This window comes from Lampris incognitus, chromosome 14 (genome assembly GCF_029633865.1).
Source record: "Lampris incognitus isolate fLamInc1 chromosome 14, fLamInc1.hap2, whole genome shotgun sequence".
In the NCBI taxonomy this organism is placed as follows: Eukaryota; Metazoa; Chordata; class Actinopteri; order Lampriformes; family Lampridae; genus Lampris; species Lampris incognitus.
In genome coordinates, this window is record NC_079224.1 from 19,752,068 (window position 1) to 19,822,598 (window position 70,531).

The window sequence follows — 70,531 nt, forward strand, 5'->3', positions numbered from 1 at the left end:
AGGGGGACATAGCACATGGGAGGATCACGCTATTCCCCCCAGTCCCCCCCCTCCGAATAGGCGCCCCGACCAACCAGAGGAGGCGCTAGTGCAGCGACCAGGACACATACCCACATCCGGCTTCCCACCTGCAGACACGGCCAATTGAGTCTGTAGGGACACCTGACCAAGTCGGAGGTAACACAGGGATTCGAACCGGCAATCCCTGTGTTGGTAGGCAACGGAATAGACCGCTATGCTACCCGGACGCCCAATTTAGATTATTCCAACACAAAGGAACATAATACACTTTCAACCAGGCTAATTGCTCCGTCGCTTGTTTTTTCCCTTTCACCTGCTTCCACCTGTCTTACCTTTCTTTTGCCCGGGTATAAAAGAAATGACACCTCTGGGTATATTAACTGGCTAGAAATAATAACCTATAATGTGTGTCCACAGCCCCAGCACACCAATGTTTGCTTCTGGTACATCCCGCCCAGCCTGAGAGGAATGCCAGACGGTGAGGAGAGACGAGAGAAGCTTCACAGGGTGAGACAACTATCATTCTGTCGGTGATCACTTTCCATTTCATTTATCCATTATTTGAAGGGCCAACAGCTGATACTCTCAAATGTCCTTCTTACTATATCCCCTAGAAGATCATAACTCATCGATTTGTCATTTCTGTTCCCCAAGGTGGCGCCAAAAATCAAGGCGAGGATGATGGAGTCAGGGACCACCATGGTGGGCTACCAGCCTCAGGGTGAGAACGTGAACTTCTTCCGCATGGTCATCTCCAACCCTGCTGCCACCCAGTCCGACATTGACTTCCTCATTGATGAGATCGAAAGGCTGGGTCATGACCTGTAAACGGCAGCGCTCTCAAACAGCAATACCCTAGCGGCCAGACTGCCGAACTACAATCTTTTTTTTCCTGCTTTATGTCCAAGGCCCAGGCCACTGAAGTGAGAGATTCACGGTGTTGCACACAGATAAACGATAGGACATATTAAATAAAAGTCCACTCCATTCAGATTTTTTCTGCATGCAATATTCTGAGGATTAAACCAACAAAGAAGACTATAGCAATGAGAGAGACGTTAAGCTCCCTACTTGCCCTATCCCGTACAGTCCTCTTTCACGGTAGAATAAGTATAGCGGTAACTGAAGGCTTGGGCACATATGCTAACAGGTATGTTACAAACACGTTCTAATGTATGTGTGCTGTACAGTCTTGTGTAATGTGCGTGTAATCTAGTTTTGTCTCCCAGTTGCTCAACAGTATTGTTCATCTATCATAGTAGGATGGTATGTTTGTATGTGCGTGCAGGCGTGTGTGTGTGTGTGTGTGTGTGTGTGTGTGTGGGTGTGTGCGGGTGTGAGCATGTGACTGAGCGAGAAAAGTGACGAAAGCACGCAAAGTAAAGCGCAACAATTCAGCTGTATCATAAATAGCTACATGATATTAAATCATTTGGTGCTTACAACGGTATAAACTCAACCCCAGTGCACCCGTTGACATGTAACCTGGCCTCATTTGTGAGCAGGTTTGTATGTATAGTCAGTGCGTGACCCCACTCGTGTATCCTATCAGATATTATAAGCTAGCACTGTGTTAAAAATGAGCTTACGACCTAACGTGCACACCATGGTTGCAAACTGTTAAATTGAGGGGAATGAGCTCACCTCCGTTGACTAGTCTACAATCTGCAATACTTTCCCCCTTGTATAGGTTAAGGGTTAGGATTTAAAACGGCTAAAGTAATCCTCAAACACAGCCAAACTTTGAACTGGAACATATGAAACGCTGGCTCGTTGTCTGTTTCACGCAATCATGTGATACCTGTATGTGTTTTTAACGATGTTGAAATATTAATATGATATTTAGTTTTACTTTAAAAAAAATCAGTATACTTATTGCATCTCCACAGAATCAGGTATTTTATTGTAAATGTATCTTTGTGTATATTACATGTTAACGCATTTGTAAATGTAATCACTGGAACTTGGGTAAAGTTAATCTATTGTGAATTTGTCAGCCAAAGAAAGCGAATCGGGAGCAGAACGATCTCCAACCCGTCGTGTAATTATAGCCTCTCCTAGATTGTATGTGTTTGTTCAAATGTTGCTTATTGACCCTTGATCTTAAATCTGGATGCAATAGGTATGGTGTGTTTCCTCCTGTGATTGTGAGTCATTTCGACTGAATGTTTTGAAAAGATTGACTGGCCTTTCGATGAGATTAAGACAACGTTAGATGTATATATATATAATCCGGCGATTTTGCCCATACTTTGATTTAGAGAGAAGCACAAAGGACACAAGGAGTGCTTATGGGAATGTAGTCTCTTCTAGAGACGGGGAAGAGAGGATTGTTGTAACTGTCTGGATCCTAATAGATTTACTGTAATATAGTATATTTATTGTAATACATATTACTTGTATTCTCAGTGTACCTGGAACTCAGTGGAATATCTTGTAAAAAGAGTTCCAGTTTTTGTCTTTGCACAATGTCCACCTGTCTTTCTTACATTGTAAATGGGTGTGTATTATTGCAGTAATATATAAGAGTTATGTTAACTAAATATTTATGGTATCTAGGGACCATATGTGTGAAATGCACAATTGCATAAATGATATTTATGATAACGTATACTATGTGACCAATGATTCCTATATGTGACTTCTTTTTTTTTTTATAAAGCCAGCTGTGGGTGGGAGTTTCTCCTCAAAAGGGGAAATGGTTTCATTAGGCACTTTAACAGAATCATACCATCTCGAATAAAGTCTACAATAAAGTTTATTAAAGTCAACAAGTGTGTCTGTTTTCTGGGAAACACACTGAGGAACGGATTTCAGACACTCACAGAGACCCGCATGTCTGTGGCTTTACAACCATTATTCAAACACCCGTCACGTATCCCTCTATTCCCAAAGATTTCCTCTTGCAACTCATCTGTTCAGTCAATCACTTCATGCACACTTAAGCAGACAGTATTGCCTCTACATACTCATCTGAGAGAGGATGCTGGTCCTCCCTCTTCTGTGTTGACTGTGTTCAAGGATGATGACCTCATTTCTTTTTCTTTCCTCTCTTGGTCTCTCCACTTGACATTGCTCCTTTCCTGCCTCTCCAGCCACCTGCAGCTGCTCTCCTCTCAATCCCTCTTTTCCTCACATGATCGTCATCTTCTCTCTGTATCCTTCCCCTCAGCTTTTCCTGTCGCATCTCTGCTTTGCTTTGTTTAAAGGCTCCTGGAAGGCCTTTTTGTTGTAGCAGCCAGTACTGTGGCTATAATGTTCAACTGCCTCCCTCTAGTGGACAGGACGTAAAACAGCAGCCTACTGCAAGGCGCAAACATCCTTTATTATGCAAATAGGTCCCCCTTGTAAATTATGGAGACACGCTTTTACCATATAAATACCGATGCACCCGCCGTTGTTTCCTTCTCTACAGTATGAAAAGGGTATTCTGGTCTGTAACTAAAACTGACTATAATTAGCTTCTAGCCAAAAGGGATAACTTTGCAGCAGATGTCTCCATCCAAGACAATAAAAGCTGTTGAATAGAAACTATTGCAGTTCCCCCACATATTTGCTCTAACTGTGGAGTTGTGGACTTTAAGGAGTATAGAATTATTTTTTTTTTGGTAAAAAATGTAACATTAAAAGTGTTAGTTGGGTGACTCAAACCCCCACAGAGAAAACCAGCGGTGTGGGGCGGGTATTATATTGTACGTTTAAATGGACCACGAGGTTCTTTCATGGTCCCAAGGCTTCTGATTGTCTGGCTCCAAAGACCAGACTTCTGCGCCATATATGCAAGGAACTATATTGCCTACATACAAAAAAAACAACAACACTTCTGATTGTCTGGCTCCAAAGACCAGACTTCTGCACCATATATGCAAGGAACTATATTGCCTACATACAAAAAAAAACAACAACACTTCTGATTGTCTGGCTCCAAAGACCAGACTTCTGCGCCATATATGCAAGGAACTATATTGCCAACATACAAAAAAAACAACAACAACTATACAACCACAGAGACATATAGAGGCATATAACATCACCTTCAAGAGTCATTGCAAACTAATACGATTTATAAACTGTCCAGTTATGTTATCCCAACAAGCGCATGTCCCCTGATTTAGTAGGCTATAAGCAGCATTATTCTGTTGCTTCTTATCAAGTTTTGCATTAAACTTGGACTATACATACTTGGACTAAACATTTGTACCATTGTCACATTATTCATTTATATGTAGCTATATTAATCTATTCATACATGTTTAATGGTTTAGCTTGTGTTGGTATAGTATGTATGTATGTATGTATGTATGTATGTATGTATGTATGTATGTATGTATGTATGTATGTATGTATGTATGTATGTATGTATGTATGTATGTATGTATGTATGTATGTATGTATGCATGTATGTATCTATGTATGTATCTAGCTAGCTATTTATCAAGTGATATTTATCAAAAAAGTTACAGTGGCTTACATTACAATGAATAGGTTACGCTACCAAAAAGATCAAATGATAAAAAGAAACTGTATTTTTTTGTCATTTTCACAAAGAATTTTTTGTCATTTCCACCAAGTCATGTTGGTTGTTTCTGCTTCTTAATAATAGTCTAAAGGCAACACTTTAGTGTTGCTGCTGTTGCTGTTGCTGCATGGATTTTACATGTTTAAACCCGTTTTTGCAAAGATTTCCTCCAAGTACTGCAATTCCCCACCACAGTCCAAAGACATGTTTGTTGACTAGGAGATTGTATTATCACATGGTATGAGTGGTGTGCAACTGACTGTGTGGACACTTCGACAGACTGGCCACCTGTCCTGCGTGTCCTTCTTCCCTCTCTCTATTGCATGCTGAAATGGGCTTCGGCGGCTTTCAGTCCTGAATTGGGTTAAGAATAATAATAAAATTGAAATAGATAAATAAAACATCAAATAAAAACCCAAAACAGAAAACCCTCGCATTAAAAGCATGTTCAGCCTGGACTTCAACTCATTACCAGTCTTTAACCTGAGAGAGCTAAAAGTGCAATGCCAAATGATGGCAGGATATGCACTGGTTGATAAAGGATAACTAGTTCAGAGAGATTGCAAGTCATGCAAACCCAAAGTTATATCTCCCTTTATTTCTCTACTGAGAGATTCTAATCTCAAAATGTATTTTCTCCCCCAATTTGAATTATATTCTTAAACCTAATTGTATTGAATTATACGCTTGCTGAGTTGTAGGATCTTTGTCTGACCTAATTTTCTCATATTTAAAAGTTCTTCGTCAACATTTGTAAAGAATATAAAAACACAAAATATCAACACGTAATCTGTATAATCCACTGACGACAAGATGTAAAGAAATATAACACCAAACTCTTGATCAACTGGATTTGCCCTCTGTCTGAGGGAGGCCATACATACGTTCACTCAGTCGTAGTTCCTGCCACGTAACAGCGCATGCGCATCGCTCGGCTGGTTTGTTGGCGACGTGTACCGGCCGGGCTGTAAGGGTTTAAGCATCTCCCATCCACGAAGGAGGAAGACAACTGCCTACAAAACACTTTAAAAGTCCTCAAACATAGAATAGTCATGGGAGTAACGCAGAGTGTGGAGATACCGGGAGGTGGCTCTGAAGGTTACCATGTTCTCCGTGTAAGTGTTCGGCTTTCAGTACCTGCAGGTTAGCCGCTGAGTTAGCTTGGCTGCTAGCTTAGCCTCGCAAATGGTGGACGCTTCCCTGCGTCCGTCATTAACCAGAGCCCGACGGTGACATGCACCGATGTCAACATCAGGCCAAAATGTGTAACGCGGACTTGCTAAAGACTCAGTGGTGGCAGTTCTTTTTCTGTCTACCTGCTCGGATTATATGAACGAGGCAGTGTAAAACTTGTCAGAGACGGCAAAACTAGCGAGGTTGAATGACAGCTGACAAGCTAACGTCTTTGGGAAGGTGGCAAGCTAGCTGGCTAAATCTTCGATTTTGTGCCACCAAGAGCACACGACAGTCTTAAAACATTTTTCTACCCACACAAGTCGTTAATTTGAATGCCAAAACAATCCTTGTCAGATTGGTTTCTATAGCTACGCTAGTCGTTGGGCGTCCCCTCTCCCTTTTATGTGCAGTCTCTATAAATCCTATTGGAGTCATCTTTTATATGGTTTGGTACCTCTGATGCTTGACTTTTTTCAGTTTGATAGAAATGTAACAAGTAACAGTTGCAACATGTAGCTGCACGCTTCTCTCTTAACAAATGCAGGTTCAGGAGAATTCCCCTGGACATCGAGCTGGACTGGAACCTTTCTTTGATTTCATCGTCTCTATCAATAACACCAGACTGGTAAGGGCTAGAAAATTGGATGGAAAGGCTGGTTTGTAAGTATGCAAGGCAAAGTTGGTGATCATGGAGGAAAATTGCTTTGCTCTTTTCCTCTCTCCTCAGTTAATCCTGTCTTGGTTCTTTGTTGCTTTTCCAACAGAACAAGGACAATGACACCCTGAAGGACTTGCTGAAGGCCAGCGTGGAAAAGCCAGTAAGGATGCTGGTTTACTCCTCTAAAACCCTGGAGCTTAGGGAGTCCACTGTCACCCCTAGCAACCTATGGGGGGGCCAGGGTCTGCTTGGGGTGTCTATTCGATTCTGCAGCTTCGAGGGTGCCAATGAGAATGTTTGGCATGTGCTGGTGAGAAGCCCAAAGAATGTCATGTTCTCTGACACACTCTTGTCTGGATTCACCTCTTTTTAGATCTGTTTTCTATTTGTCATAGCCATAGATTTTTTTGTCATTTCCCCCTCTCTGTCTTACAGGAGGTGGAACCTAATTCCCCTGCAGCGCTGGCTGGCTTGCGGCCGCACACAGATTACATCATAGGAGCTGACACTGTTATGAATGAGGTGGGCTTAGTGGTTTGACAAAACTTTGAGAAATAATACTTCAATACATTAGTTTACATTTGATGGTCATGACTGTGGAGTAACAACGGTAATACTATCCTGTTCCTCTCTATAGTCAGAGGACCTCTTCTCTCTGATAGAGACCCATGAGGGAAAGGGCCTCAAACTCTATGTGTACAATACTGACACTGACAACTGTAGAGAGGTGGTCATCACGCCCAACAGTGCCTGGGGAGGGGAGGGCAGGTAACACACACACTCACACATACTACTTGATGCACATGTGTGTGTATATTCATTAATGAGGACAAAATTATGGCTAAAACAATATTTTGTGAAGTAGGAATGATGTATTTTTATCAGTGGTATATCACATAAGTCCTAACGAAACATGTTTTTACAGCACTTCATACTTTGTCAATATTTATGACATTGCTAGTATGCTACAGTTATTACTGTTAAAGTTAGAATTACCATTAGAGTTGGAACCTATCCAATATTGGTATCGGGTGCCGATACTGATGTGAATCACTCTTCAGATATCGGACTGACGTTACCGATCCACAACTGATCCAGATTCCATAGTCGGATTATTTATTTATTTATTTATTTTATGAATAATACATTTGTAGCCAATAATGCAATTTCAAGCCTATAGCCAAAATGGTATATGTAAGTTCAGGTAGTACGAAGTGTTTTGAGTGCAAGAACGTGGGACACAAGCTCTCTATGCTTGCCTGCATAGAGAGCAGGAAGTGGAGGATACGGAAGCTGCCAACCAGGTGGCTGAAACTGGGGTGGGAGGAGTAGTGAGGAGGCGGTTGGGAGTAACAAGGCTGATGGCCATGGGGAAACAGGGGAAACTCCACAAACTTTTGGCAAGTATGTCGAAGTAATTGATTATTTTCCGGACATAACTAAATTTCTCAAAACTGTCACAGCACTGCAAAAACTTGTAGGATTTGATTTATTAGATGAAAAAAACGTTACCGTTTAAGAAAGCCTTAGAAAAAAGCACCTGTTCACGAGAAAGGGAAGGAAACTAAAAGATAAAAAACTAACAAATACTTCTAATGAATCACAGGATGTTATTATTTTCTGTCTATCCCATTTGTTTGTTTTTCTGGTTTTCGTCTTTCTTTTCCCTATACAGATAGAGACTAAGTTTTTGGTCTTTAAAAATTAATGGCAGAGAGATGGGCAGATGCAAGCAGTACTTTTTGAGTTTTGTATTCAGAAACATTTGGATATAATTTTTCTTCAGGAACCACACACAGACATGGGTGGGGATTGAAACTTCACTACAAATTTCACACTGGAAAGAACAAGTGAAGAAACACATTCACAAACATCCATCACTTTATCCAGGTTATTGTCACAATTTGATTTGATTGATGCTTAGCGGATAAAAAAAAAATCAAACACCAGACAGTACACATGGGAAAAGGTTTCAGGGAAATGGGTTGGTGCGGTATATCACCAGACTCCTTAACATCAGGTTAGTCTGGAGAAACATTTCAATTCAATTTACTGTCATTAAAAACAATATGCAGGCACGTGTAAAACCAAATAAGGGCTGCAGCTTTGTCAAACAGTGCAAGACACACATAGTCAAACATAGTATAAGATATATACAGATGAAGACTTAAAGATAAAGTTAAAAAGGAGCACAAGTATAAACATATTTACAGACATTCATTGGGTAGCCAGGTTCAGGTGGGTAAGCTGAGCCTGGTAGTGTGGGCTCTGAGGCTCCTGTAGCGCCTCCCACAGTCCATGGTTGGGGTGGGTGGGATCTCTGATGATGCTGAGACCCCTTCGAAGGGAGTGTTTGTGATAAATGTCTTTTATGGCTGTGAGCTGGGTACTGGTGATATGCTGGCCGCCTTGACAACCCACTGCAGAGCTTTCTGGTCTACTGAGGTGCAGTTGCCGTACCACACTGAGATGCAGCTGGTCAGGGTGCTCTCTATGGTGCAGTGGTAGAAGCTTGTAAGAATTTTGGGGGATAGACGGGTGCTCCTCAGGAAATGCAGGTTGTTGTTGAGCCTTTTTCACAAGGGCCTGTGTGTTTGATGTCCAGGTGAAAAAGGCCCAACAAGTTGGTTTTACAGATCACTACTTAGTCAGTGTTGTGTTGTGTCTTTCACTGACAAAAAATATAAATCTTTCTGGCATTTTAAAGTGAAATGACTACAGGATAGGTCTTTTTGTGAAAATTTTGAATTATTTTGGGTTATTCGGAGAGAGAAAAAAAGCAGTTTGAATCTTTGTCAGTTAACACATTTAAAGGAGTTGCCATAGCATTTTGCACTGCTACACCTGTTTGCATATGAAGCCTGCATTTTTGTATATTTTTTGCTCTTTTAATAAGAAGTGCTGTGTGGTTTACTACAGCCTTGTGTAACTACACATAACACCAACAGCAGCGATAAAGGTGATAATAATATTCAAGAAAAGAGAGCTCTAGTATCGGTATCGGCAGATATCCAAATCCAGGTATCAGAATCGGATCGAAACTGGAAAAAGTGTATCGGTGCATGTCTAATTACTATACACAGTTACTCACAAATGATTGTGTAGCTCTAGTTCATCGTTGCACATACATTGTCTCACATGTATAGACGTATTTTTCAAGATGGGGGGGGGGGGTTGATCCAAGATAGCCATAGAATAAACCCATGTGAAAGCATTTTCCAGTTCGTCATTCTGTTAGCCTGAGTTAAAATGTTATTGCACTCCCAGCCTAAATTGGACAGACAACATCCTTTTCCTCTTGTTGCAGCTTAGGTTGTGGGATTGGCTACGGTTACCTCCACAGGATTCCCACCCGACCCTTTGAAGAGGGGAAGAAAATCAATTTCCATGGAAACACTGCCAGTGAGCCTACCAGTCCGATAAAGGATGGGTTCACTGAGGTGAGGCTTCACACTATAATTTTTTCCATCTTTGAAAAATTAAAACATTGTAGCTTTCATTCAAGGTCTTTGTGCAGTTATCAACACAGTCTTCATTGCATGTGCACAATTTATAAAAAATGTAAGACTAGCCATTTTCATTGTTCAGAGAGGCATTGTGGTCATGAGGCAATTACATGTTTTAATGCACTTCACCTAACCTGTTCAACAGCATCCTCTCTTCATCTCCCTTCTCCACTTTCTCTGTAACTCCCTCAGGTCCAGCTTTCAGCTGTGACCCCTCCTTCTTCTGTACCTGCTGTCCCCTCTGGCCTAGACGATTCGATGTCTGGTCTGTCGATCAACACTGCCCCGCCTACCATACCTAGTGAGCTTCAGACAGGTGCTGTACTTTATATATTTCTCTTTTATTCCAAAGTTTCCTTTTCTCTCTTCTCTGTTTTGAGAGCTAGTTCTCTCAAAATAGTAGTTAAAGGAAAAGTAAACCCATGGAAAGTAGTCAGGAAGATAGATTTTGATATAAATTCATGCTAATGATTGTAAAGAAAGCTCTTAAAACTAGGCTATTTGTCTCTGACCTTTGGTCTAATTTATACTTGTTGCCTAATGAGTCATTTTCTTCCATCTTGTCTATGGATGTTGATTTCAGTTAATGCATTTTTCCCCTTCTGTACTGAAAACTTACACTGGTCGAGTTTTCTGATGGCACAGAGCAGGCTGCATGGCAGCAATACAAACACATTCGCAACTTTCTCATAGATGGTCCAACGTGACTGAAACCTTTATTATGGACTCTCAATATTACAAGCTACCAACCTGTGTCTGTATTTATGTTATACAATCTATCCCTTTAAAGTTCATTATACAGTTCCTATCAGAATTTAGACCATTTTTAACATAAATCAATTCTTTCATCGCACTTTTGCACTATTTCCGTAAGTCTTGAGCAATTGTGAAACTCTCTTCCTCTTTGTCCCTGTCACAGGTCTACCCACAGTTCCTCTGCTGCCCACCTCTTCCGCTCCCTCCCTCACACCCCTCACTCCACTGAACCCTGCTGCCACCAACTTTAATTCTGCCACCACACTACCAGGTTAGTGATTTTCACATACTATATGGACTTACTCAGGATGTCAGCTGTTGGTCAGCAATTTTGGACACCACACTTTTTATATTGTGGATAGGCATTTGATATAGTGGCTTTTTCCCTTTTTTTCTGTCTCTCTCCCAAGTAAAGTTTTTTAACAGTGTCCATGTGCTTGTAGGTCTAATGCCTCTCCCAGGCAGCCTACCCCAACTGCCTAACCTCCCAAACCTCAACTTGACACTCCCAGACCTCAGTGCAGTCTCATTAGCAGGTATCAGCAACCTCCCACCACCAGGAAGCACAGGTATGTGAATATACACCCATTTTGCTTAGTTTTTACATGCAAAAACAATTAGGACTCATGCATCTCCCTCCTTTTTTTCTATTCGTTCAACTTCTGCCTGCTTCTTCTTTTCCTTTCCGTCAACAGCATTTCCTCCTCTGGCCACTCTACCGCCCCTCAACCTGCCAGGTCTGACCCCCTTACCCCCTCTACCCACTGTCCTATCCTCCCAGCTTCCTCCTCTTTTGCCCCAGGGAGTGAGCCCAGTCCTGCCCCCTGCTGCAGTCACCCCACCAGGGACAACATCAACCACTGTCCCCAAGGTCCCGGCTTCTGTCACAGTGCCCTCCCCCGCTGCTGCCACGGAGACTGCCTCCACAGACACCACAGAATTACAGGCCCCCGTGGAAACACCGCCGCTGTCATCATCTTAACAGGAAGGAGAGGTCTTTACTCGCCATCGAACCAAAACACACATGGTCTCTCTCTCTCTTTTCCTGTCCGTTGCTCTCCATGTTTCTTCCTATTTATTTGGCCAAGAGGGACAGACAGCTGTGTGGTTGCAGACTATGGCTAGCCATATGCCAGAGGTGGTTTGAGGAGCTCGCATGAACATGAAGAACTGAGGACAGATATAGATTTGTCCCACCAAAATGTCTGCATGTTCCAGGTCAAGTCTCCTTTTCTCCTTTCTCCAAATTGAAGCCCCAGCGCTGTGGCTGGTCCAAAGCTACTGTATGAGAGGGACAAGGTTTCCTTTCTGACTTATTTGTCTGCTTTACACCTCTGCAGTTACAAGGTGGCAAAGAACTATCTCTGGATCATATTCCCTTTCTGGTCTGTCAATCCTTTGAGTTTTACATGGGCTTTTTTTTTTTTTAATACATCATGTATTAACTTCACCACTAATACGTGGACCCCTGACCAGTTTATTTTATTTCATTATGCCATTTATGAATCTATTTTTGTTGAAATTTCTATATGATTGTTTCCACACGATGAATGATTCTGCATTACTTTGCACCACATTTGTGTTTTGGGATTTATTATGCAAGTCTGTCCCTGCAGTATGTCTTAATAATACATTTACACAACTCTAAAATACCCCTCAGTACTGGGTGTGGATGGTGACTGCAAAGCCATGCATGAAGGGACAGGAGGTCAAAGCTACTCAAGCCACTGAACAGTGTGTATAATGTCTGTTGGGTGTCTTAATATGTACGGAAAAAAATATTGGTGCAAGGTTACAAAAAGGATATTACCCTAAGAATCCTCCTGTCTCTCCTGACATGGCTGGTGTAAGAGGGAAAACTGTGTTGCAGTGATGCTGTAAAAGCCACAGGATGTCACTGTGAGACAACCTTTAAAATCATCAATGTACAGTGCAAGAAATAAAGCCAATTCAATTTTACATGACCGGTGGTGTGTGTTTTCTGTTTAGAATCTCCAAGACATTTACTGACCTTTATTTTCCAACTCATCCCTTATGCATTTGCAAGTTTAACGACATAAAATCATGCGATACGTTTTCAATTATTCCTTCTTTGGTTATTGTTTCAATTGGGGTACACATGCAATTAAAATATCACCAATAAGCCTGTATATCATTTAGAGTCCCACCTCCCCAAAGCTCCCAAAACTACCTGCTCTCAATGTGAAATAATAAAGCAGGGCAACGTGAGTTTAGTTGGAAAACTTAGTTCACCTTTTGTGTATGTAAAAAAAGACTCGTCTGCCTCACCTCCCGATCTCCCATGTGCTTCAGTTCAGCTCAGGAGGTGTCAAACCAAATTTTGTACCACCGAGAGAATGTGGGCTATGCATTCCTGCAACCACGGATATTATTTGGTTGTTTTTTGATTGATTGCATAACTGATTGTTTAATATTGTTTGAATTATTATTATTTTTAGTATTTTTAGATTATCAAAACGGTTTTACAAAGTGGCCTACTGACAGTGGGTGAAATGCAATTTGGAAAAACGTGTTTTCAGCGAACTACTTTATAAAACCTTGTTAGTAATCTGAAAATAGTCAAAGATCAATTTAACAGTCTGCATGTTGCCATTATTAATTTCCTCACATGAAAAGGAAACGTGATAATCGAGGTTTAAATTAATGCATGCGCGTTCCCGCGACGCCACGTGTATTATAGGAGGCACATTCTTTGGTGAAACGAAATGTCACAGCGCTTTTCCTCCACCGCCACCTTTCCCATTCTGACAACAACCGTTCAGCCTCATCCTCCCATAACCCCTCACAATCAGCACCCAGTTGGGACTTCAACGTTTACTCAATACACTTCATATCAAGAAATAAGGATTATAACCGAAGATCGATGATAGACTGTGGTCGTATCATCAGATCTGCGGCCGTATGTTTTGGACACTCGGGTGAAGAGAGGAGCAGAGCTGTCAACTGATCACCACCTGGTGGTGAGTTGGATCCCATGGCGGGGAAGGCTGCCGGACAGACCTGGCAAACCCAAATGTGTAGTGAGGGTGTACTGGGAACGTCTGGCAGAGGCTGCTGTCCATGAGGTCTTCAACTCCCACCTCCGGGAGAAGTTCTCGTGTATCCCGAGGGAGGCTGGGGACAAGGAGTCTGAGTGGGCCATGTTTAAAGCCTCTATTGCAGATTTGGCAGGAATGAGCTGTGGTCATAAGGTCATCGGTTCCTGTCGAGGCGAGGGAAGCCGTCAGGCTGAAGAAGGAGGCCTTTCGGGCTTGATTGGCCCAGGGGTCTCCTGAAGCAGCTGACAGGTACCGGGAGGCCAGAAGAGCTGCGGCTTCGGCGGACATGGAAGAAAAAAATTCGGGTGTGGGAGGAGTTCTGGCAAACCAGCCAGACTCAGGAAGGGGAAGCAGGGCTTGACTCGGGCTGTGTTCAGCCGGGGAGGGGATTGTTGACCCGGACTGGGGATGTTGTTGAGCGGTGGAAATAACACTTTGAGGAGCTCCTGAACCCGGCTACCATGTCCTCAGTGGAAGAGGTAGAGACCTAGGGGAAGCCCCACCCATATCCCTGGCAGAGGTCTCTGAGGTAGTTAAGAAGCTCCTCGGTGGCAAGGCACCGGGTGTGGATGAGATTTGCCCCGAGATGCTGAAGGCTCTTGACATTGTTGGGATTGTCTTGGTTGACACGCCTCTTCACTGTCGCGTGGAGGTCGGGGACAGTACCTGTGGAGTGGCAGACTGGGGTGGTGGTTCCCATATTTAAAAGGGGGGACCGGAGTGTGTGCTCCAACTATCGGGCTGTAGAGGAGCTCAAGCAGGAGTCGTGACAACTTTCTCTTTCGGCTACACAACGTGCACCATTTATTCCTTCCCCCATTACAACAACAACAAAAAAAACCCCGCGCAGCGGAAGTGTGTCACTGTAAACCCGAACCGAGGAAACCGCAGCTGTAAACTAACGTTCCTACCAGCTCAATAAGGGGAATTATGTAGCCCCATAACCACTACACAGCGGCGTTCTTAAGCCCAAACGGCATGCGCAGGAACTCGAACAGTCCGAACGGAGTTGTCACAGCCGTTTTGGGGACATCAGCAGGATGGACGGGCACCTGGTGGTATCCACGGACGAGGTCCACCTTGGAAAAGATCACTTTCCCAGCCAGGTGGGCTGAGAAATCTTGGATATGAGGGACCGGGTAGCGGTCCGGTGTTGTTGCGTCATTGAGCCGACGGTAGTCACCACATGGACGCCACCCACCGCCAGGCTTAGGCACTATGTGGAGGGGTGAAGCCCACGGGCTGCTGGAGCGACGGATGATGCCGAGGCGCTCCATGTTCTCAAACTCCGCCTTGGCGACAGAGAGCTTGGTCGGGTCGAGGCGCCGAGCTCGGGCGTGCACCGGCGGGCCGGCAGTGACGATGTGGTGCTCAACCCCATGTTTGGTCGTAGATGACGAGAATGTGGGCTGAGTGAGGTCAGGGAACTCGGAGAGAAGATGGAGAAACACGTCCTCATTGGAGAGCATGCTGGACAGCCTGACGGAGCCTGTATCGCTGAGTGCACACGCGTGTGAAGCGAAGGTGACGGCGTCAATCAGGCGTCGATTCCTGACGTCCACCAGCAGCCCATGAGCACAAAGGAAATCTGCACCGAGGAGGGGAAATGCCACGTCGGCGGTGACAAAATCCCAGTTGAACCGCTGTCCGTTAAAACACATGTCAATGTGCCTCGTGCCGTACGTACGGATAGAGCTGCCGTTAGCAGCTTCCATGGGAGGGCCGTGAGCGCCCGACAGGGCGTCCACACTCGATGCAGGTACGACACTCCTCTGCGCCGCAGTGTCGCATAGGAAACGCCGCCCCGAGATGGAGCCTCGCAGGAAAAGTAGCCTGTTGTCCTCCACGCCGACGCCCATGGCCACTAGTGAGCGCCGGCCTTGGCGTTTCCCGACGAGCTGAAATTGCACGGGGAGGTGCACTTGTTCGCCTTGGCCCCGAACTTTGCATGGTAAAAGCACAGGCCGGGCTCCTGTCGCCGACCGGGGGTTTCCGCGGCGACCCCCATGGAGTCACCAGGTGGTGGCGTGTGGGGATGGGCAGGGGTGAGCGCGGACGCGCAGTGCTGCTGTTGGCTGGCCAGGAAGAACTTGTCAGCTTCTTCAGCTAGCTTGCGGCAATCGGTAATGCTGGTGTTAGCCAAAGCGGCCCGCACCTGAGCAGGCAGTTGTCGCAGAAACAGTTGTACAAAGAGGAAATCAGGTGTGTGCGCCGGTCCCAGCAGATTCAGCATTTTGTCCATGAGCTCGGATGGCTTGCTGTCACCCAAGCCTTGCAGAGAAAAGAGACGGTGGGCCCCCTCGGCGTCGGAAATTTCAAAAATCTTCAAGAGGTGATCTTTGAGCCCCTTGTATTTGTCTGCCGCCGAAGGATTTGTAAGGAGACTCACCACTCTCGTTGCAGTCGAACATCCGAGCGCCGATACCACGTAGTAGTATTTAGTAGCATCATCCGTTATTTTGCGGATAGCAAACTGCGCTTCCGCCTGGGCGAACCATGTCGTTGCCGATGACTCCCAGAACTCTGGCAATTTGAGAGAAACCGCGTTGATTTCGTCAACCATGTTCATTCGAAAGATTGTCTCTGATAACTACCAAGAGACAAACGTCGGGGTCACCAGTGTAGAGGAGCTCAAGCAGGAGTCGTGACAACTTTCTCTTTCGGCTACACAACGTGCACCATTTATTCCTTCCACCATTACAACAACAACCAAAAAACCCGCGCAGCGAAAGTGTGTCACTGTAAACCCGAACCGAGGAAACCGTAGCTGTAAACGAACGTTCCTACCAGCTCAATAAGGGGAATTATGTGGCCCCATAACCACTACAGGGCATCACATTGCTCAGCCTCCCTGGGAAAATCTACTCTAGGGTGCTGGAAAGAAGGCTCCGACCGATTGTCGAACCTCGGATCCAGGAGGAACAATGCGGATTCCATCCTGGCCATTGAACAACGGACCAACTCTTTACCCTTGCAGAAGTGCTGAGGGAGGCATGGGAGTTTGACCAGCCGGTCTACATGTGTTTCGCGGACTTGGAAAAGACTTACGACTGTGTACCTCGGGGCACTCTGTGGGGGGTACTGCGGGAGTATGGGGTACCAGGGCAGTTGCCACAAGCCATCCGGTCCATTTATAACCAAAGTGAGAGCTGTGTCCGAATTCTCGGCACAAAGTCAAACACGTTTTCGGTGGGTGTCGGACTCCGCCAAGGTTGTCCGTTGTCTGCGATTCTGTTTATGATATTCACGGACAGGATCTCAAGGCGCAGCCAAGGTGAGGAGTGTGTCCATTTTGGGAACCTCAGATTGCATCTCTGCTCTTCGCAAATGACGTGGTTTTGTTGGCTTCATCAGAACGCGACCTCCAGTGTGCACTGGGGTGGTTTGCAGCGGAGTGTGAAATGGCCGATTGCTCCCTCCAGGTTGGGGATGAGTTGTTGCCTTAAGCGAAGGAGTTCAAATATCTCGGGGTCTTGTTCACGAGTGAGGGTAGGATGGAGCGGGAGATTGACATGCGGATTGGTTCAGCATCAGCAGTAATCTGGACGTTGTACTGGACCGTTGTGGTGAAGAGGGAGCTGAGCCAGAAGACAAAGCTCTGAATTTATCAGTCAATCTTCGTTCCAACCCTCACCCATGGTCATGAGCTTTGGGTAGTGACCGAAAGGGTGAGATTGTGGTGGACACGTATTGGGGATAGAATTCACCCCAGGAACTAAGGGTTAAGTCAGGGTTGCCCTGGCAGGTTAACGCAGGGTTAAGTTATGGTTGTTCAGCCAGTTTTCTGATTATTCTTGCCGCCTCCGCTCAGTCGAGCTGTGGTTTTGTTGTCTCTCTGATTTACCGTTGATTAAAGAAAGTTGCCTACACGGCTAAAGTGTGAACCTACGGTCTTCTCCGTTCCTTCGGCTCTACACTGGTGACCTCGACGTGATCCAGTGTAGAGCCGAAGGAACGGAGAAGACCGTGTCTGAGCTCAGCCTTAGAAATAGGGTGGGGAGCTCAGACATCCGGAGGGAGCTCGGGGTAGAGCCGCTGCTCCTTCACGTCGAAAGGAGCCAGTTGAGGTGATTCGGGCGTCTGATCAGGATGCCTCCTGGGCGCCTTCCTTTGGAGGTTTTCCGGGCACAGCCAACTGGGAGGAGACCCCAGGGCAGATCCAGAACTCGCTGGAGGGACTACATGTCCAATCTGGCCTGGGAACACCTTGGGATCCCCCAGGAGGAGCTGGAGGGCGTTGCTTGGGACAGGGACGTCTGGAGTGCCCTACTTAGCTTGCGACCCTACCCCGGAGAAGCAGCTGAAGATGAACGAATGAATGAATGTAGCCCATAGCTGATCTACTAACGAGACACAAATGTGGGCATATCAGTGTGTGGCTTCCCCTTAGTGGCTGCAAATTAAACGCAGTGAACACAACAGATAAAGCTGATATCAGTGTGACCGACATGTCGCTGAAGCGATGCTTGAGTTCTGTCCCTGTCTGACATTTTAATAACTCTTGCTTTATTAAAATCTTTGATTCCGAGGTCAGGCCCTATGTTTTATGAAATGTTTTGATGAAATACATATGTAGGGGGTCTATGTGTGTGTGTGAATCTAGGAGAGATACTATGTGGAAAGAAAAATTATAATTACCTTGTGTGAAATGGCTAATGAAGTTCTGTTCTATTATATTCATAAGAAGCTGCAATCTTTTCTATTATTATTATTATTATTATTATTATCACAGTAATGGCATATGTGCTATGTTATTTTTATGCTGATCAGCCACTTCAATGCGTGACATGTCCGTCCATCCAATTTTTAAAATTATTGTTATTTTCTTTGGGTGGGGGTGTCCCACCGGACATCGCACTGTAATTCAAACACTGGAAGGGGTAACTTTTCCTCGTAATGGTATAGGGCCCAATGGCGAAGCCTTCTGGGGACCAAAGCAGATCGTGATTAGGCCCCCCACCCCGGTGTCCCAGCACCACTTTATTTACTCACTGTCAAGCTGCGGCACTGTGGCGCAGTGGTTAGCGCAGTCGCCTCACAGCAAGAAGGCTCTGGGTTTCAGCCCCGAGTTAGTCCAACCTTGGGGGTCGTCCTGGGTCATCCTCTGTGTGGAGTTTCCGTGTTCTCCCCGTGTCTGCGTTGGTTTCCTCCGGGTGCTCCAGTTTCCTCCCATAATCCAAAGACATGTAGGTCGGTCAGTTGAATCGGCTGCACTAAATTGTCCCTAGGTGAGTGTGTGTGTGTGTGTGTGTGGGGGGGGCTGTGATGGCCTAGTGGTCTGTCCAGGGTACCTTCCCCCCTGCCGTCCAGTGACTGCTGACTGCTGGGATAGGCTCCAACATCCCCGCGACCCTGAGAGTAGGATAAGCGGTTTGGATAATGGATGGATGGACGTCCCAAAAGCAGCCATTTCACTTATTCCTCGGGCTGGCCATGGGTCAAGCGGCTGGCTTGTCATATACAAAACACATTCTTTAAGTATATAAACCTCCAATATAAGCTGTATCAGCACTGTGGAAAGTGCTCCAGACGTACTCTGACAATAAATTGATCCAACAGCTTACAATATGCAACAATACCACGCATCCAAAACCTGATGATGCTCATAATAAACCCTCATAACTTTTCAAATACCGTCTTGTTTGACCCAGGTGTATGTTTGACATACAGGTGAGGTTGGGTGGGTGAGTGAGAGTTATGCTGATGTGTCAGTGTGTTAATGATGAGGTTTTGGCCAGAGCTTGTGTGCTCATGTCTGCTACAGTACGTCTGGCGCCGCTGCTGATTTTCATCACAATGAAAAATGAGCAATAGCAACACTTGCTGGCGTTGCTCCCCAGGTGGACAGGTTGGTACCTGCAGTCATGGCTACAGACATTAGCATCAGCTAATGAGCATCAGCACAACCAGGGGACTTTCATGTAGGTAAAATGCCTGTTGTGCACACCAGTGGCTACGATTGAATAGAGAAACACAACTTTGGGGCATTGTTTTTTAGCTCCGCTCATAACAGCATTCTCGCTTGGTTTAAAACAGGATGCATCGACACAAAATGGACATCCCCTCCCTTTTCTCCTCAATTGTATCCGGCCAATTACCCCACTTCTCCGAGCCGTGCCGGTCGCTGCTCCACCCGCTCTGCCGAGCCGGGGGGGGGGGGGGTTGCTGCAGACTACCACATGCCTCCTCCGATACATGTGGAGTTGACAGCCGCTTCATTTCACCTTGCAGTGAGGAGTTTCGCTAGGGGGACGTAGCACGTGGGAGGATCACACTATCCCCCCCCCCCCCCCCGAACAGGCGTCCCGACCGACCGACCGACCGACCAGAGGAGGCGCTAATGTAGCGACCAGGACACATACCCACATCCGGCTTCCCACCCGCAGACACGGCCAATTGTGTCCGTAAGAACGCCTGACCAAGCCAGAGGTAACACGGGGATTCGAACCGCCGATCCCCGTGTTGGTAGTAGGGTCTAAAACCTCAATTCCGTGACCACTCTCTGGCTAACATGTTTTGAGATTTATTTGACTTCTATGGACCTTTTGAAAGAAATTTAGCTCCCATGCCCCTCCCAAAAATCCCGGGCATTTTTGCTAGAGGGCCAAATCCAAGATGGCTGCCTGCGGCCATATTGAAAAATTAACTTTTTAACCAGAGCACCTAGAATCATGGATGAAGACACTTTTTCATATAAGTCAACCATGGGGATTCTGATTCTGATTCTGACATCAGTTTGACATTATGACATCATTTTGACACAGAAATCCAAGATGGCCACCATCCAGTGGAGTGAAAATGTGAACGGGAAGGTGTTTTTCAGTGAATGTTGCCTATAAAAGACAACTTCTAAAGTAGATTTTTCTTTGAAACTATATTTTATCATTTATTCTGGTAGATCATGCTGTTACCTTTCAAATGATGTATAATACACCAAGGTTTAAACAACAATAACTTATAAAATATGGTAAACATGTAGCCTATACACCTGTCTATGCCTCCTGTGCCCTGTGTGTGTGTGTGCGTGCGTGCGTGACAGGGGGTTGCGGGTCAGGGCGGGCCTACTAATAGGCTGTTAGTTACTGTCCCTTCAAAAATATTGTGGTCATGACCTTTCAGAAAATTAGCTAGCCAGCTAGCTATTAGCCTATACCGCAGTCATCACACTCTTTTGATCTTGAGACTAAAGTAAGTATCACAGTTTTCATTATATTTTTATCATTGTGTTGCTTTTAATAATAATAAATAATATTTGTTAGCTAATAAAGGCTAATCACGTTTCATATTTGCTAGCTTGATCACAATCGCTACTAGTTGCTAACTTAAGCTCACACACACACACAAGCAGGCACACAGCATTAATAGTGTGTGTTTCATAGGCTATACATATTCAGTACACACACACACACACACACACACACACACACACACACACACACACAGTAATTTAACAACTGTTCATAAACTAGCATAGCTAGCATAGCTAGCTAGTGATTTTGATCACATTTTAACATTGTGCCAACCAATGCTGTGATAGGGCTGGTTGGCAAAAATGCACATGACTTTAATCACGAATCACCTAATTTTATAAAACTTTTGTGTTAAGTATATACATTGTTATATTGTTATATTACATTAAAGTATCAACATATAGTACATTATTTAATTTTTGGAGATGGCCTCTGTTGGAAAAAAAGCACCAGTTCAATTAAGCAATACTTAAACAATAAACTAATGTACCATCATAGAAAATCACCCTGAGCAAACTTTTTTGTTTTTGCCTATAGGTGAATGGAACAGTAGAGATGTACATAACTGCTTGAAAATGGAAGAAATCAATCAACTTACAGGGACAAATAGACAGCACATAATTCATCAGACTCCATGTGTCCTCCTGTGTGGCAGGCTTTGTGATGAAGCCACTGATTCTATTACCTCAATTCAGAGGTGGGAAAATATCAAGAACCCTGTTATGGAGCAGTCTTGACAAGTTTGGAAACGTCCATGCAACTGTTGATTGGGATAAAGGTCCTGTCGGACAATGTGTCCATGATACATGTACGCTGACCTCATGGAATGTCAAGAAACTGGAACAGGCCCAGAAAAGACAGAAAAAACGAGAAGTTGATGAATGCCAATAACAGTCTTCGTCTATGTCTGATGTTTCTTCCCCAGTTGCGGCTCCAGCTGCCAAACGGCTGCGATCGAGTCTAGGGCAGATACATGATAAAACAAAATGTGTCTGGTGCTGTAAGACTGAGTCAGTCAGGCACCCAGAATCAAAGTTGAAGCTGATTTTGTACGATCATGCATGGGCAGCTTTCAAGAGCCACACGGTGACCTTGGAAGATCAGAAAATGCGAGACAGAATAAACTGTCTGATCGATTCTGCCGCTGATCAGCCCTACGCACTTGAGATCAGATATCACTTAAAATGCTGGTTGAAATATGTGCGTAATTATCAGAAAATGAGTGAAGATGACAAACTTCCACACATGCAAAATGTCACTCTCCATGAGGCTCAGTCTATCTTCTTTGACCACATAAGAACAGTCATCTTTGAGGAACATGAGCTAAGGTCACTGCAGAGCCTCCTCCAAGACTACAGCTCCATCATCTCTCAGTATGGCTTCACAACATCCAGGGTCAAGTCATCCTACATCAAAGACATCCTGACCCGGGAGTTTGAGGGCAAGGTCGGCTTCCACTCCCGCCCTCAGAAGAACCAGAGCGACCTAGTCTATGACACATCTGGGGATGGTTCATATGTGGAAGCAACACTTTCCTCCATTGGTGTCAGCAGTGAGCAACTGGTTCGCAATGTGGCTGAGCGGCTCAGGGATGACATCAAGTCAGTTAAACTTGTACCATGGCCGCCGAAGGTCGAGGAGCTAGAGGAGGAGGAAGAACTCTCGCCTCTCATGGTGCAGCTGCTGTCTGCTTTGCGGGGGAAGGAGGGGGTAGATCTATTTCCGAGCACACTCTCTCTCAGCTCTCTCATCACACAATATGTCACAAAGCGACCCACCACTACCGCCATCAATACCACCATCACCCTTCACGGGATCAATTGACTCTTTCTACAAGCTGGGCATGGGGATCAGCTACCCAAATGTGCTTCTCCTGCGTGATGTCTGGGCCACGCATGACCTCGAGTGGTGTTCTGTGTGTCCTAATGAGATAGCTGAAGGAGAGCCAAGCATCAGCATCATTGACAATGATGACTTTGCCAATGACACGTTAACAGGAGGGGGTACTGCACACCGCTGTAATTGAATGGTTCTGCAGTGTCTAGACCGCCTTGTACCGGAGTACAAAGCAAACATCCGGGATGGCGATGTGCACGTCAAAGACACCAAGACTGTGTCCCTGGCACTGACTGAGAAGGTGTCTGGGATGCAGGCAGTTACACTATATAGGACCATCAAGTGTGGTCATTGATGCAGCCGATACTGATGCCTATGTTGTGGCAGCAGCCATCTCGCAGCAGCTGCCTGGTATGCTCTGTATCAATAGAAAGCAAGAGACAGTCTTTTGCCGTGGCCTGGTGACTGAGGAGATGGCAGACTGTATTGTGCAGCTACACTGCTTTACAGGCTGTGATGCCAACTCAGGCTTCTATGGCAAGGGGAAGTCTTCAGTATATGACAAGGTGGTAAAGAGCCCTGTGGCACGACGGCAGCTCTCACGGTGTGGAGATAGCCTTGACATTAAGGAAGAGGTGGTAGAGGAGCTCTTCAAGTTCACAGGGCATGTGATCTATGGTGACAAGAAAAGTAGCACCATGGCTGGGACCGTGCCGTAAAGTGGAAAAGAATGAAAAATAAATCATTCATCCGTCTCCCTCCAGATGCAGATAGCCTCCGCCAACACTGCCTCCGCGCCAACTACCTGGCATATCTAGTGCGCCACCCCTCCCCGAAGCACCACCCCTCACCACTCGGACATGGCTGGGAGCTGGTGGGTGGTCGCTGTCGCCCTGTCCGCCACACGCGACCTGCTCTACCGACACACCTATCTGCACCAGAGCCAGCTGAAGAGAGTGAGGAAGATGACAGTGAGGAGGAGGAGGGAAATGATGATGTACAGAAGAGGAGGGGGAATCCATCGGAATCTGATGATTCAGAATGCTCTGATTCAGACTGATCATGTGATGTTTTAAGCTTGTTGGTGTTAAGGTTTCAACAACAAACAGCTGTGTTTGTTGTTGTATTAAGTTCACTATAAAAAGAGCTCATTTTGAAGTTACTAGTTTTCTTGTCATGAATTCATCAATTATACTGCAAGAGGTCCTTATGCAGGTAGTTTGTTTAATGTACAGCAGTACCAAGGTAAAATGGGTTTTGACATTATCTTTTCAGTGAACATAATGATTTGGTAGGCATGGATTCTGGATTCAAAGTTATGTTTTCACTCTACAGGATAGTGGCCATCTTTGATTTCTGGGTCAAAATGATGTCATAACGTCAAACAGACAGGTGTATAGGCTACATGTTTACCATATTTTATAAGTTATTGTTGTTTAAACCTTGGTGTATCATACATCATTTGAAAGGCAATAGCATGATCTACCAGATTAAATGATAAAATTTAGTTTAAAAGTAAAATCTACTTTAGAAGTTGTCTTTTATAGGCAACGTTCACTGAAAAACACCTTCCCGTTCACATCTTCACTCCACTGGATGGTGGCCATCTTGGATTTCTGGGTCAAAATGATGTCATAATGTCAAACTGACGTCAGAATCAGAATCCTCATGGTTGACTTATATGAAAAAGTGTCTTCATCCATGATTCTAGGTGCTCTGGTTAAAAAGTTAATTTTTTAATATGGCCGCAGGCAGCCATCTTGGATTTGGCCCTCTAGCAAAAATGCCCGGGATTTTTGGGAGGGACATGGGAGCTAAATTTCTTTCAAAAGGTCCATAGAAGTCAAATAAATCATCAAAACATGTTAGCCAGAGAGTGGTCACGGAATTGAGGTTTTAGACCCTACTATAAGCAGCGGAATAGACCGCTAGGGTACCCAGACGCCCCACAAAATGGATATTTAATACTGCAACTACACCCCATACCAATAAACGGATAAAGTTGTGTTTCTGAATGAACCAACCACTGTGTACTCTGGCTGTCAAAGCAACACAACTTACTTTACTACTATGCTCCAAAAAATCCTAACAAATAGTGTCCAACGTTCCTGCATACCTGACTGTGAGCCCTCTCTGATACTGGCGCCTACTAACCCATGAATATCTATTCCCACTTGTACAAATAGATGTTTTCACACCGTTTTAATGAAGTGCAGTTACACCTGCAGAAGAAATATATGGGCCACACTCCAGGCATAGAACTTGTAAGGCAATCTTTATTGCATATGAATGACACGATGTGACGTTGCAACCCCTGTGATGTGATCTGAGCTTGGTAATGGTTGTACTTGGACCTGCCGCACAGGGATGCCATTAGCAGTCCGGTGTGCAACTGATCCTAGCACCCATTTTGAACTGATGTGTTTTTAACTACGATAAAAAAAAAACAAAAAACCTTAATATAGCAGAGGGATAAGTTTGCTTTATGCCTTACTACACCCAAGTGAATATAATTACAATTTATTAAACTAGACATGAAATACACTGGTTTCACTCATTCCAATGCATGTTGCATTTCAGCATGAGCATACATTTTGCTGCAATCAATTCTGACTGTCACGTAACGAGAACATTTCTCGATTTATCAGCTTTGTTACGTTTTGGTACCCCACGGAAGGGCTTGAAACCAGAAGAGTCATTAGGGCTCCATGTTTGTGCTGTCAGCTGGGCCAGGATACAGAGGGGAGTTGAGATACCCGCCATTTGTGTTTCATCTTCCCCCACAGCAGAGAACAGCCCCCTTAGACCACTGGTGTACTCTGAGCTTGTTCCAGCCGGTCTGCACTTAGCAAGGCATCAGATGTCCCAGCATTGCTCTAGAATCATATAGCAGCCAAGTGCATTTTTATATCCGTTTGATTTCCGGCTATGACAAATTGTGCTGTGACGTCGGCAACCCTGCAGGCACGCCCACTCCTGTTAGCTCCCTATGCCGTTCCTGGATGGGGGTATAGTCATGCCTTTCTTTTTCTTTTTTTTCCCCTAAAGCTTCATTACGACTGTATACAGGGGCTGTGCTCCATACAATGACAGAAACATCTATGACAGTAAATCAAAAACTGTTGAAACAATGACGTTGATGGTCAAGTTTGTTGCATCCTCTCGAAAAGCACAGTGGATGTCCATTTTGGAGTCGATACCCTGGAGAATGTTCCTCATAACACAGTTCAAGTATGGATGTCCTAGGCAGAACCATTTGCACGTTACCAACTAAAAGCAACATTTATAGCAGCAAAATGAGATCTGCTTTCAGATGGACACAAAGAAACTAAGCAAGTGAGACATTGGGAAGCAAGGGTAAGATTCATTATTATATGTTTGCTAGTGGGCAATGCTTGCTCCTGCACATAAAATGTACACCAAAAATTGTCCCCCCCCCCCCCCCAAAAAAAGGCCTGTAATGAAAGTCTTTGCAATGCAGTAACAGCTGATAACAGCTCTTCAGTTCAGTTAGTCTGTAGTCAGGGCAGATCACTGAAGAGGAACTGTCTTGTGTCACTGTTACAATAACATGGTTATGCTCTGCCCCGTCATACAAGTACAGCCTAAACTACTCACTGGTGGGATCGGGAACTTTTATCTGAACAGCGAAAGAACAGATTAAGACAGATTTGTGGATCTACATTCTATAAATCCCGTAGAAGTAGACCTGATTTGAACTGCGAAACAACAGAAAACGTGAAGGAGATTCGGGCTCGTAGGGCTACTAAATAGTCCAGTCGCATTTAGTACTTCATGCTAATTCTTTGACACCAGATGACTATGATCTTGATTTGAAGTGCAATTCAGTCCCAGAACGTTTGCCTGGGGTAGTTCTTTAGTCAAGTGCCAGTTGGTTGGAGCATTACTGCTCTGCTCCTGTCCTGGACCACATGGGCCACCCCATAGCTCATGCACAAACACTATAAGGGTATGTTCAACAATATCAAACCGTATTTGCCTGCCAAGTAGAAATGTAATGCAGAGTGAACTCAAATATGTAGCCCATATGTGACATACAGACACGCATAACTCTTCCGCACTACTGCATTTCTATCTCTACATTTTTGGACATCTTCCCCTGTGAATACGGCCCTTATGTAAGCAACGAGTGAACATCCCTGATTTGCTGCTCTGGGTCGAAAGTTCATTGGAGTGCACCCTAGGTGGCGGTGTAGGGGCTGGGACAGGGCCTTTTGGAGCAGTTACAGCTGATGAAATGTCTTTGAAGGGGGTAACTACTTAAGTCAACAAATACATCTACTAGCCTCCTGATGACTGCATCTTCCCGCCAATAAGCGGCCAATCCAACACAAAAACAGTGTAGAGCATTTCCATTGCTCCTTGCTCTCTCTCTCCCCCTTTCTCTCTCTATTTCCCTTCTCTGCCCCAGTTCTCCAGGTTTTCCTTCACTATTGATCTCTCAAAAACTGTCACACTCGAAGGCACACTACTGTGCAACATCTGTAACAGCAGTATGCCCCCCCCTTCAATCTAACTTGCATTTTCCATTTCGTTCTGCTCTGACACAAATTCTCATCCATTTTGGAGCAGCTCAGGTAAATGGTTCACCCCCCCCCCCCTTGTTTTCTTCCAACTGGAACAATCCTGCCTTGGGATTGGCCAAAGGCTTCTGTCAGTCATGTGGGAGAGCCTGTCAGTAGGTAGAGAGGGAGGAGGCGGCAGGCTGCAGGGAGCCAGATGAGTTGGAACGTCTCATGTGAGGGAGGAGGTAGGCGTCCGATCCCAGCTGGTGAACATCGAACCTGTCCTCCTTGCGATAGGCCAGACAGCGCCTGATAAATGCCTGGGGAGCAGAGAAGAAGACATTTTACACAACGAGTTGCAGGCTGTGTGTGAATGTGTTAAGCATTGGAACATAGTTTGATGGTATTGCTTTGTGCATTAATATATCTGATTTAAATCCTCATAAATATTTATATGGGAGACGTAAAAAAAAATAGCAGCTTGTTTTTACTATATCCCTCATGTTGTGGTTTCTTAATGCTAATAGTGATGATACTTGTGGACAAACTGTTAGTGATGGCATGCTGAGTGTATGTGAGAAACTGGCAACCCAGCCTCATGTCTGTGTGTGCATGTGTGTATGTGTGTGTGTGTGTGTGTGTGTGTGTGTGTGTGTGTGTGTGTGTGTGTGTGTGTGTGTGTGTGTGTTACCTTGGCCTCTGTGCTAGCCTGTGGTTTAGCAGGGAACTGGACCTCAGTGGCTTTGAGGATGGTGTTCTCCTGCAGAATGTCCTGCTGGGACTGGTTGTGGCCAAAAGGCTGAAGGCAAAGAGCAGCTCATGACAATCAAACCTATGTGACGGCTTCAGCTGTCTTGACATTTTTAATGCTCTGAATGCTGTCTGGGACACTAGCACAGATTCCTGAGTAAGATGACTACTTGAAAACCTTGTTTTACCGATAAAGACTTTTCAAACAGGATTAAAAGCAGACAAGTTTAATTTGAGGCAAGCAAAGCCCCTGAAAACTAATGTAGAGGATTCACCATAGTCTTCAGCTTCATTTTTAACAGGCAGTTTTGATCTTAGTCTGGTACACGCACCCTGAGTGGCTTTCAATTTTCTCCCAGTGGACAAAAAGGTCAGTGTTCATGTTCTACCTTGCGTCCATAGAGACATTGGAAGAAGATGACTCCCACAGACCAGACGTCCACCTTGTTGGAGATCTTGGGAGGCTCCTTCCCCACCACAAAACACTCTGGAGGGAGGTACCTAGAACACACACATAAGGTACATAGATGACACATGACTCCCCACTGACCATCCACCCATGTCACACAACCTGTTAGAATAGTCAATTCATTGTCTACTTGGTGATATTCAAGTTGTGTCCACAATGACTTTGTTCAAATGGTACACATTTTTGTTGAATAACAACTTCAGTGTCCCTGATTCTGTCCTGTCCACTAGGTTATCACTTTACAAATTAGATCTAGCTTTCATTCCCTCTCTGTTCCCGCTCCTCATTCACGCTTATTGGTTGGTGGAACAAAGGGTGACAATGATGAGGTGTGTGCTTCAGCAAAAAGTTGAACCGGTTTCAGCTTTGGAAAGAGGTGGAGCACTTAAGGCGCCGAGCTCCTAATTAAAAAAAAAAAAGGTCTGTATTTTATCTGTATTGGGTAAAGAGGAATCAACGTACAATCTTTGCACAGAAAATAACATAAAAATGCAGGCAATGCATTTTTTTGTGTGGCTTTTTTCACCTCTTTTTCTCCCCAGTTGTACTTGGCTTATTACCCTATTTTCTGAGCTGTCCCGGTTGACACTCCACCCCCTCTGCCGATCCGGGGAGGGCTGCAGACCACCACATACCTTCTCCAATACATGTGGAGTTGCCAGCTGCTTCTTTTCACCTGACAGTGAGGATTTTCACAAGGGGGACGTAGCGTGTGGGAGGATCACGCCATTCCCCCCTGAGTTCCCCCTCCCCCCTGAACAGGTGCCCGACCGACCAGAGGAGGTGCTAGTGCAGCAACCAGGACACATACATCCGGTTTCTCACCCACAGACACCTCCAATTGTGTCTGTAGGGACACCTGACCAAGCCGGAGGTAACACAGGGATTCGAACCGGTGATCTCCATATCGGTAGGCAATGGAAAGACAATACATTTTTACACGTCCCTGCTGAACACACAACTCAAGCCTACTGAGCACAAATTCACCAAGTCCCTACTCGCTTGGACTCAATAACAGCAGTGCTTCGCATCTGAGACTGTGTGTCCTTGTTGCTTTATAATAATTAAATCTAGCAACACGTCATTAGACCCCTCACCAGGTGACGGAAGCATTTACACAAATATAGCAAGAATTTTTTTCCATCTGGATTTGAAAGCAAACTGTTTTTTTTCTTTTGCATAACTTCACAAGGTCTTGATAACACAGTTTTCAATGTCGATCACTAGGTTTTTCTAAATATAAGAACTATAGAGTATATGATAAGGAGGTGTATGTGTGCACGCGTCTCACCAGTAGGTGCCAGCCCCCTGCGATGTGAGGTCCATCCCATCTACACCATAGTTATCGTCGTCCATGATCTTTGACAGGCCAAAGTCTGTGATTTTGATCTCTCCACACGCAGTACCATCAACCAGCAGGATGTTACCTGCACACCACATAACAGTCAGGCTCAAGACTGAAAAGTAGGCTCGCCTGTTTGGAGCGGCGGATTTGGTCTTCAATAATGTCACCAGCTACAACTCGGTTAAAGGCCTCAAAGCAGCCGAATGGATTTACTAACGAAACCTGGTCTGGTGCCCTCTCTGGAAAAGGCCTCACTAAAAGAGCAAAACCAGCTTATGTATATGTGCGTCTGCATGTTCTCCTTTAATTATGTACAATTATGTTCATCTCCCTGAGTGGTACATCCCTCCTTTATCAGTTACTTGTCTGATATCCAGGTATTGTCATGTGACCCACCAGGTTTGAGGTCATAGTGGATGATAGGTGGTTTGATCTCGTTGAGGTAGCGCAGGGCGTTGACGATCTGCATGACGATGGAGCGCGCCTCCTTCTCCGACATCAGCTTGTTCTGCTTCAGGTAAAAGTCCAGGTCATTTCCCTCGCAGAACTCCAACACTGTGCAGAACCTGGCAGGGGGGGGGGGTGGGTGGAGAAAACAATCGGGCAGAGAGGGGTAAGTGCAACTAACGCTAGGGCTTGGCATATCATAACACTTTCTTTCATTTAGCGTAGAAGAGACTAGTCGGCTGTCAGCCACAAAAAGTACACTATACTGACTTTCAAACACATCCCTGTTGTAGCCTGAAATCATCACTGCTTCCGCTAATGGCGAGCCCTACTTTGCTGGTGCACCAAGGTGAATAAGACCAAAACCAGATTATAAAGAAAAACTGTTTGACCCAGTTGGCTAGGGAAAAAAAAAAAGCAACCTGCAAGCTGCAGAAGGTCAAAGGAGACTCACGTGTCGGTGTCCAGGGAGAAATAGTCATACAGTTTGACTATTCTGGGATGATCCAGCTGCTTGTGTATCCGGTACTCCCTGCAGGCATGCCTGAGAGGAAAACACTGCAATGTTAGATGGGAAACACCAGTAAAGCCCATCACTGTGGATGCATCCTCTTTCATGTGCATGTGAAAAAGTAGAATAACTAAAGAGAAAGAGACAGATAGAGAGAGAGAGAGACAGAAACTAAATGAGTGGTCAATATTACTGCATAGGACCTACTTGTGGTAGTTCTCCTTTTTCTCCTCTCTCCAGTTCTTGTTGAGCTGGTGGATTTTAACGGCTGCGTATCGCTGCTCAAAAAGGTCAAAAGCCTGTGTTTGACCCCCCCCCCCAAAAAAACAAGCACGCATTAGTGTTTTCTTCAACTGCACAAATGACGGAAACGGGATTAAAGAGAGAGTACAGTTCCTACCTTGTAGACTTCACTGAAGCCACCCCTGCCCAGCAGGTGCAACAGTAGGTACCTCTCATTCAGAGTCGGGTGGTCTTTGAATCTGAAATTGTAGAAGCAAGGGCTGACGAGCGCACAGCTAGGATCTCGATACCCAACCTTGATCCTAGATCAGGTGGCTTTCTACGCAGTTCCCTTAGCAGTGTAAAGTTGTGGCCAAAAACAATAATCCAGGATATTTTGCTGATATTATGCATTACCATGTTGTTTCTAACTGCTGTCAACACTATCTGCAATGAAATTTGTCAGCGTTGAATTTCAGTAATTACTGATATGCCAAGAATTAAAGTAAACTCGCGGCAGAAACAACTATTTGTTTGCCTTGCATGAATAAAAGAGTGCGTTTAAAGAGGAAGCTCAGCGCTGGCTTCGGTTTCTGTGTGGTGCGCAGGCCTGCTGGCTGAACCAGAGATCTACTCTCCAGGAAGTGGAATGCACTTACGATGAGCTGTCCTCGTTGTTGATCCTCTTCAGCTCTCTTATGTGGAGATTCCTCACCCTCTCCAACCGTTCCAGCTCCGCCTGGATCTCAGCCTCCTCCTTCACACACACACACACACACACACACACACACACAGCGTATCCCTTTTCTATTTGAGAACTGACATAGCAGAGCCTCATATATCCTGTAAAAAAAAAACAACCTCAGCAACAAATTAGACCATGGCGGCCATTTTTTATGATATGAATTTGCACCTATATTTGTCACAGTTCAGCAATCGGCTGTATTTTGGTCATTCAAAAGTTCACCAATTCAAATGGACCTCCTTCAATTCCCAAGCTTTTCTTTTTAGTTGACAGATTGTTGAATCTTTGTCTCTTACCTTTTTTAGATGGCCAAGGCGAAGCTTGAAGATCTCCTCTTGCTCGTGGTACTCGGCCAAGGTCAGTCTGCCAACACAACAGAGACAGATTTTTGGTGAACAATGTGGGAGCATACCATAAACACTAAATAACACTGGACATACTACATAGTAGTACCATAGCTATAATGCTATGACTATGTTGGGGCTATAATTTTTTCAAATTATTGGTGGTCTCTAGGCTGGAGAGAAATTTGATGGAGGTGCAACTTGGAAAAATGAAAAATAAATTCCTCAATTCCATTGTTAGATTATAAACGGTCATATAAAAATGGATGGGTGATCAAAATGTCTAAGTATTTCTTAACAAATTCAGTGCTCATCGGGTGCACTGCTGGTATTTTCCCCTACTGAAACAGCATCCTGGTACATGGTAATTGCAGAACCTGCTCTCAGAGTTCTGCGCTGAGAGGCAGAGATTACTGCCGGCAGGTTGACAACCTATTTAGTTGATTTGGCTCTCAAGAGGTAACAGCACGGTAACAATTTATGAAAACATCTCAACATGGAAGCTTTCCTACATCACCGTGGGTACTGAGCCACTTTAACTCTGGTCACAACACGCAATCAAATAACCGGGCTGGCGAGATTTGAATTTGTTCAGACTGATTTCACCTGGTAATTGTCATGTTAATCTCCACTTCGGGCAAGGGTAGCCCTACATCAGTTAGAAAAAAACTATCCAGCCTTTAATTTTTTTGGGGATTTTTCCCCGGTTTTTTCTCCCCAATTGTATCCGGCCAATTACCCCACTCTTGCGAGCCACCCTGGTTGCTGCTCCACCCCCTCTGTCGATCCGGGGAGGGCTGCAGACTACCACATGCCTCCTCTGATACATGTGGAGTCGCCAGCCACTTCTTTTCACCTGACAGTGAGGAGTTTCACCAGGGGGACGTAGTGCGTGGGAGGATCACACTATTCCCCCTCCCCCCTGAACAGGCACCCCGACCAAACAGAGGAGGCGCGAGTGCATTGGCCAGGACACATACCCACATCTGGCTTCCCACCCGCAGACATGGCCAATAGTGTCTGTAGGGACGCCAAAACCAAGCCAGAGGTAACACGGGGATTCGAACCGCCGATCCCCGTGTTGGTAGGCAACAGAATAGACCATCTTGCCACCCGGACGCCCCCACTGAATCCTATATTGATGGAGAAATCAACATTCCCCTACTCACAGTCTTTCCCACAGCGCCTACATGTACCAGAATGCATTGCATGTAAGACTCGCTATCGTATCTGCATCCATAAAGTCCTCTGTGCTTGTGTGGGATGTCATTTGCACCATCCGAAATATAATTTAGCCGAGAAAACAAGCGCTTTGTTCAGCCTGCCAGCCCAAATCCAGTTTTTGGCATATCCACATTGTATCCAGATTGATTTGGACAGCAAAAAACCACATGAAATGACATTTTTGCAAATCAGATCTAAACCACATTTGGAGGTGGTTTGAAATGTGATCCCAATCACATTTCTACAGATGTCTCTCAGTCTGGACGCTCTGGCCGCAGCAGCAGCTGCTGACTCAGAAAGTTGAGCATTTGGTAACATGCGAGACAAAAGGGTTATAGCCCAAAAATATGTGCTTATAAAGTCAGCTGTACTTAAGAATAAACCCACATTTTAAAGAGAATTATTATTTATTGGCCAGTCACCGCAAAATTCAATCTACGAAACCATTTCGGTGCACTCACAACTGAGGCAGAGAGGGCTTGAGGAACGGATCGGGGTCATTGCCGTTGACCACCTTGGTCTTGCGCTGCTTGGGCTCAGAAGTGGATGCCACCGCGAAGGAGGGGGATGAAGGGTTAGGGGGCTTTCTTTTGGCAAGTAGCTTCCGCTGGCGCTCTATGTCCTCCCTCTGCTGGTTGATGCTCTCCTGCTGCCTGTATACACGAGGGGGCAGAGGACAGGGAAGAGGGTTTACAAAACGCTGTAGAAGTCCTGGTCCCATTCTCCAATTTCCACACTAATGGGCAGACTGAACGCAATGACTATCAGGGGTGGGCAACATGATCCAGAAAGGGCCGCTGTGGGTGCAGGTCTTTGTTCCAACCAAGCAGTTACACACCTGAGTCTACAAATCAAAGTCCTTAGCAAAGACTATTGGTTGACTAACAGAATCAGGTGTGTAACTGCTTGGTTGGAACAAAGACCTGCACCCACAGCGACCCTCTCTGGATCATCTTGCCCATCCCTGGGCTAAATAGTAAATCAATAAACATTTCTGTTCCTTCTTGGTGCTGTATCTTATGTTTTTTTTTACTTTACAGGGGGTGGGATCCCCCTCCGTTTTTGTTTCTCAACATCTAAATAATGTTATTAATTTCTGTCACAATGGAGTCAAGGAAGTCACAGAAGGCCTTGCAAATGTCCTAGACCGCTAAATAGAAAGGTGTTGGAAAAAAAACACCACGTAAACAAACACGAAGAGCTTAAAATGGACCCTTATCAGCAACAGTGTGTTTTGCAGATGCTTACTTGACCAGGTTCTGGAATGCGTATCCGTCAGTCCACTGCTCGGTGTACGAGGCTCCGTGTCGTACGGTGGTGAAGTGGCCCAGGCGCAGGCGGTCCTGCATGCTCTTCTCACGGCATGACTGCTTTTCTTGGTTGCTCTGTGGACAGGCAAAGGTACATGCAAGCAGACAGAGACAATCACACACACATATGTACAAATGAGGGATCTTCCATGGGAAAAAAAAAATCTCGAAAAAAAATGTTACACAACCGTTGTGTGTGTAGCTGGGGCATGTTTAGGAAGTCAGCTGCAGACTGAGAACATGGGAGGGGTTAAGTGCCGGTTGGTAGCTGCAGCTGCAACTAGTTAGCTAATCCACAGCTAACCTATTTTCATGTCTGCTGGCAGTGAAATGTACCCTCGCACAGCCACCGCTATATCTCATGAGCTCAGATTTCGCTCTGGATATAGGTCTGGAAAAGCTGTCGTTGGTGTGAGTTTAGAGCACAGTCAGCGAACTACGGGGAGGGTTTGGATGATGACGGTCAGGGGACAGTGCAGCCGTTGTTCTTGTTTTCCAAATATGCCTCTCTTCACTGGTCGTCATCATCTGAACCCTCGCCATAGTTTGCTCGTTTGTCCGACTTCCAGCTGCCTGGATCAATTGATTATCAACGGATCCTTCCCAGGCTAATATCTCATGGCAAAGAAAAAAAAAACAAAAACCCAGAGTTAGCAAGATTTAGGCAGGCTGTGAGGGGCTAAGTGAAATCGGGACCAGAATTCTGAACAAGAGATCTGACCAGGACATGAACAGGAGTGGAGACCGACAGAGCCTTGAAAAGGACTCGTATTGAACAAGTGGACATTTATGCCGGTGGCCTGTTTTCCTGGAGAGTATAATAAATAGCCACTTTGCCCGATTTGAACTTTTCAAGCGATACGTCCATATGCTGTGGATGAACTTGTCTCACACCGACAGGACAAGACTGAGCTAACTGCAGTAGTTTTTAGACGACAGTCTAAGGGAAACAATAAACATTTTCAACATTATATCTACACGTTGAAGGGGAAAGGCTCTATTGGCAGCCATAATACTGAGCCGTCCCAGTCTCAGTGAATTACCGTCTTTACATGGCATTCACTAAAACAGCTGTATGTAGCGTTGCTATTGGCATTTGTTATACGGTGTAGCCCATTGAAGGTAGCGAAAGGTAGCAATGAACAAGAAAGTTAAGGTTATAGTTTTCACTTTTACAAATTGTCCGCCAGCAAATTTTGGCAGCATTTCAGAGACACAGAGGACTGCCCAGTATTATGGCTGCTAATGGAGTGTTATCCTTCCATATATGTGTGTATATATATATATATATATATATTTGCTCGTCATCTTACACACACACACACACACACACACAGAAGGAGAGAGAATGTTGAAAATCGTGTTTCCCTTCAAGTCCATGATTTACAGATGATGACATTCTTTTAAAGACAATGAATGATGTGTACGTTATGAGTTTTCACCCAAAAATGAATGGTGCGCATTTTGGATAATAGTCTCTGCACTTCTTTTTGGAATACATAGAATCAGGAACACGGAGAGAAGCAAATTGGCAATCATACGTACCTTCTCTATGAGCAGTTTCTTGCTCATGGTGATACACTTGTTAAGTCTCTCCTTGTATTTCTCCAGGAGTTTCTGCTGCTCATCAATCTGTCTCCTCAGGTCACAGTTAGCCTGTCCCAGGGAGAGACATCAAAATTGACACTGATGACAGACAGATCTAATTGTGCAGGTAAATAAATATTAAGGATATGCCCAGGAATCAAAAATGACAGCTAGGATAGAGCCACATGTAAAGGAGTACAGATATTCCTCGGCATTCATGTCAAAACAGGAGCCATGCTCACCCTGAGTAGGTCATCGATCCGCCCTTCCTTCTTCTCCAGGTCTAGACTCTTGTTGCTCTCGAGTGCAGCTAGTTTCAGAGCCGTCAACTCAGTCTGAGAGAGAGAGAGAGAGAGCGAAAGACAGACTAATGAAGGTACAGAATCTATGGCTTGTAGAGATCACTGGATTGCTTTATGAATCTATGTATTGAAGAGAGTAATAGCACTCAAACAATTAATCAATTACTCGACTGACAGAAAATTAATGAATTCTGATTTTGGCAAGCGATTCATCATTTCAGTCATTTATCAAGGCTCCAGCATCCCCGCGACCCAGAGAGCAGGATGAGCGGTTTGGATAATGGATGGATGGAAATACCAAACAATGGCTGGTTACAGCTTCACAAATGCTAAGATTTGCTCATCATCTTCCAATTCATTATGGAATTAATCATTTTAAGAGGTTTTTTCTGGTTCCTCTGAGAACTTGTGATGGGCATTTGTCATTATTTTTGACATTATATGGACTAAATCATTAATTGATAAATTGAAATAATCAAAAGATAATGTATAAACTTGAAGGCAATCATGCACACGTTCTTGTGTGTGTGTGTGCACGTGTGTCTCTAGATTCTACCTGGACACACTTGCTGGAGGAGGCTTTGGAATTCATCAGGTGTTCCCCGAAACACAGACTTGTGGGAGAGGAGCTGTTCTGGCGGATCTATAGTAACATGACATTTCTATCAAGTCATATCTTTGACATTAATATAACTCACAATACAAAATCCCCATCCCAGCTCACTGCAAATAACTGAGCAATGCCCAGTTTAAAATGTTTTTTAATAATTATTTACAATTGAGCCCGGAGCAGAATGAGAGTTCTGTGGTGAGCGGAGGGCCAGCGGGAGTCCCCTCACTGGACTGGAGCCGTTTCCTCCATGGAACTAAATGGGGGAACCAGAAGACAGTCTTAACATGTTAAAATGGCTGAAAGGTAACTAACTATTAGAAGAGTCAGAATACTTTATTCATCCCCGAGGGGAAATTGGGTGATAACATATTAACATGATAACATATTAAGGATGACAACATAAGAGGAACCACCTGGTTTAGGATGATACCCACATCAAAGTAGTCACTGATCTTGGGTCCGCGTGTAGAGGTCTTTCCTGCAATAGAGAGGTAATGTCAAAGAAAGAGATGATCGAAAAAACGGTGGCGGCCTCTTCCACTACACTTAAGCTGTGCATGTGCCAGTCATACCTTGGCTGCTCTCTGATTGGGTGTCGGCTTTCCTCTTTCTTCCTCTGGATGATTCCGAGTGCTTCTTCTCTGGGGTCTGTCCAAAAAAAAAGAAAAGAAAAAAAGAAATAAAAAGGTAAAACTGACTGCCTAAATCCCTAGTCCTCTGCATAAGAAAAGCATATTCCAGTGGCAGTGTTCCTCAGAGCAGAACAGCAGGAAGGAACAGTACATACTGAGTAGGCAGGGGAGCTCCCTCTCTTCATATCAGAGTTCTAGTGGAAGAGAGAAGGAGACACACAAAGATAGTGGAAATGGAAAGGACAGAGGGACCAATAGTGGGGCAAAAGCAAAATGAGCCAGTATAATTTCGATGCTCGATGTAAAAATCACTCTGGATGGACTTGTCTGCCAAATGTTTTGTAAATATAAATATCAATGCGGTTTTCTGTCAGCATGACCCTGCAGCAGAAAGGCTTCACCTTAGTGCATCTGTATATTACCCAACATACCCTATATATATCACATGTATCCAAACCCACAGTGGCTTATTCTCTTCTAAACAGTAAATAATCAGAATACTTTATTCATCACCGAGGGGAAATTGGGTCCCAATACAGACACTCACGATTAAGATTACAAAAGACAGTAGAGTGCTGTAATCCATGCAGGAAATTACAAATGACTCCACGTTAAATGCAAATATACAGACAGGTGGGGCACCATTAAAAACCTGCAAGAAATGTATGTTTTATGACTTTTGCATGTGCACGTGTGTGTGTTTTACCTCTGACTCCTTGTCACTGGAGGATCCTAAGCTGCCATAGCTGTGGTTTGAACAGTCATTGGCAAGACCCTTAACACAGACCCAATACAAACAAATGCAAGAAAACATGGGTAATCAAACCCAGGGGGACTCATGCACTAGTACAGTCACTGCAAAACATAAACAACAGCAACACAAAGCCTGCAGACAGGCCTCAGGGCTACATTGGCTCAAGGGAATCTGGGCCCCCATGGTAGGTGTGTATCTGTGTATTCAAGCATAATGTGAATGATATCTCTCATACACAAGTATGTGTGTGTGTGTGTGTGTGCGCATGTGTGTTACCTTAGCACCTCCACTGGTGCTCCCAGTGCTACCCCCTGTGTTTCCGCTGACAGCTCCCATGAACCTGGCCTCTAGCAGCTCCTGTCTCCTGGGGTCCAGGCTATGCAGTTCCTCCATAGGGCCTGTTGTCATAAGTTTACATATAGGGCATTTAGCAGGCACTCGTGTACAGGGTTGCACAATAACACAAGTTTAACAGTGGAAGAGGCTGTGGCCCATAGATTCTCATCATTACAAGCAACCAAGGGTCAGAACAGACTGCTCTGTCATCCCCGTGACAACAGTTGGATGAATAAAAACAAGTGTTAAGGGAGAGCAGGGGAAAAGGAGAGCTAAATGGTAATGAAGAAATTATTCTGTCAATAGAGGATGATGTGGTAAACTTCTTGAAAATATCAATTTCAGGTGTACAATTCCCTATAGAAGGGGAAGATGAGGACTGGCGAGAACAATAACCAGGTTGTTGCGATACATCATTGCATCAATCTACCAGTCAAAGAGAAGTCAGCCACCCCATCCAATATTCATCGGTTAAACTGGCAAACTACACAGTACAGAACTGGTCTAGATGGGAGATTTAGAGGCACAGGTAGATGAGGGGAGAGTAAAACTGGAATTGAGATTAGGATGTGGGAGGTTTTATCCCCGGGTCATTCTCAATGGTAACCATTATTTTTCTCCTCTTTTGAGAGGAATTGAGTAGGACAACCATCTGATAGACACATGTCCAATTAAAAGGGCTGACGTTACGCGTTAATAGTCCTTACCGTAAAAACAGGAGATAATCTCCTTTTCTAAGAGCCAAGAGTGTTGCAGAAAGGAATTTTTTACCAAGAGTTGTGGCTGAATCATTAAAATAATTAATCTCGCTAGGGCAGGCAGACCTGCAGATGTGACTGTCAACTGAGTGATAAACTGTGACATAATGAATCAGAACGAGTGTGACTAGTGACTCACACATGTACAGTAGGCAGTACAAGTACACTGGCTGATCAAGTGACTGACAAAGACTAGCTCTATTCCAACCAATCTCTATTAGAGATCTGCTTCTCTACTCGCTTGTGGAAAAAAAAAGGTGAATGTTTAGGTTTCCTTACAAGACATTTCTCTGGCTGTCATCTTTACATAGCCTGTGACACAGAGCGAGCCCTAAAAAGGCCTAATGGACAATGTGAAGGGAAAAAAAAACTTGTTCTGTGAACCAATGAGGACACACACACTAGACAGCCCAGATGAGGTTAGCCAAGGACTGTTACAAGACAGAACAGTCTATGTAGGCCTCTTTCCCAGTCATTTGAAGAATATTTCCCCCAATTATTATTTGATGTCAGTCTTATTTTAACAATAGCAAAATCAGATTCAGGATCGATACGATAACTTAACACTTTTGCCAGTGATCGTGCACGTTGAGTTCCTTTCGATGGGGAATTATTAACCATAAATTTAAGTCTTCGTCGTTCCAAGTCCGTCTGCCACGTTTAAATATCTATAATGTGTGGGTTCTGGCAGCTTATCGTGCGTGCAACTCGCATACCGATTCAAAGATCTGACTATAAATATCCAAGTTGCTTAAAACGTAATCTCGCCAATCGTAATGGAAATCGTTAGAAAAAATGCAAACGCATCTACTTTGCCCCAACTACTATCCAGGGCCTACATTCAAGTTCCAAGAAGCTGGCTATGCACTGCAACGCATGCATGCACAGACACTGTTTCGGTAACGAATCGGATGCTACTGATAGAAGGATTAATCTAACAAAGGATTCAAATAAAACCCGAGATCGGCTGCTACAAGCAACAAAAAAACAAACAAACAAAAAGACCCCCCCCCAAAAAAACAACAGAACCGAACAATCCAAACAAATAAACAAGCTAGCTGGCTTTGTGCAAACACGATAGCTCGCTACTGCTCGACTGGCCATCAACTGGACTGACAGCTGACGTTTGGCTTCCAATTCATGGCATCAGTGAAGTTGACATCCATTTTTTTTTTTTAGTGGAACTAGCGTTAGCTCGACATGGATGGCCCATAACACTGCGCTTCTCCCGCAAAGGTGGGACCCCCCCCCCTGCACGGAATACGCGTTGATTCCGTGCGCTTGCGGGCTCGGTACCTTCCTTGGTCTTTGCGGTCGCCGCTGTGTGTTGCTGATAAATCGTTGGGGACGAGGCGAGCTGCGACCAAGATGGCGTCGCCTCCAAACTTCCACCACCACTTCCACTGTTACTTTGGACACTCATGAAGCCAGTTTGCTGCCGAAGGAGGCGAGCGCACACACACACCGCCGTGCGTAGAGATCCCAAATCCCCGACGTCCGTCCGTCATTCGGCCTCCTGCGACAGACGAGAGACGCGGCGCGATTAATCCGTCGCGTCCCGACGCGCGTCCCGCCCGGCCGTCAGAACGTAATGGATACAATGTAACCTTTCGCATGATGACCGCGCGTCTGTCATCATCCAGTTCGCGAGCGAAGCTTTGATTCCGCAGAAGGCTATCGCGAGGTTATGGAGGGGGAGGGGGAGGGGAGACACAGACACTGATCCAGGATCATTTTAACCTCCCGGTAACTGGGATCACTCTCATCGGAGAGGGGGAATTTAACATTGACCTGAGAGCAGCGTCTTGTTGTTGTGGTGGGTGGGGGCAAAACAAGCAGAAAAAATGGCTGAAAGTTACTGTGTTTTCAGCCCGCGGAGTGTGAGAGGGGGGGAAGACAGCACAGCGAGTAAATGGCCACGGCATGTCTTTTAACACAGTCGTTCGTTTTAGTAAATATAATTGAATCGTACATACACACACACACACACACAAACACACACACACACACACACACACACACACACACACACACACACACACACACACACACGTATACATATATGATCTATCTATCTCTCTATCCCTCTATCTATCGCTCTATCATCCATCTATAATAGATGAGTAGAGACGAAGGAATCAACGTAAAATAATGGCCAAAATCGATCTATCAAAAATGTAGTTTTTATTAGTCAGGCTCGATAACGTGAATATATGCAAGCGTACTTGATGCATGTGATCGCGCGTGCGCGTACACCTAATGTGCGGTCGGCTGCCAGTGCCTTAGGTGGGGCTACGGTCCTCATATGCTATTGTTCAGTGTTGCAATACAAGCTGCTGGGAGGGGGCAGGTGGAAGATAGTGATGTGGTTTGGGCTGTAAGGTCTTTTGTTCCAAATTTGGTGCAGTGCATCAAAAGCCTTTGCATTCTTGTAGAGCACCCAGGCGCGCGCGCGCACACACACGCGCACAGTTTCTCTTTCTCTCTCTCTCTCTCTCTCTCTCTCTCTCTCTCTCTCTCTCTCTCTCTCTCTCTCTCTCTCTCTCTCTCTCTCTCTCTTTCTCTCTCTCTCTCTCTCTCTCTCTCTCTCTCTCTCTGACATTCAGCTCACTATTTGGCCTTGGCCTACATCTCAGTCTACTCTCATTTTACACTGATAAGTCAGTTTCATTCGGTGCAAATATAAATGGCTTGCAATCAAACAAGTCTTGATTTTTTTTATGAACTTGCTGTAGATGAATGTGGATTTTATCCACAAAAGCCCAAACAAAAGTAAAGTATTACAAGTCGTTGTGTGTGTGTGTGTGTGTGTGTGTGTGTGTGTGTGTGTGTGTGTGTGTTTGTGTGTGTGTGTGTGTGTGTGTAAAAACAATGCTTTTTCCTGTTAAGCTATGTCCAAAATCCTTGATATGAGTCATGTGTAAGTGTTACTGTAACACTACATGCATGGATCTTGGTCTGCTAACCGCTTGTTTCATTTGCAGAGATTGCATCAGGAAGCAGACTGAGGCAAAAACAATTGCACCTCATATGCACCTGCCCATGGTAACCTGATTTTTTGGTCACATGGTTTCCATGGTAACAGAGCAATAGTCTTGACAGTCGGGGAAGAAGATTGTTTAAGGAAGCAACACCACAGCAGTGTAGAAGACTGTACACAGATAGTAGTTCATCATGTCATTTCAGGGCTGAAACTGGGATTTTCATGATGAGGAAAGGAAGAACTGGGGTCCGCTGTGCCAGCTACAGTCAGGGGCCCTCCAGGAACATCAAAATGTTGGATCTCATTTCAAAAACCTGCTAAAGAACTGTCACCTAAAAGGGAGCCAGTTTAATTTTCTTTCAAATGATTATTCACGGATGAATAACCTGGGCATTCTCAAGCGAATAAAAATGGTAGTTATCATTCAATCCGTCACATGAGGCATCATCTTTTTATGGCTGTCCGTGAATAATTTCGATGCATGTATGAATACAAAACAGGAACTATCAAGACATGTAGAGCTGTACATATGTCATAGTAAGTCGACTAAAGCTTGCCATGTAACCACAGATGAGCAATTCTAATGAATATACTTGAAGCTTGCATCTTCTCACTTTTGATTGTATTTTGAAGGTAGCGAAAAATACTGATGCAATTTGTAAGAGGATAGTCCAAAGGGAACAGTTTTGAGGTGTAAAGATAACAAAGTTTAAAACAAAAAAATTGAGGATACAAAGTGCACATAAGCATATGTATCGTCACCTTCTTAAAATAATGGCCTAAGTCACGTAAACTACTAATAAGACACGTTAGCCCCTAGCTAACGGGACTGACCCTTTAGCCGAGCGGTTAGTGATGTCGCCTTATGGTGCAGTACACGCCGTATCGAATCCCGCACCAGGCAAGAAAATAACCGGCTACATTGGTGGCAGCGGTGGGATCCGGAAGTGTGCAGATCCTCAGAAGTCTCTTCGGAGCGCGGGAATAACAAAGAGCGAGGGCGCACTTCCGGGGAGGGTGACGACTGTAAACTACTAATAAGACACCTTAGTCCCTAGCTAATGGGTCTGACCCTTTAGCCGAGCGGTTAGTAACGCCGCCTTGTGGTGCAGCACACCCCGTATCAAATCCCGCACCGGGCAAAAAAATAACCGGTTACAGTCATGTTTTCAAGTTTTTAAAAAAACCCAGAATAAGCTGAAACTGAAACAAAATTTGTCACCTTATTCTGTTTTTTGAAAAACTTGAAAATACGACTTAGGCCATTATTTTAAGAAGGTGACGATATGAAATAACCCCGTAGAGCATGCCATGTGCTGTGTATGCAACGCTATATGGAAAATGTACTCTGCAAATGAATAAATGAATGAATGAGTATGTTTTATTCTATATTCAAATACTAGAATTGGGCTAAATGATAATTCCTGATTCTAAATTTAAATGTTGAACTGCCTATGTAAATTGTATGATCTCTGTAAGTGTTACACACACACATAGTAGTTACACTTGCACATTATCTGCCCCATCAGTTATGGAGAATAAAAGAATAATAGTTTTTTTTTCTAAAAGTTTTTATTTGAAACAACATTGATTCAATATCATGGAATTTGAAGTAGTGGTCAACAAATCATGTACAAAATACATCTCAGAGTAGTCTAGGTTACATATTACAATCCAAAGCATCACAGCAAAAGCCTTTAATTTAATGTTGGTAGTTTCTGTCATAAAGTAGTATTAAGGTCTTTCTTGCAGTAAACCGTCTTGATCCCGCTGAGTACTCAGGAGAACAGCTGCTTCCTTGGTAGCACTGTCAGCCTCTCCCTCTCATACATGCTAACGTATGATCTCAGAAGGTCATCCATTTTGTGGCCCTTAAAGAGAGATGGCTTTAGTTTTTGCCTAAAACTTGGAACGGTCAAGACAACTTATTCCCAGTGTCTCCTTTAAGCGGAGTTCATTTAACAGAGTACATGCATTTGAGTTCCCCCCCCTTTTTTTTCTCCCCAATTGTATCTGGTCAATTACCCCACTCTTCCGAGCCGTCCCAGTCGCTGTTCCACCCCCTCTGCTGATCCAGGGAGGGCTGCAGACTACCACACGCCTCCTCCGATACATGTGGAGTCGCCAGCCTCTTCGTTTCACCTGACAGTGAGGAGCTTCACCAGGGGGAGGTAGTGCGTGGGAGGATCACGCTGTTCCCCCCAAGCAGGTGCCCCAACTGACCAGAGGAGGCGCTAGTGCGGCAACCAGGATACATACCCACATCCGGCTTCCCACCCGCAGACACGGCCAATTGTGTCTGTAGGGACGCCCGACGAAGCCGGTGGTAACATGGGGATTCGAACCGACAAACCCCATATTGGTACGCAACGGAATAGACCGCTATGCCACCCGGAAGCCCACGCATTTAATTTCTCTGTGTTTAGATGCAATAATAGTTGTGGTGGTTTGTTCTAACAGGCACATTATGAAAAGTTGTTTATTTTTCCTGTATGACAACATGAAGAATCAGCCACTCACCAGCGAGGTTTCAAAGAACAACGTGTAGTCCCTCACCAGGCTGCCAATGGTCATCTGGAAATAAGTTTTACTGCTGTGCCAATTGGTGATGCGGCTGAAAGGGTGCTTGATCAGCAACTCCTAAAACGTTTACATGGGAATTGGGGTGTTAGGCTTTGAATATGTTTTCTTAGAATAGAATAGAACTTTTTTTCCCAGCCAGGCAAAAACAGTTTGAAACCACACTACATATGAAATGAAAGGGGTGATTTGCTGTGTATACCTTTGTCTTTGGGTCTATAAGGGTGACACCTTGCTTGCTGATGGCAATCCTAATTGTATTTGGATACCTGGGTTCAGATGTTTGCTGTGAGGTAAAACACAAACATAATAGATAATCCAATTGCTTATTTCGTTCCCAAAACAAGCTCGTGTGAAAATGTTTTTCCTCGACACTGCTCTCACTCCATTGTGTAGGCTTACCTTGGCCTCAAAGAAAACACAGCCGAAAGTGGGCCAGCTGGAGATCTTTTGGAGGAAGGCGACTTTTGCCTCCTCCACAGTGACTCCAGTCTGCTTGTTGTAGGAGGAGATGATGTGCTGCAAACAGGAAAGAGGGCACATCAAACATTATACCAATAGACATAATCTAAGAGTTCACGATCCCTACAGTCATACAAAAGACTGGTTTTTCTTTTTCCCCTTCCCCTAACATACCCAGCATAGGACACATCTCTGCCTCTCTGTGTCCCCCATCACCCCCCCTTTTCTAATGCTTCATACTCCTTCTTGTACCTTCTTCCACTCATCAGGAGACATGACATTCATCTGGTCAGCTGGAACAAGGTCTTTCAGCATCTTGGGGATCATGACAAACTGGGATCTGTCTGAACTGGTCTGGATTCTGAAGAGGAGCCCAGCCAGGCTTATCATCTCCTCCCTGCCACAACTGTGGTACCCCCGCAGGTATTTTGGCAACTCCTGTCAAAAAAAAAAAGAGAAGGTGAGGGTTAAACTATACCGTGGCTTGCTGATTTCTTTATCTGTGTTTTGATTGAAGTCATTTCTCACCATTGTGTGTTAAATCAACATAACCGCGCAGTGAAAATGAACAGAAGGGAAAGGAACAAATGTCGAGTTGAGGCTGTGAAGTCGATACCTGTGGAAAATGAAAGGTGAGATCAGCGGTCAGGTCTCTCCCGGGGATCACATTGAACCACAGCTTTCTCATGAAGATTACCAGGTAGGGCATGGTGGAAGGGGTGCCTGAGAAACAAACACATTCATACAAATTAAGTACCAATACTGATAAAGGTTTTTAAAAAATGGAGTCGTCATTAGAGTGCATTCACCTTCTTTGATTTTCTTTGATTTCTTTGGGAGGTCCGCGGTCTGTCTCAAACTGTCAAAAAAGTATTCCTGGTCCTCTAAACTCGTGACCTGAGACAGAAACAAAAGAACAAAATGATTGTGGGCTATGATGAAACAAACTACTACTACTGATGTCTTTCTCAAGGCCTTTGGACAGACCAGTGTGTAAGTAAGTAAAGCTTCATTTGCATAACACCTTTCTGAGCCAGATTTACACGGTACTTCACAATTGGCTGGTAAAAATTAAACACATAAAGACACATAACATGAAAGAGAAAGGATGAAGACAGAATAACACACTAGAAAACATCCAAGCATCAAGAGCAATAAACAGCAGCGAGACAAAATGAGTCACAGACAATATTCAAAAGAGTCCATCGAATCAATGAAAACAAAATAAAATAAAATCAGGAACAATGAGAAGCAGGGGATAAAAACAATACTTTATATGTTTTTTTTGTGGATCCCCCCCCCTTTTTTTTCTCCCCAATTGTATCCGGCCGATTACCCCACTCTTCCGAGCCGTCCCGGTCGCTGCTCCACCCCCTCTGCCTATCCAGGGAGGGCTGCAGACTACCGCATGCTTCCTCCAATACATGTAGAGTGGCCAGGCACTTCTTTTCACCTGACAGTGAGGAGTTTCACCAGGGGGGCATACTGTGTGGTAGGATCGCCCTATTCCCCCCACTTCCCCCTCCCCGCTGAGCAGGCACCCCGACCGACCAGAGAAGGCGCTACTGCAGCGACCAGGACGTATACATCTGGCTTCCCACCCGCAGACACAGCCAATTGTGTCTGTATGGACGCCCGACCAAGCCGGAGGTAACATGGGGATTCGAACCGGCAATCTCTGTGTTGGTAGGCAAAGGAATGCCGGATGCCTGAGAAGTTTTTTTTAAAAAGTGGTTATCAAGTCAGATAATCTTACATGTTAAGATAAAGACCGTTCCATAGTTTAGGGGTAAAGAGAACAGATGCCCACTACCCCCCTTTAGTTTTAGCCCAGACTTCTGCTCTGGCAGCCAGTGAAGAGAGGCAAGTACTGGAGTAATGTTTCCTGCATTTGGTGGTCTGAGTAAGGAGATGAGCTGATGCATTTTGGACCCACTGGAGAAGAGCCACAGCTCATTGACTGAGACATGGAAATGGTGTGTTTTACAATAGCTCCAAGCATGATGGCACAAAAGAATAGAAGATAATCTGTGTGTCTCACATCTACAGACCAGTCAGCATTCATAAAAATGATTTATTCTGTCAGTGTCACTGGTGATCGCAGCATCACAAATCACAGCTTTTACCTGTTATAGACAATGCAACAATGCAATGATGATCGCCTTTGTGGACTCGTTCATTTGGCTGGTAGAAAATGCTCATCCAGAAAGTATGTTGGATTACAGCAGCACTACTAATTTGAAAGCAGATGGGTGCCTTAATGCTGAATGAATGGTTGTGGCCATTGCCACAGGCACCTTTTCCGTGGGATCACAGAGAATAACTAGCTCGGAGTACTTCAACAAAAGCATCAAGCAGTAAACTGAATCGAAAGATGATCATTTCGAGGAAAGCATTTTTGCAGAGGTACCAACCCCACCTTGTTTGGTGTTTTCATGAAGAGGGCATATCCATCGGCTGAGCTCAGCTTGAGCTTAGAGGCGATGCTCTGACACAGGTCTCGGATTCTGGTGGTGGAGGTCACCTCAAAGACCTGCAGCCAAAGGGGAAGTCAACACACCACCAAAATGAGGTGAATTTCGATAAAAGTTACATGCTACAAATATGAACTGATGAGGGAAAGTTTATTAAGGAGTTAACATGTAAATATGGATCCACAAATTGTAGAATTTGCAGCCTTGATTTAGAGTAATAATTTTAGTGTGTGTACTGTACTTCATGATGTATGAGGGATGGGATTGACCCAATATACATTGTAAAAAGATTTTTAAAATGTATGTAAACTGGTGAAAAGATTAATTTATTGAATAAGTTGGTAGCTATACATACAGATCTATTTAAACAGCAGTGGTATGATGTATACGCAACAAGGTTTAATCACGTATGAAAGAATCTTCGGTTAAGGCCATAAACCACAGTCATTTATGATCTAAATTACCATCCATCATATTTAGAGTGAATCAGACTTATGCCCACTGATACTGTTCAAACATTTGTAATCTCTGGTCTTGTATTTGTCTTTATTCACTGTTTATGAAGATATTATACAGCTGCATGAACAGCGCCATAGTTCTCCTCCTGTCTCTCTGCATCTTTTACATTCAGTAGATCAGTACTGAAAAGCTCGAGTATAACCATGACAATCTAAAACAGTGATTGTACTTTCAGAGGGTAGGTGTGTTTCACTGAGATATAATTCGGCCTTGAGGTGGCGTAAAGAATTTGTGGTTATCACGTCGGGGCCGTGAAGGGTAAGGAAGCAATACCATTCGAGGTGGCGTAAACATCATCAGAACCACAACCAACAGTGAGCAAAGCCGTTTTAACGTTGCTGGGCCAGTTTGCGGCCCTGTCTGACACGGTTATGTGTAAACAATATTTTGCCTTACGTCATTCGTGTCGTTCGGGAAGTGGACTTTATGGAAGATCTGGGCGCTGTTCTTTTGGATTGCTTCCACTTCCACCTGGTGGGGAGGCAGCTTCCTGGCTTCCACCCTGATCACACCAAACGGGAAACCTTATTTACACGCTATATACCACATTTCCATGAGTAGTCTCCTTTAAAAAAATATAATGTCCCACTAATCACTTATGAGACTGGTGCAAATTTTAATTTAGCAGTATCATAACTCCTGCCTATTGTTTTTAACCTTTACAACAGTGCAATGTTTAAGACCATGACTTTGTTAACGTATTACTAAAATTTAGTCATTTTCATTTACATCTGTTATTTGCAAATCCGATGATGAAATACAGTATCATGGTGATTAGAACAAGATTAACAAACCAAACCATGATATTTAAATATTGTGCGTTTCGACTCTAATTCTCTGTGCTCTCCCTTAAAATCCTATGGAGCTAAAAACAGAAACAGAGATTAAACGTGAAAGCTGGTCCTATCTTGAATTAATTTCTCCTGAGAGGCTAAATCTGTCCCACGTTTTAAGACTGATTACTCATCCCTGCACAAAACTCTAGCAAAGATAAAATTATCTAGAAAATGCGAGGAAACAGATCATTACTTCCAACTGACACATTTTATTATGAATAGCAATATCCACATCATCATCTATTCTTTTAAGTTAAAGGACGTTATAAGTATACCTGATTGGATAATAGTGACATTTGCATCTTTAATATCTCCAGTGAATTCCTTCAAACGTGTTTGTGGTGAATCTGACAAGCAGTTGCATATTCTTCCACAGGATCTATTTTCTGAATACTTTTCACAATTCTAACAGACTGTCAGCATGCAAATGTGTGACGATATTATTGTAAATCCAGCCTACCTGAGCATCCCCTGTAACCTCTGCAGACAGTCGACAGCCATTGGGTCTCTGGATCTGGACTCCAGAAAGCGCTGAGCATGTCTCAGTAGAGTCTGACTGGGGGCGAACAGGCCCGTGCACAGCCACAGCAGCTGCCAGCCGTGCTGCATACTAAGCCTGGGACGGGTGGGGGGAGTGGGGGGGGGGTTGAAATAGGATTATAATTACGAGTACAAACGGAAGGAAAGCAGTGGATGAAAGAGATAATGATAATAGATGAGCTGTCTTGGCTCCTTGTTTGTAATATATAAACACATTTTTTTTCCCTAAGCTACATGTACACACTCACACACATGCACGCATGCATGCACGCACACGCACACACACACACACACACACACACACACACACACACACACACACACACACACACACACATATATATATTATATTATATCAAATTATATTATATTACATGTGTGTCAACTCTTCCAGGATGACAATACCCCCATCCACAGGGCACGAGGGGTCGCTCAATAGTTTGATGAGGATGAAAATGATGTAAATCTTAAGCTATGGCCTTCACAGTCATCAGAGCTCAACTCAATTGAACACTTATAGGAGATTCTGGACCGACGCGTTAGCGCTCGCCACCATCACCATCAAAACACCAAATGAAGGAATATCATTTGGTGATATTACTCATCACTTCATTAACGAAGGAAGTGGGGCAGGCTGAGCTGGCTGGTGGCACTGGGGGTGGTCCGGCGGTGGCCTTGCCTGGCATTGACTGTGGTGTTTTTGGTGTCGTTGTGTGGAGTTGTGTCGAGGGTGTCTGGCTGGGAGAGCTGGCGTTGGATTGACTGGGGGAGCCTGGTCTGCTGTGTCTGGTGGACCCAAGGACCATGGCCCCTGCCTGGACCTGCGCCCAAGGAGGAAGCACCGAGGGCAGTCTGACAGGACACGGAAGTGGGGCAGGCTAAGCTAACTACTAGCCCATGCAGACCGGCAATTCCAACAGTCATCCTGGCTGGCGTTTGTTCCATTGGATGTGATTTTTTTTACTTTTTTTTTTTTAGATTGGATATACGTATGTGTTAGTTTTGATATATGTGTTAGTTGGTAAGTTAGTTAGTATGTGTGTTCTTGAAGTTCTTATAGTTTTTGAATATGTGTTTTTGTCTTTGTGTTGCACTGCTTTGGGCTGGGGGAAACGATATGTCATTTAATTTCATGTACTTCCGTACATGAAATGAAATGACAATAAAGGGTTCCTGATTCCTGATCTTGGAAAAATGGTGTTCATCCCTCCAGTAGAGTTCAGACACTTGTAGAATCTATGACAAGGAGCACTGATGCTGTTCTGGAGGCTTGTGGTGGACCAACACCTTACTAAGACACTTTATGTTGTTTTTTTCCTTTCATTTGTCAACCGTCTGTATACCCCCCCCCCCCTCACACACACACACACACACACACACTTGCAGACAGCACCTGTTTTTGTTGGTAGTCAGCTGTCTCATTATTTGGCAGTAGATCTCATTCTGTAAAGCCTCATACTGGAGTGCAGGCCCAAAGATTTGGTCGGTGAGCACTATGAAGTGGCAATTATGTTTGATGGGATAGTCTCCCATATACTTCAGGATAGGTAACAGCCAAGGTCAAGGACTCAAACAGCATTTCTAGTAGACTAGAGTCTGCATAAAACAGAGAGACGTCCTGCATGCCAGCCGATATCAAAACAAATGCTCTTTGCTTGGAAATAGATATTACATCTACTGACAGGTCTGTTGTTTTAATTAATATTATGAGTTTGGTGTTAGGGACTTAAATGTGATCAGGACAGTTACAACCCACACCTCCAGTCCCCTTGTATTTAATGCACCAATATATAGGACAACTGTCACCAGTGCTAAAAGCGATAAAAAAAAAAAGTAAATTATACAAATTGTGTGACTCAATTCCTTTTTTTTCTTTCGATAATGAAGTATATAAAATTCATTAGTACTACAACCTGCATTTAAAATGAAAAACTGGTGCCAAATTAGGCACGAGTGAAGACCTAAACCCAGAATCCAACGTAAAACAACACTAAAAGCTGTTTCAAGGATATCTATGAAGGCACTGACGGCGAGGTGGCTGAGGTCAGAGTTGTCCACCACGCTCCTGAGCAGTGGCTGTTTCAGAGGTTCTCTGGAAAAAGCCCACAGCCGCTCTCTCTCAGCCAATTTGGACTGGCCATGCCGACTCCCCTCCTTACCTGGCTGCCTGTAAAAGTGTAAAAGAAAAAAACAACAACAATGGTGTGAGAATATCATTTCGAAGCATCAAATGTCCCTGCCGGTATTATCTTCCGTTCAATTTATTTGCATTTCCACGCTTGCTTAGAGATATACTAGATTTTTAAGGGTTGCAAAATGTGCACTCTCAACTAAATCTGCTTGTCAAACTTTTTTCATGACCAATATTCAGTATTCAGACACCGCAAATTGAGGACTGGTGTATAGGGAAATGCTTATAAAATCATTTTTGGTTTTTTTTACCTAAAGTTTTCAAACGAGAACTCTTTGAGGGAGATGGGGGCCACTGCTTCCTCTCTCTGCGTTGAGCCCAGTGGGGTGAGGCTCTTCCTTCGTGCACCGTTGTGTGGGTGGAGCAGATGCTGATGGTACAGAAGCAATTCAGCATTTACACCACAGGGGGGACTCACTTGATCTCTCGTGCTCATACACATCCAAAGTAGGATGGCATACAAAATCTATGAGGTAATTTGCCCCTTTCAAATGAAAAGGATTGATTGGATTTGACCTTAGAATTCCCACAGGTTGATGTGATGTTTTAGGTCTGGACATGTGAAATCTTGTGCTCGTTGAATTTAACAAAAAATATCAATTGTTTCATGTTCTGTACATGTTTTTTTCACTAAACTAGAACAAGAATTGGGAACTATACCAGTATGTCATCATTTGGCTTGTCGAGAGTCGGCAGAAACTGGACCATGTCCATGTAAATGGCCCCGCTGTTTCCAGTCCGGTCATTAGTTGCTGTACTCCAAATGCAGTCCGGAGAGTTGTCTCTGTCCTTTTCCATCTTTAGCAGATCATTTCGCCTAAAGACCAGGAACGAGGGGTCGTCTGAAGAGAAGGGGAGAAAGATACCATTAAAGGAAGACTCACAGAGAGAGAGAGAGAAAAAAAAACTATATTCCAGTTTTTCTGTGTTTGCTTGTGCGCCTGCATGTCTGTATTCTCTGAACCAACCTGGTTTGATGACATCCTGCAGGGCCACTGCATACACTGAGCGCTCCCTAAGTCCTTCCAGATTTGTCTGTATCATCGTAGCCATGTCCCTAGCATCCACACACTTGAGGACAAACTCCCCCTTAACTGTGGACAGGCTCACGATCTGACCGCTGGGTTTTGAGTTGCGAGACAGCGGATACATGGAAAAGAGAATTAGAAGATTGTAGCAATATCTGGTTACTGCCATAGTTGATTAGGTTTCATTATCAGTGGGTTAGAAAAAAACAGATTTTGCACCGTGATGAGAGTAGCAAATGAATCTAAAATTGGCGAGATGGTTTAAACTGGTATTACCAGGTTGTAAAGAGGGGTAAACCAAAACTACTTTAGTAAAATTTTACATGAATAAAGAAGATCTCACAGATTCAGTTTAATCTTTGAGAAGTTCTCCATACTTTGTCATGAGGGCCCCGGTCACTTCAATGTAGGGCAGCTCCATCAGCTTCTTGTCGCTCCCGTCCATCAAAAGGACACCACTGCCGTTGATGGCCACAATGAATCTGCTCTTGGGCAAGGGAGGTCCTGTGGACAATTATTACCATCAGTGAGTCAATGGGTGTTTTAATTAATAATAATAATGAGATTATTCATGTTGTAACACATCATGGAATGAGCAGACGATGATTTAAATCAACATGTAACTTGGAGTTTGTAGAAACTGATAACTCTAACAACCCCTGAAAAGAAAAATGGTGATCTAATGAAATGGGAACACTGAGCGCTGGGCTTGTTAAAACATTGTGTCGTGTTTAATGAATTATCCTCCAGAATGTTCCCAGTGTTTCACCAAATGTTCTGACTGAGAGTGTCCGAACCTTGCTGCTAGCATTTTGTGGACTTTTTTTTTTAATAGAAATATAGACCTCGAGTTCATGGTCCAGCATCACTAACCTGATGTCATTGTGACTTCATAAAACTTGGAGAAGTAAATTGGCCATTTTTGAAGAGCAAAGTTGACCATTTCTGCCTTTACACTCTCTGTCGTCATCTTGTTGCTGGTCTGAGTGTTCTGTAAAATAAGGAATCGACTACATTTATTATGAGTTGATGATGCGACACATGTAACATTGCTTACATCATAAAGTTTGCACAGCGGACCATGCAGGTTCACCAATGAAAAAAAAAAAAAAAAAACACTTTACAAAATAATATATTACATCCTCAAGCTTGGAGACTACGACTGTGTCACCACACCTGTAAGTGGGCTAATGAGATGAGTTGGACCCATTTTGTTTGGGATTTGGTCTCTATGAGCGAGGTGGGGATGCACTCCTTTACCACTGTCTGCAGATTTTCTGTGCTGTTCGAAAATCCAAACTGGACAAAGTAGTGCTTTGCCACCAGCTGGACATATTCATCTTCCTGAGTGAGACAAAAACATGAAAACCAGATCCAATTTAATCAGTCACACACCAGCTAATTTGCTTCAGTTTCCTATTTCAAGAGGCATATGGATGTCTGCTGATGAAACAGGCAGCAAAGAGGTTATGCTGGAGCTTGGTTGCATTTCAGATGTGGGACCACTTAAACTATTTGATAACACCAGCTGGTCAGAAGGGTTCTGCATCACATCGACTCTCAGAATGATTCACAGATGCAACGATGTTTTTTTGATTGAGATCAGTTTACATAAAATCACCAAAATGTCACATCTCCCTGTAATTGAGTGAGAATCATAGTGGAATGGATTAAGGGATTGGAAAACACACTGAAAGCAGGTTATTTGAAAAAGACAAGAAAGATGATAAGACAATATGAGCACTCTCTGGACCGAAATAGACAATCCTTGTCTCACCTTCTCACAGGTGTACTCCCCAGACTTGAGGGCCCTGATGACCTGTCTGTAAATCAAATCCGTGCTGACCGGGTCCACTGAGCAGTCATGCCAGGGTGTGAACAGCTCCTTGCGGAAGTAGAGCTTCCAGAGGGCATGCTGCTCCTCCTTGCCCTCCCTCCTCCTCACCTCCTGCTCACACTGGGAGATGGCATCCATCACGTGCTTGCTGCTGCTGCCCAGAGACCACAACTGGAGAGGAAAAGGAGCACCATTATGAGCTGATTATGAGCTGGCTTCCATACAGGCCACCATGTCGTGAGCCAAGCCTTTTGGAAGTGCACTGGACCTGATGAAACCAAACATCTGGGATGGGAGTTTACTGGCTTGACAACCCTAATGACACACTGGTCGTCACCCAACTCCTCTTTCCTCTAACATTTGGGCTATGATTCTGTATGATGCCCCAATACCGCACCAAGAGTATGTTTTACCTCTCATAGAATGTCAAAATTATATACTCAGGTGTAGATTTTATAAAATGAGGAAAACTGAAGTTACTACACAAGGTTTATTTTTGTTCCTCCAAATGGAGGTTGATAAGAGTCCATCAACGACATACAAAAGAAGTCTTGGGAGGGTTTAATAGAACATATTTTCAATATTTGAGTTTTTTTTCCCATTATCTTCCAAAAGAAGAATTACAGTCTTTGTGGTAAGACACTAAAAAAAAAAAAGCCCTCCTCTGTAATTGTGGAGGTGATGCTCACCTTATCATAGAGGCTGATGTAGAGGGAGAATCCACTGGTATCCTTGAGATTGATCCTCTGGGCTATGACTTGGCAGACTTCAGCGGAGGTGCTCGCTGAGTCCATGGGCAGAGAGAAACTTTGGTCATCCATGAGAATGACTGACACATCCATGGGCTTCTTTGACTTGGTAGCCTGTCCGTGAGGAGAACAGATTCGGGAAGAAAACATGAGCAGTGAGTCAAAATGGTCACAGCAGCAATGAAGTTGACAGGAGTGATGTTTTTATGTCAGTGAATTTTATTTAACCATTTATGTTTCATTTATTTTAACCATTATTTTGCAAAGTCGTCCCACTGAGAACACAAATATCTTCCGAGAAGAGACCTAGAGGCCTTGAAAGCAACACCAATCAGGGAATGAATGAATGAATGGATGGCACAAAATGTAAAAACATAATACGTGCTATGTCATACTGGCAATTTTATTTCATTCTTTCAGCCTGCAGCTCATTTGAACTGTGACAACATCTTCCCCATAGGCGAGCACCTGTGTTTTTACCTGTAGCTCTATCCAACAAGGGGGTTCTTCCCTTTGCCCATTGGCCACTGTACGATGCAGGCGCTCCGTACAATATGCTCCATAGCCACCTGGCCCTCTGTGGAGAAAGCTCTCCAAATGCTGCAGAGAACAGAACAGAGTAGAAAAGAATAGAGTAGATTAGAGTCAAGTACAAATATGGATTACAACTTGTAATTGCAAATTTTTCTTAAGTCTTTGTCAGTATCCAAAATGTGTCACAGAAAGGCTGACAATATTGAATCGACTTCATTCGGAGCTTGACTCAGGACCTTCCATTCAAAAGCACAACTTTGCAAGGAGATATTCCCAATAACCTTTCCCTGGTCCCTATCATATCAAGGAGGCTGGGTAAAATATTTCATTCATTTAGGCCAAAAGCTTAAACAGAGGGTCATTTTCATCACATTAGGTCATAGCTGAAAGATGAGTTTCGAGTATGAGGAAAACCTGCTGGGTATTTGTGTGCCCAGAGGAAAAAAGCCTAACAGCCACTGCAGTCATGAAACCCACTGGAGACGGACCTTCATCAGGAGATCTGTAGGAGGGAAGATCCCCAGACAGACAGAGAGGAGGATCCAGCCTCGCAGACAGCTGCTTTGGCTCCTATTCTTCACCAGCTGCTTGCAGATCTGACAGTAAATCTCATCTCTGCAGGGGAACATAAGTCATACTACTCCTCAGGCGCTCATGGGTTTGAGAAAAAAAAATCAACTAAAGTATAGTAAAAATAATGTAAAACAAATTCTAATGAGTAAGAAAATAACTACCAAGGTGACATTACAGATTTAGGGACAATGTTTTCGGTATTTTCTCTCTTTACCTTTACCTATGTGCAACTTTTAGTCATGCCTATGTCAGTGAATTTTATAGCACTGAACACATTGAATTTTCTTCTCTGTATTAGTGGTGTATTTTTCAAATGTTCTTTTTGCTAAACACGACTGAAATAAGATACTCAGGTAGTTGTTAGGTTAATGTTTACCATATTCCCTTTAAAAACAGATAGAGTGTGCACCTCTATCTTTCATCGCCGCTTGCAATCTCAACAGTTTATTACCGTATGTGTTGTCTTGACAGAGCATATCCAACAATGATATGCAGTTGTTCGAGGGATGACAAAGGTCGATCTAATGTCGGCCCCTCTCCAATTAAAATGTCCTCTTCAGCCATCAAATCCTCAGGCTGAAAGAGTTAAGAAACAGGAATGATGCAGGAGTGCAGTGTAAATCCAGGTATATATATAGTGATGGTGAGTATCATAACGGTATGATGGTTAACCTCCTCTGGAATAGTAGAGGCTCTTCTGTTTCCTCCCCCGAATTTTCTCTTGTTCTTCCTCAGTATTTTCTGTGAAAAACAAGAACCATTTATTTTAGACAAAAGAAATGGCCCATGGGTAGGTGGCATTTACCCATTAGTCTTTATGTATCACAAGGCAGAAAGCAATATCCAATATTATCATGGTGTTGCATGCAAAAAAAGAAAGAAAAGCATTTGTATTAATTTAGACGTTCTTGAAGCTGAGAAGGCGACAGGTCAGAAAGATAGAAAGCTCTGGCAGGCTTGATCCCAGACCAGTGGGGAGCATGCATATACGTATATATATATATTGTAGCGAATTCGGGGGGCAGCCGTGGGAACCGCCACAGCCGGGACGCAAAATAGTAAAATGTCCTGGTTTTCAATATCCATCCCCCATCATGTCCGGTGGGACAGACGAGCTTGTGAGTATGTGCATATGCGTGTACACATGCACGACATGTGGTACACTTTTAAAGGTCCCGGTTTGGGATTTTGAAAATCTGGTCACCCTGATATATATATATATACATATATATATACATATATATATATATATATATATATATATATATATATATATATATATATATATATATATATATATATATATACATATATATATATATATACACTACCGTTCAAAAGTTTGGGATCACCCAAACAATTTCGTGTTTTCCATGAAAAGTCACACTTATTCACCACCATATGTTGTGAAATGAATAGAAAATAGAGTCAAGACATTGACAAGGTTAGAAATAATGATTTGTATTTGAAATAAGATTTTTTTTACATCAAACTTTGCTTTCGTCAAAGAATCCTCCATTTGCAGCAATTACAGCATTGCAGACCTTTGGCATTCTAGCTGTTAATTTGTTGAGGTAATCTGGAGAAATTGCACCCCACGCTTCCAGAAGCAGCTCCCACAAGTTGGATTGGTTGGATGGGCACTTCTTTGAGCAGATTGAGTTTCTGGAGCATCACATTTGTGGGGTCAATTAAATGCTCAAAATGGCCAGAAAAAGAGAACTTTCATCTGAAACTCGACAGTCTATTCTTGTTCTTAGAAATGAAGGCTATTCCATGCGAGAAATTGCTAAGAAATTGAAGATTTCCGACACCGGTGTGTACTACTCCCTTCAGAGGACAGCACAAACAGGCTCTAACAGGTACTATTTAATGAAGATGCCAGTTGGGGACCTGTGAGGCGTCTGTTTCTCAAACTAGAGACTCTAATGTACTTATCTTCTTGCTCAGTTGTGCAACGCGGCCTCCCACTTCTTTTTCTACTCTGGTTAGAGCCTGTTTGTGCTGTCCTCTGAAGGGAGTAGTACACACCGGTGTAGGAAATCTTCAATTTCTTAGCAATTTCTCGCATGGAATAGCCTTCATTTCTAAGAACAAGAATAGACTGTCGAGTTTCAGATGAAAGTTCTCTTTTTCTGGCCATTATGAGCGTTTAATTGACCCCACAAATGTGTTGCTCCAGAAACTCAATCTGCTCAAAGAAGTGCCCATCCAACCAATCCAACTTGTGGGAGCTGCTTCTGGAAGCGTGGGGTGCAATTTCTCCAGATTACCTCAACAAATTAACAGCTAGAATGCCAAAGGTCTGCAATGCTGTAATTGCTGCAAATGGAGGATTCTTTGACGAAAGCAAAGTTTGATGTAAAAAAAATCTTATTTCAAATACAAATCATTATTTCTAACCTTGTCAATGTCTTGACTCTATTTTCTATTCATTTCACAACATATGGTGGTGAATAAGTGTGACTTTTCATGGAAAACACAAAATTGTTTGGGTGATCCCAAACTTTTGAACGGTAGTGTATATATATATATATATATATATATATATATATATATATATATATATATATATATATATACACACACACACACACACACAGATATAACCAGCATCAACTTAGCAACTGTCTGTGGGAACAGTATTATATATGATTTTATTTCAGCATGGCACACTGCAAAACCTGCAAAGCCATTGTAAATGTCTTGCTTACAGTATCATATTCTATGCTGTTGCTCAACCAATTGTGTAATACTACAGTGCCAATCCACAACCTATGTAGCACTTTCTCTATCCCTGTCAGAGTGGCATCAGTCTGCAGCTTTCACTTGGCTCAGAACCCCTTGTGCATGGATTGGAGCTATTTTTTGCCATCGAGGAGTCAGCGAAATATGACACTCTCGACACAGTAGTTTTCCTGTGTTACCTGGTCCAGTCCCACCAGGTTACTGAGCCTCCTGCCTTGCCTCTGAACCAAAGTCCGGATTCTAGGGCTGGATGTGGGGCTGGTCTGCTCCAGCTTGGTCCGTTTAGGTTCTGGTAAATCCCTCATAAAGCGCAGGATGATCCACCACACGGTAAGACATGCCTGGAAGACAGAGGGAAATCAGGGATGGAGGAGCAGCACATACATAGGAAAGAGAAACAGAAGAAATAATAATTTTGTTATGAATTACAGAGATGAAATTTACAATTGAAGAAATCACTGCAGAGAGGGAGTAGATAAAAGAAAGAAAACATTTAAAAAAGAAAAAGAATAAAGCCTCAGGAGGAAAAATGACTTCTGACAAAGTGTCATTAAGAGTTTACAGTTTTTAATTTACAGGTGTATGTGTCTGCTCTTCATCCACTCACCAGTGTGTCCCCCTCGTCCTCGTGGCGGAGGAGGGGCTGTCTGAGCCTCTGGGTGATGTGTGTGTGTGTAGCGCTGCCCTGGAAGTGAAGGGAGCTGAACTTAACGAACGAGAACTCATTGTTCTCGTCCTCCTCATCATATTCCTCCCAATGTGATGGAGGTGGGGTGTCCGCAACTGGAGTCTCTGGCTCCCACTCTGACGCTGAGGTCTCAGCGGGTGTTTCCTCCACCATCTCTGGTACATCACACTCCTCCTCCAAGACCTGGTGGAGTAACATGACGGATGGAGGGCATACAGATAGTAAATGGGCACCTCATAACATGATAACAAGGACATACAGTGTCGTAGCTGTGAAACACAACTATGACTTCAGCTCTTCTTAACCATTATGAAGTGGTGAGGTCACATATGGGGCTATACTGTTGTGTGACTGCTGTGAACTGAACATTACAGGATCATTTTCTTTAGCAACTGGACTGACTACATATTTTCAGTTGAGTAGCTAACATTACATGTGGTTTTTAAATAATATTCTGACTGGGTACTTAACATAGATGATTTTGCACCAATTCAACAGAGCTCAAGTTTGCCCGTCTGGATCATGTTTTGAGCTAACCAGCAACCCAAGAGAAGCAAGTTGACACATCAGAAACACTTGAAAACTGTCCCATTCAGGCCCTTCTGTGCCCCCCTCTTCTGACTGGTCTCTGTTATGCAGCTCTCATTATCTCACACGCCTGTTTCATATCATGCCAATCACAGCTCACCACTTCAGCCATGCCACTTCACTCTCATCGCCAGTTTGTCTCGTAACCTTGCCATGTGTGGCCTTGCTCTTAGCAATCGGCATTTTCTAGTTTCATGCCTGTTCGGCTTTCACTGTTACCTTGCCTGGTTTTTTTAACCTGCTTTTTTTTGTGTCTTTTCTCGAGATTTTGCTGATCATAAGTCTGTGCCTGAGTCCCACCTTAAACCCCTGTCAGAAAACGTTTATAAATAGACTGATTTATTTGAGCACGTTAAAGGTGAATACAGCAGCGCATCTTATTCGCATCTCTCTCGATGGCATTTCTGTGAAATCTATTCCTCTGATGACACCAGACAATACTAAGTGATAGAATATGAGGGAGAGACTAAGAGAATTGTAGTCGGGGTGCACAAAAATGTGTGAATTTCCAGTTTTCCAAGGATTATAATCCATCCATCCATCCATTATCTGAACCACTTATCCTGCTCTCAGGGTCACGGGGATGCTGAAGCCTATTCCGGGCGGCAGGCCGGGAGACACCCTGGACAGGCCGCCCGGATCACAGGACCCACACACACACACACACACACACACACTCTCACTCCCACCTAGGGACAATTTAGTATGGCCAATTCACCTGACCTACATGTCTTTGGACTGTGGGAGGAAACTGGAGCCCCGGAGGAAACCCACACAGGCACGGGGAGAACATGCAAACTCCACACAGAGGACGACCCGGGATGACATACCAGGGTTGGACTACCCCGGGGCTCGAACCCAGCACCTTCTTGCTGTGAGATGGCCGCGCTAACCACTGTGCCACCGTGCTGCCAGGATATTAATCAAAAAATGCAAACTCTTAAACTCTCTTTTGGAGAGGTCGCACAACCCCCTCACCCCCAATCTACGAAGATGGCCCAGCTAAATGGTCAGTTTGTGAGTGAGTGACAAGTTTGGTACGTGAGGTGTCTCGCATATAAAATTAATGACGTTTGATTGTGTTGCTTTTCAAAGTGTTACACTAAAGTGTTAAATATTTGTAAGATGGTTATATAATCCAGAGGGAGCCGAAGTGTTTACCTCAAAGCCCACCGATGCTCGTCCCTGTCTGACTACAGGGGCTGTGGGTTGGAACGTGCTCGTGACAACCTCCTGCTCACTCATTGGCTCAGGCTCCTTGGCAGCCTGCTGCGACTGGTCAAGAACTTCTTCCAGTTGGCGGTGGATCTCCTTTGCGAGAGAGAGAGAGAGAGAGAGAGAGAGAGAGAGAGAATGAGGTGGAAGTAAAGACAGTAGGCTGTGTAAATGTGTGAACAAACACCCACATTTTGCAGTCCAAAGAAGAAACTTACATCAGTCTTCATCTTTAGAACTCTCCTCCTGGCCAACACCCCTCTGGTACAAGCCTGTAACAAAATGACTGCCTCTCTTTTCTTCTTCAGATCATTCCTGGCCAGGCAGCCTCTCACCTTTGGTTAATCAACATTTATTAGTTATTGTAACAAGGTTACTTGTGTTTTTGTATATCATGTAGACCAAAGAAGTTTTTTTTTTGGTCTTACCATAATGGGAAGGCGAAAAACCTTATTAAATTAGCTACCATAAATGTGTAGATTTGAATTAAGTAAGGGTAAAATGTACAACAATATCTTCATACCTGACTCTGGATGACAAGGGCAGCATCTCTCTTTTTTTTATATTGAACCTGAAGCTGCCGACTACGTATCCTCGAGCCCAAGCGCTGAAAACCAAGCAGGAGCTAAGAGGAACGAGGGAGTGAATGAGGGGGTCAAGGGTCAGCATGGGTAAAATCAAAATAAGTCCATGATGTTGGATACAGGGTGTCTCTTGGTCTATTTTAGTGCTGATTATATTTTAAAAATCAGATCGAAAAAACAAGGAGAGCTCCAAGTTGTTTGAGCCAGTATCATATTTAAGTTGTGAAACCACCCCACCTTTCTGAGTTTTATCATCTCTCTGTAACTTCTCCAGCGTCTCTGCAGCACCAAAGCTGCCTTCCTCTTATTCAAAAAGCATTTTCTGCATGAGGAACAAAAAGCAAACATGATCTAAATCAGGGACGGCTGGTATAAATGGGCTAACAGGGCTAAGCCCTCCCTATCTTTTGCAATAAAGATGAGAAAACTATTGTTAAAACCCTTAAAACAGATTATTTTAAAATTTGATGGAACCTTAGAGTAGCAACAGCACAAAATTGTCATAAGCAAAACACAAAATACAGCTAAATGGGCTAAATGTTTTACAGCCCAAACACAATTGCATCAGCTTCCATTCATCTTCGTGTTACATGAGCGACAGGTGTCTTGGCACGCCCCCTAGATTTGCCAATCATTTGGGCTACATTCAATCAGCCCACAGGCCACTGACTTGACCAGTGACAGCGCAGACAGTACACACAGTGAAGTACTACTTGTGTGAGAGTGGGAGGGGAGAAAATTGAGTGACTGTGGCAATGGCGGCCGTGGGCGTTAGCATGAACGAGGTGGGTTATTTACTTTCCCATCCTGGAGGCCTGTCCAGGGTGTCTCCCTGCCTGCCGCCCAATGACAGCTGGGATAGGCTCCAGCGTCCCTGCGACCCTGAGAGCAGGATAAGCAGTTTGGATAATGGATCCATTTTCTTCGCTGTCTTTGGCGGAAAAATTGGAAGTGAAGAGACTGGGGACACATTGTCCCAACGATGTTCAAATAACATAAAAGGACAAACGACAAAATCGTAAGTTTTGTGTTACTTGGTTTCAATGAGAGGACTGGCTAACGGCAAGTGTAGCTAAGAATTCACTTTTCTGTTTCCCATGCTTGCTTTTGGGGGGTGACACGGCTTGGACTTAACAAGGAATTGTGGATTTGAAACATGAATGCAACACAAGTCACACTGTCAGTGTAAAGCTAGTATCAATGCTGCGTAAAGTTAACATCGCCTGTCAACTTGATGAGGGCCACTGCATTTCTATACAGAGACACAACGAGCTGGTAAAGAAAAACAGGCATTCATTATCAAATTTTGTGGGGCACATGAGCTACACTTTAAGAACAAAAGTATTGGGACACACCTCTTAATCATTGAATTCAATGTTTCATTCAGACCCATTATCACAGGTGTATAAAATCAAGTTGCTAACCAGCCATGCAGTCTGCATTTACAAACATTTGTGAGAGAATGGGTTGTTCTGAAGAGCTCAGTGAATTCAAGCGTGGTACTGTCATAGGATGCCACCTTTGCAATAAGTCAGTTTGTGAAATTTCTTCCCTGCTAGATATTCCACGGTCAACTGTAAGTGGTATTATTGAAAAGTGGAAGTGTTTAGGAACAACAGCAACTCAGCCATGAAGTGGCTGACCATGTAAAGTCACACAGTGGGGTCAACGAGCGCTGAGGCGCATATTGCGTAAAAGTCGCCAACGCTCTGTTAACTCAATAACTGCAGAGATCCAAACTTCCTCTGGCATTAACATCAGCACAAAAACTGTGCGCCGGGAGCTTCATGGAATGGGTTTCCATGGCCGAGCAGCTGCATGCAAGCCTTACATCACCAAGCACAATGCCAAGCGTTGGATGGAGTGGTGTAAAGCATGCTGCCACTGGACTCTGGAGTAGTGGAAACATGTTTTGTGGAGTGACAAATCACACTTCTCTGTCTGGCAGTCTGATGGACGAGTCTGGGTTTGGCGGATGCCAGGAGAACATTACCTGCCTGACTGCATTGTGCCAGCTGTAAAGTTTGGTGGAGGAGGGGTAATGGTATGGGGTTGTTTTTCAGGGGGTGGGCTAGGCCCCTTAGTTCCAGTGAAGGGAAATCTTAATGCTTCAGCATACCAAGACATTTCGGACAAGTCTATGTTTCCAATTTTGTAGGAACAGTTTGGGAAGGGCCCTTTTCTGTTCCAGCATGACTGTGCCCCAGTAGCAAGGTCCATTAAGACATAGTTGGATGAGTTTGGCGTAGAAGAACATGACTGGCCCGCACAGAGCCCTGACCTCAACCCCATTGAACACCTTTGGGATGAACTAGAATGGAGACTGCGAGTCAGGTATTCTCGTCCAACATCAGTGCCTGACCTCACAAATGCTCTTCTGGATGAATGGGCAAATATTCCCACAGACACACTCCAAAATCTTGTGGAAAGCCTTCCCAAAAGAGTGGAAGCTGTTATAGCTGTAGAGGGGGGGACCAACTCCATATTAATGCCTACGGATTTAGAATGGGATGTCACAAAAGCTCCTGCAGGTGTAATGGCCAAGTGTCCCAATACTTTTGTCCACATAGTGTAGTTCTGCTGGGGTCCTACGAATCTCTGACTTCACTCAAGCGGGTCGTGTTTCTGGACCTCGTTGATCAGTTCTCTTTTTTGAATAGCCAGTTAGCCGATCATCTGTCAAATACACAAGTTGCCAAGTACATGTCTAAGACAAGCCAAAACGAGTTGCTTGATTGTATGTTTGCTGTTTATGGACAAAAATTGGCTGATGAAATATCGCAGGCACCATTTGTGGCTGCGCAAGCTGATGAGACAACCGATGTGGCACATGTAAACCAGTACGTGACTGTGCTCAGGGAAAAATCTGAGAACAATCTTCAGAGCACTTTTTCTGAAACATTGAAATTAACACAAATAGCCATCACAACCCCCATGACATCTGCAGAGTCAGAGAGGTGTTTCAGTACACTTAAGAGGATCAAATCATTCCTCCGAAGTACTACAGGACAGGATAGGCTGAACGCCCTGGCTCTGCTGTTTATTGAGCTGGACTTCATCCAAAAATCACCGGACTTCAATTACATGGTGATTAACCTGTTTGCATCCCAGAAGGGTTGTCGATGTGGGCTTCTCTTCAAATAAGGTAGCCCCAAGCCTACAGACCTTTTAAAACACCATCAGACACATTTAGCTTTCCTGTCTACATATGCTTGTCTCTCTTCGATAGTGACCGCTATTTTTGCAGTGCTTACCAAATTGCTTTATTCGGGACATGTTTGACACAATGTGTTGCAATAAAGTTGATAAAAAACAGTAGCAGTATTCATTTGGCATTCGTTTCAGTTGGGACACGTTTTGTTGGGCATCCTTAGGTGAGCCCTTTTCTGACATTGTAGGCTTCATGATTCTGCATTCTGTTCTATCATGTGGCATATCATTCCATCATTCCTGCATATGTTGTTCTTGTTAAAAATGGCATGTGCTAATGTGTGCAGAGATAAATAGTCAAATGGTGTGGCTGTGTGTGTGTGTGTGTGTGTGTGTGTGTGTGTGTGTGTGTGTGTGTGTGTGTGTGTGTGTGTGTGTGTGTGTGCGTGTGAGAGTCTTTTGGCATCAGGCCATTCTTATACTTCTCTATAGTGTTGTTGTAGAGCACTTGCTATAACAAAGTATATAGTGCCATTGCTCTAACATGGTATCTCAGATGTTATGCTGCCGTTGCTGCAGTGTGAACTATAGATGGGTATACTATATTTGTTAGCCCACCCACCCACTATCACCACCAGCTGTCACTGATCTACATCATTTGATAGCTTACCATTGTCATTTTAATTTTCTCTTTGTGGGTTTACAGTGCCTCTGCTAGTAGTAAAATCTCACATTATCAACGGTTAATAAACCTACCTATTGGTACAAACATGTACATATGTGCATGTTGCATATCTTCATTGTATTACTATTAATGTATTTTACCAATACCCGGTTATTGTTTGAGCTGTGTTCTCTCTCCTTCTGGTTAGCATTTCCGTCTTCACTTTGCGCTTGATACTATTGCATCACCCCACATTTGAACTCTGTTTCAGTTCAGTAGCGGCATTGAAGTAAACTTTACTGTAAACTCTGATCACACACAATTCTGTCATATAGTCTTTATCTCCGTTGGTAGATACTGCACCTGTCATGGAGTACTATCATTACCCTTTGAATGATAAGGGCCTTCTTGTTGAGTTCCTGTTCACGCTCACGTTCCAGGAAAGCATCATGGGCATCCTGAAATGAGGCGAAATGCTCTTCTGAATCCATTTTGACTCAGTAAAGACACTCTTATTCAACTAGCAGTCATCTTAACCACCAAATGCATTGTGGCGCAACACTAAAGCTACTGATTGACATAATTGTCACCCTGCAAATCCACAAAATTATGAAGGCTGATGTAGATTTGATGTCTATTAAACAATACAAACACATTAAGTATTTGTAAAAATACACCTAATGTCAAAGAAAAAAAAGCGCTATACCTAATCTTATCATAAACATGATTAAATGACTATTAGATGGAGACTATGGAGTTACAATGCTGACATGCAAGTTGACAAAGAATATTAACTCAGTCAGCTGAAACCGTAGCAGTTGAATATTAGGCCATGGTTCAAAATGGGTTACTTTTGTTGTATGGTAGTTTCTCTGCACCTTTAGGAAGATCTTGGTCTTGCCTAGTATCCAGCTGTCCTCTCCAGTAATCACAGCCTTGCAGATGGCTTCACAACAGGCTGCAACTCTCTCCTGGTGAGGCAACAAAGCATTTATGTCAAGTATTGAACACAGACTTCACGAGTCCTTCACATGTCCTTCAGATGAATGAGGAAAAGAAAGATTTATCTATCTATCTATCTACCTATCTATCGTTCTATCCATCTACCTATCTATCTATCTATCTATCTATCTATCTATCTATCTATCTATCTATCTATCTATCTATCTATCTATCTATCTATCTATCTATCTATCTATCTATCTATCTATCTATCTATCTATCTATCTATCTATCTATCTATCTATCTATCTATCTATCTATCTATCTATCTATCTATCTATCTATCTATCTATCTATCTATCTATCTATCTATCTATCTATCGATCTATCGATCATATGTGAATGTAATAATGTGTAATGCATTATGCTATAGGAGTAATAAATAGAAACTTAGCACTTACTTAATAATACACCAACTACTAATAACACACCACACATCAACTGCTTCATTAACTTTCATTAACTAGTTTCATCACGTAACAGGACTAACAGTTTTGGGGTCGCAGGCAGCCGTCCTCAGGAGCACTCTGTAGCGCTGCAGGAAATCCTTGAATTTGTGGCGGATCGGATATCCCAGTTTACGGATGCGGATGGTATCCACCATGCCAGAGTATCTCAGCTGACGCATACACAGCTCCCTGTCAAAGCACTGAAGGAGATCAGGTCACAGGTTAACTCACTCTGTTCACTGGCGTGAATGGGATTAAGGATTGCTTATTATAAACAATGAATTCTCCGTCTATGCAGATACGTGCAATTTCATTATCCCTCTCCATATCAGTGTTAAAGTTGAAATGACCTCTTCAATTATGGTGTTTATTAGTGAGCAATTTTTCAGTTTGCATGTATGTCAGAACTATGCCTAGTATTTTCCCGACAATGACTTTTACAATATTTACAAAGAATAAAAACAAAACAAAAGATGCCATTTTGTTAAAGAAATCCTGGATAAACTTGGACTTTGAACTCTGATTCATCGAGTCAAACCACTGTGTTTGTGAGGCCATCAGATGTCCGGTCTCCAGTATAGGGGGATGAAAGCCCACCTCTGCCACTCCATACCCCCCTACCATTCACCTTGGACTTCTTGTCATTATTGGGTTTGAAGCAGCGGATGAAGAAAGGCTGGCAGACAGACAGCGTCTTCATCAGAGAGTCCAGAGACTGGCGGAACTGACTGCTCAGTGTCGGCACCTGTTTACGGCCATCCTTCTTGATCTGTGCGGAGAAGAGAACAAAAGTAGAGCGAAGTACCAGTGACCTTAAGTCAGGTATACAGCAACAACCATTGACAACAATTACTATCAGCGCAGACCCAACAATCTCAATAGTCAATATAATAGGAGATGGGCTGATGGAGTTTCTTATTTCCCTTCTCTGTCAGACGCAAGATTTCATAATTTAGAGTCTGATGTGAAATCTTGTGCCATTGCTATAACAGCTCAGCTTACGGAGAGAGGTTATGCTGACATTAAATAGTTTGTACAAAAATCAAGGTTAGGCCTCTGTACCTTCATGGAATTCTTGGGCGTTATAGTAATTTTGCTATTGCCGGGGTTCTTCGCTTGGTTGGTCGAAAGCTCAGTTTTAAACATCTGATGAAGAAGTTTATTGGTGGATGTGTTAATCAGCTTGATTATGTCAGAGCTGAGTGCATCTCTATTCTTCTCCAAGAATCCTTAAAAAAACAAAAACAAACCCAGTGTTAATGAGCATCAAATGCCTTATTATAAGGAGTTCAGGGTGGAACATTAAGATTTTTCTTTTTTTAATATATATTGAATGCAATTTGTCTGTCAGAGATGCATCTATTTCAGTTTGGTTGCGTACCGTTTGAGTCGTAGTAAACCACCCCAACGAAATGGTGGATCCCAAAGTCTCTGTCGTGTTCATTCTTTGAGGGAATATAAAGGTTGTTCTTGCAGTGTTGCATGTTGATCTTGTTCAGCATGGTGACATCTGTGCCCTGTGACCCAACGAAACCGCAACCAACAAAGTAACCTGGTCAGTCAGATCTCTTCTGACCAATCATATGGAATTCTTGGATCTGAATGAATATCAAAGGCACTGCTAGTATTCATACTGAACATACTATGAGCACTGAACATTTGTGCATTATCACCATACATTGATTTTAGTTCCGGGACTGAAACAGAAAACACTCTTTTTTTTGGATTATTTTTTTCCCCCTCCCCTGTTGTACTTAGCCAATTACCCCACTCATCTGAGTCGTCTTGGTCACTGCTCCACCCCCTCTGCTGCTCCTGGGATGGCTGCAGACTACCACATGCCTCCTCTGATACATGTGGCGTCACCAGCCACTTCTTTTCACCTGATAGTGAGGAGTTTCACCAGGCAGAAGTAGTGTGTAGGAGGATGACGCTATTCCCCCCATTTCCCCTTCCCCGCCTCGAACAGGTGCCCCAACCGACCAGGGGAGGCACTAGTGCAGTGACCAGTATACATACCCACGTCCAGCTTCCCACCCGCAGACATGGCCAATTGTGTCTGTAGGGACGCCCGACCAAGCCGGAGGTAACACGAGGATTCCAACCAGCGATTCCCGTGCTGGTAGGCAACGGAATAGACCGCCACACCACCTGGACACCCCAAAAAAAAACCCCAACTTTTTGATGCACTATTTGATTTGGGTCAATACTGCAGCACGCTACCTTTGGAAAATTACTCTCTTCATCTATCAGTGCCAGCAGGTTGCAGGGTTTTCCAGCAAGCAGGTCCAAAGTAAGTTGGTTGTCACCAAAAGTGACGCTGTTCCACTCAATGTCCTCTTTCCGGTACTCCTCCTGCTCCTGCTTGAAGATGTGATGCACGAAGTACTGCTGGAGCTGCTCATTGGCAAAGTTAATGCACAGCTGCTCAAAACTGCAAGAAATGTAAGGACGACATTCATTTGGTTAATAAAGAAATAT

General features: G+C 43.9%; 4 protein-coding genes across 7 annotated transcripts in view; 2 read left to right on the forward strand and 2 right to left on the reverse strand.

Moving 5' to 3' along the window:
• The window catches only part of LOC130124359 (glutamate decarboxylase 1-like), a 21,383-nt gene extending 20,534 nt beyond the window's left edge, over window positions 1-849 (forward strand). The window contains 2 exon segments of the mRNA XM_056293817.1: window positions 439-528; window positions 676-849. Coding sequence (XP_056149792.1) covers window positions 439-528; window positions 676-849 — 264 coding nt within the window.
• A 4,640-nt stretch (window positions 850-5,489) lies between these two features.
• LOC130123864 (Golgi reassembly-stacking protein 2-like) lies at window positions 5,490-12,590 on the forward strand. Its single transcript, XM_056293175.1, has 10 exons — window positions 5,490-5,655; window positions 6,261-6,341; window positions 6,481-6,684; window positions 6,810-6,896; window positions 7,012-7,142; window positions 9,682-9,814; window positions 10,073-10,196; window positions 10,800-10,907; window positions 11,080-11,205; window positions 11,332-12,590. Exons 1-10 carry the CDS (start codon window positions 5,593-5,595, stop codon window positions 11,616-11,618), a joined length of 1,344 nt encoding a protein of 447 aa, XP_056149150.1. The 5' UTR covers window positions 5,490-5,592; the 3' UTR covers window positions 11,619-12,590.
• A 12,447-nt stretch (window positions 12,591-25,037) lies between these two features.
• On the reverse strand, window positions 25,038-41,263 carry LOC130123348 (serine/threonine-protein kinase tousled-like 1-B). 4 transcript variants are annotated; one of them, XM_056292477.1, is made up of 22 exons: window positions 40,953-41,263; window positions 38,839-38,960; window positions 38,515-38,583; window positions 37,964-38,002; window positions 37,749-37,824; window positions 37,611-37,654; window positions 37,340-37,429; window positions 37,120-37,206; window positions 36,504-36,596; window positions 36,220-36,330; window positions 34,613-34,749; window positions 33,826-34,017; window positions 32,093-32,159; window positions 31,711-31,808; window positions 31,230-31,311; window positions 31,037-31,128; window positions 30,773-30,862; window positions 30,268-30,437; window positions 29,818-29,953; window positions 28,447-28,558; window positions 27,999-28,106; window positions 25,038-27,627 (listed from the first exon to the last, which is right to left on the reverse strand). In XM_056292477.1, exons 1-22 carry the CDS (start codon window positions 41,077-41,079, stop codon window positions 27,478-27,480), a joined length of 2,292 nt encoding a protein of 763 aa, XP_056148452.1. In that variant the 5' UTR covers window positions 41,080-41,263; the 3' UTR covers window positions 25,038-27,477. The 4 variants fall into 4 exon arrangements, with proteins under 4 accessions (XP_056148452.1, XP_056148451.1, XP_056148454.1 ...); XM_056292476.1 differs by having other exon boundaries at window positions 37,590-37,654; XM_056292479.1 differs by lacking the exon at window positions 37,964-38,002.
• A 2,970-nt stretch (window positions 41,264-44,233) lies between these two features.
• LOC130124250 (unconventional myosin-VIIb-like) overlaps window positions 44,234-70,531 on the reverse strand; it is a 32,445-nt gene continuing 6,147 nt past the window's right edge. The window contains exons 13-49 of the mRNA XM_056293705.1: window positions 70,274-70,484; window positions 69,432-69,567; window positions 69,113-69,279; window positions 68,679-68,813; window positions 68,092-68,250; window positions 67,478-67,570; window positions 66,963-67,057; window positions 63,023-63,107; window positions 62,725-62,826; window positions 62,422-62,536; window positions 62,148-62,368; window positions 60,318-60,581; window positions 59,890-60,051; window positions 57,635-57,703; window positions 57,414-57,538; window positions 56,878-57,004; window positions 56,336-56,455; window positions 55,796-55,969; window positions 55,047-55,277; window positions 54,446-54,613; window positions 54,143-54,260; window positions 53,647-53,773; window positions 53,210-53,361; window positions 52,902-53,083; window positions 52,493-52,611; window positions 52,063-52,217; window positions 51,444-51,597; window positions 49,971-50,126; window positions 49,071-49,176; window positions 48,101-48,214; window positions 46,491-46,578; window positions 46,298-46,404; window positions 45,934-46,119; window positions 45,622-45,738; window positions 45,422-45,505; window positions 45,160-45,279; window positions 44,234-44,510 (exon numbers count right to left, since the gene is read on the reverse strand). Of these exons, the coding sequence (XP_056149680.1) occupies window positions 44,418-44,510; window positions 45,160-45,279; window positions 45,422-45,505; window positions 45,622-45,738; window positions 45,934-46,119; window positions 46,298-46,404; window positions 46,491-46,578; window positions 48,101-48,214; window positions 49,071-49,176; window positions 49,971-50,126; window positions 51,444-51,597; window positions 52,063-52,217; window positions 52,493-52,611; window positions 52,902-53,083; window positions 53,210-53,361; window positions 53,647-53,773; window positions 54,143-54,260; window positions 54,446-54,613; window positions 55,047-55,277; window positions 55,796-55,969; window positions 56,336-56,455; window positions 56,878-57,004; window positions 57,414-57,538; window positions 57,635-57,703; window positions 59,890-60,051; window positions 60,318-60,581; window positions 62,148-62,368; window positions 62,422-62,536; window positions 62,725-62,826; window positions 63,023-63,107; window positions 66,963-67,057; window positions 67,478-67,570; window positions 68,092-68,250; window positions 68,679-68,813; window positions 69,113-69,279; window positions 69,432-69,567; window positions 70,274-70,484 (5,137 nt within the window). The 3' untranslated portion in view covers window positions 44,234-44,417. The remainder of the gene's footprint in view (window positions 44,511-45,159; window positions 45,280-45,421; window positions 45,506-45,621; window positions 45,739-45,933; window positions 46,120-46,297; window positions 46,405-46,490; window positions 46,579-48,100; window positions 48,215-49,070; window positions 49,177-49,970; window positions 50,127-51,443; window positions 51,598-52,062; window positions 52,218-52,492; window positions 52,612-52,901; window positions 53,084-53,209; window positions 53,362-53,646; window positions 53,774-54,142; window positions 54,261-54,445; window positions 54,614-55,046; window positions 55,278-55,795; window positions 55,970-56,335; window positions 56,456-56,877; window positions 57,005-57,413; window positions 57,539-57,634; window positions 57,704-59,889; window positions 60,052-60,317; window positions 60,582-62,147; window positions 62,369-62,421; window positions 62,537-62,724; window positions 62,827-63,022; window positions 63,108-66,962; window positions 67,058-67,477; window positions 67,571-68,091; window positions 68,251-68,678; window positions 68,814-69,112; window positions 69,280-69,431; window positions 69,568-70,273; window positions 70,485-70,531) is intronic.

Coding starts and splice junctions, on each gene's coding strand:
- LOC130123864 (XM_056293175.1), top strand. CDS start 5,593: ATGGGAGTAACGCAGAGTGTGGAGATACCGGGAGGTGGCTCTGAAGGT. Junction 9,815..10,072: donor TAAAGGATGGGTTCACTGAG/GTGAGGCTTCAC, acceptor TAACTCCCTCAG/GTCCAGCTTTCAGCTGTGAC. Junction 10,908..11,079: donor TTCTGCCACCACACTACCAG/GTTAGTGATTTT, acceptor ATGTGCTTGTAG/GTCTAATGCCTCTCCCAGGC.
- LOC130123348 (XM_056292476.1), bottom strand. CDS start 41,079: ATGAGTGTCCAAAGTAACAGTGGAAGTGGTGGTGGAAGTTTGGAGGCG. Junction 30,863..31,036: donor AAAAAGGAGAACTACCACAA/GTAGGTCCTATG, acceptor TTTTCCTCTCAG/GCATGCCTGCAGGGAGTACC. Junction 28,559..29,817: donor CAGGGGGCTGGCACCTACTG/GTGAGACGCGTG, acceptor TGTGTGTTCTAG/GTACCTCCCTCCAGAGTGTT.